The following is a 51,793-nucleotide window of genomic DNA, read 5'->3' on the forward strand; positions in this document are numbered from 1 at the left end:
TACCACTGAGCCACGCCCCCAGCCCCTCACTGGGGGATTCTAGGCAGGGGCTCTACCACTGAGCCACGCCCCCAGCCCCTCACTGGGGGATTCTAGGCAGGGGCTCTACCACTGAGCCACGCCCCCAGCCCCTCACTGGAGGATCCTAGGCAGGGGCTCTACCACTGAGCCACGCCCCCAGCCCCTCACTGGAGGATTCCAAGCAAGGACTCTCCAGATAAGCTACAACTCTTACCTTCTCCCCCAACACACATCTAGTCCAAACTGACCTCAAAATCACCTCATTCCTCAGCCCCCTCTCCTAGTACAAGATCACAGACACGAGCTATTACACACAACTCATTTGTCTGTTTTTAAATTTGCTCTATTTAATTTTGCATCCTGGGAATGGAGCCCAGGGTCCCATACAGGCTAGCAAGCTCTCTACTGCCGAGCTTTTCTCATCTTCTAATGTCCCTCTTTCTCTCCCTCCTTTCCCAGCTTGTCTCTAGTTGTCTGTCTGCTTCTCTCCATTGTTCCGGGTCCTGGCTTTCCTGGCTCTTATCTCCTGCCCCCTGGCCCAGAGCAGAACCAGACAATGCCCCAAGTTTGGAAGTCACAGAAAAGGAGAGCTGGAAAAACTGTGTCTCCTCCCATGGGGCTGCCCAGTCAAGCAAGGCTGGAGGGGATCAGGCAGGAGCCTGGGGCGCTGGCAGATGGTACAGAAGAAATGAGGCAGAGAGAGATGGGGACAAGAGATGCCCCATGGGGCCTGAGGCCAGAGATGGGAGGGAAAGATGGCCCTTAAGATTCAAGCTACAGAGACAGGAGGCTTGAAGGATAGAGACCTAGTGACAGATAGTAATAGGTGCGCAGAGATGGTGTCAGAAAAGCAGGCTCACAGACAGAGAGATTCTGGGAGTCAAAGAAGGGGAGGTAGCCGGCCACACAGCAGCACTCATGGGATTCACGGAAGGAATCTACAGCCAGGAAAAGATGGAAGTCAGATAGAAGAGGCCTGGAGAGACAAACACAAGTAATATAGGGAGCTGTGGAATGTGGTTCAGTGAATAGCGGGACCTTCCTCTGCCACCCGGTAAATTGCATGTGGTATGCATGCCTGTAATCCCAGCACCAGGAGGGTGGAAACAAGAGGGTCAGAAGTTCAAGGTCATCTTTGGCTATACAGAGAGTTTGAAGACAGCCTGGCCTACACTAGACCCAGCCTCAAGAAAGAAAAAAAAAAATGAAAGTTTGAGTGAGTTTCAAAGAGACAGGAAGCCCAGAGAAATGGGGACCAGGCAAGACAGAAACACAGAGATGGCACCCACAGAGAGTGAAGGAGAAGCGATAGGATACCTGACTTAATGACAATACCCAGAGAGGGAGACAAAGGAGAGGTAGAGTCCAGAATGAAAATATTGTATCAAACTGCCGCAAAGAAAATCTGAGGGAGATCAGGCAGATGCGGCTGGCTCTCCTCAGCCTCTTCCGGTCCTGGGGGGGTGCCGGTCTCCATAGCGACCGACCCAGATCCCCAAGGCAAATATTGTCCAGGCCAGAAGCAACCGTAGGGGTGTGTTGACATAATGTCGCACTGGGTGGGGTAGGGGCTCTAGAGGCCAGGATGGAGGGCAGAAGAGCGACTCAGCTGAGGCTCTGCAGACAGCACCAGCCTTCCCTCCACCTCCAAATCCCCTGCAAACTTCTCTTCACCCCACGCCAGTGGCCCAGTCCAACTACGGGGGTTCCCTACTGCCCCCTGGTGGTTGTAGATTGGGCTGGGTGGTCTTTGCTAAGCAAGAAAGGTGAAAGGCTGGGTTGAGGGTGTAACGCAGACCCAGCATCAGGGAAGTTCAGGCAGGAAGATTTGTAGTGGAGATATATAATCCCCATATTCTAGATGAAGTTGAGGCCCAGAGAGGGAAAGCAATTTGCCCCAGGAAACATAACTCATATTCAAAGCGCCATTTATGGCCAGTTCCAAAATGTGATTTCTAGACTGTGGGAAAGAGCTTGCTAACTTGGAGAGGAAGAAAATAAATAAGTAAAGAAGGAAGGAAGGAAGGAAGGGAGGGAGGGAGGGAGGGAGGGAGGGAGAGAGGGAGGGAGGGAACTCTGTCTACTCTACCCCCTCCCTCCTCCCGCTCAGCGACCCCTCCCATGCCCGTCTTCAAGGTCCCTGACATCTTCCTGCGAAAGCACTCAGAAGAGAAGGAACTCCATCAGCTGTACCCAGAGCCAGTACACAGAACACTTCACACCCGAAGGCTCATCCACACCGCTCTCCTCTTCTGGGAAGTCGGCGTCCATCTCAAGCCATTTGCCCTAAGAAAAGCCAAAGTCACATAGCTTGCGGCTTATGTGGGGTGGGCTCTATTTGAGTCTGGTCCCTGCTCTGGGGTTAGGAGCCGTTTCGGGTCAAGGACTGAGTATGACATCTTTGTATGTCATCTCCCCCTCTCTGCCATAACCCACCTGCCTCAATTCTGTGCCTCATTCAGTCTCTATACCCTGGATTTGCTTGCATCCTCCACAACATGGAGCCCATGATTGGAACCCTCCTGGGCTCCCACAGTGCTCTGGGGCATCCTTCCAAGAGGACGATATTCCTTAGCACAGGACAGCCACATTCCATTCTGTTTTGCTGTTATTGTTTTTAAAGCTTTTTATTAAATGTATATTTAGCTGGTTAGTTAGTTATTTAGTTATTGGCTTTTCGAGACAAAGTTTCTCTGTGTATGGCTGTCCTGGAACTCACTCTGTAGACCAGGCTGGCCTCGAGGTCCGAGATCTGCCTGCCTCTGTCTCCAAAGTGCTGGGATAAAAGGCGTGGGCCGCCACTGCCTGGCTTATTTTTTTTTTTTTTTTTTTTTTTTTTGGTTTTTCGAGACAGGGTTTCTCTGTATAGCCCGGGCTGTCCTGGAACTCACTCTGTAGACCAGGCTGGCCTCGAACTCAGAAATCCGCCTGCCTCTGCCTCCCGAGTGCTGGGATTAAAGGCGTGCGCCACCACCGCCCGGCTGCCTGGCTTATTTTTAAGAGTAATCATGTGTGTGCAATGTGAGTGCATGTCCCCCAAAATCCAAAGGTTTGGGATCTTTATGGAGTTAGGAACCTAGTATGGGTCCCGGGAGCTAAACTCAGGTCCTCTGGAAGAGCAGCAAGTGCTCTTGAACCACTGAACCATTTCTGTAGGTCCTGGTGTGTCTTTTCTCTCCCTCCCCGGCTCCATCCATACTAGTCTTCTGGTTGCTGAAGACTAAGCGAAACCCTACCTCAGGACCTTTGGTTTTTATTTTTTATTATTTTATTTTTCCTGCCCAGAAATCACTCAGCTCTGGGCATAAACACTTCTTCTTTTTTTAATTTTTTAATTAATTAAAAAATTTTAGTGTAGGAGAGCTCTGTCTGCATGTACACTTACATGCCAGAAGAGGGCATCAGATCCCTTTGTAAAGGGTCGTGTCCATTATGTGGTTGCTGGGAATTGAACTCAGGACCTCTGGAAGAGCAGGCAGTGTTCTTAACCACTGGGAACCACCTCTCCAGCCCTAGATGCTTCCTTTTTTGTCCTTTGTAGCTCACAACAGTCTTGGAGAGAATGTCTTGGTGCCATGGGCTCTAAGCGAGCCTCGCCCTCGGATCCTAGTTACCTTCCTAGCACTTACCAGGAAAGTGTCTTACTGGCTCCATGCTGCTTCTTCAAGGTGTAAACTGGTGACCATCATGATCAGTGAGCGTCTGGTATGTAGAAGCCACATGCCAGGCACAAGCGAGCTGTTACTTGGTGTGTAGTGGTTTACAACCTCCATGGAAATCGATGCAAGTGAGACTAACTTCAACCCCATGGAGACTCCAAAACCTAGGATGGGAGCTTGGCGTATAGTGAGAAGGCTGGGCTGATTCCATGACCAACTTCAAATTGGCAAGTAAGGAGAAGGAGACGAGGCCTAAATTTCTGTTTCTAAGAACTTGGCGATTCCAGGCAAGTCCAGGCCTCAGAAGCTGCTTCACCACCTGGCCTGAAGCAAGGACAATGGGTCGGCAGCAGTTTCCAGAGACTTCCTCAATAACAGTTCCCAGACCTTCCCAGAGAGTTTCCAGTCCCCACACCCTGGAAACGGAATGTCTGTAGAGATGGACCCAAAAGATTAACTTAGAGGTCACCTACCCCAGAATTCCCTAATGTACTGCAAATCAGGTCTGCGAGCACACGTGGTTGTCTCTCTCCTCTAATAATGGAAGACCCCAGTATGCTGGACCTCTGTAGAATAAAATTCTCTTTGCCTTTACATACTATTTTAATCCAGGGTATCATTCTTCCACGTACCATAGACCCTCAAAATAGTACTAAGAACCCTATGTGTGTATGTTTGTGTATGTGGATTGTGTGTAGGCATCTGTATGCATGTGTGTGTGTTGTGCATATATGTGTGAGCATGCACGTGTGTGCATGCGTATGTATCTGCACATGTGTGTGTGTACACATATGTGTTGGTACATGTTTGTGTGCATGTATGTGTATGCGTATCCATATATGCATGGTGTGTATATGTGTGTGTACGATATATGTGTGTACGTGTGTGTGTGTGTTCCTGGGAATCAAACCCAGAGCATCAAACATGCAAAGCAGACCCTCTTCCTCCTTTCTTCTTCCTCCTCCTCCTCCTCTTCCTTCTTTAACAAGGTTTCTCTGTGTAGCCCTGGCTGTCATGGAACTTGCTCTGTAGACCAGACTGGCCTTGAACTCAGAGATCCACCTGCCTCTGTCTCATCTCTTTATGTAGCCCAGTTCATCAGACTTAACTCTCAGGAAGCATGTTCTGTGAGGAATGGAACCTGGCATCACTGTGAATCGCCCTTCCCAGATGCGGAAACTGTGGCTCGGACTCACACAATCAAAACGTAGTGGACACAGCACCCAAACATGAATGAATCTGGTTCCAAAAGCTTCCTGTGTGTCCAGAGGTAAATCTTCTGCTGCCAGCCTCGCTCCTCCCACCCATAAAACATGATCTGGGCTCTGCTAGTAAAGGAGCCTGCTGCCAAGCCTGATGACCTGAGTTCAATCCCTGGAGCCCACATGGTGGAAGGAATGGGCTGCCTCCTACAATTTGTCCTCCGACAACCACACCATGCTAAGAACGCATGTGCTTGTATATGCATGCACACACAGATAAATATACAAATCAAGAACAAAGGGGGATGGCTGGAGAGATGGCTCAGCGGTTAAGAGCACTGACTGCTCTTCTAGAGGCCTTGAATTCGAGTCCCAACACTAACAACCATCTGTAATGGGATCCAACACACTCTTCTGGTGTGTCTGAAGACAGCTATGATGTACTCATATAAAATAAATAAATCTTTTTGTTTGTTTGTTTTTTTTGAGACAGGGTTTCTCTGTGTAGCCCTGGCTGTCCTGGAACTCACTCTGAAGACCAGGCTAGCCTCGAACTCTCAAACTCAGAAATCCGCTTGCCTCTGCCTCCCAAGTGCTGGGATTAAAGGCGTGCGCCACCACTGCCCGACAAAATAAATAAATCTTAAAACAAAAACAAACCAAGAACAAAGATATTTTCTGAAATTGGGCCTTGTGGTATATGCCTATAATCCCAGTACCAGAGAGTTTGGAGACAGGAATATCAGAAACTCATCAGAGGCTGTTCTCTCAGCTATATAATGAGTTGGAGGCCAGCCTCAGCTAACATGAGACCTGCATCAAAACAAAACGTAGCCTGGAAGTGAACCTAAATGTTTTCCTGTAATCCCAGCACTTGGAAGGCTGAGGCAGAAGGATTACAGGTGAGGCTGCTTGGGCTACTTAGTGAGGTTTTTGCTAGACTGGACAACAGAGAGAAATACATCAAAAACCATAGCCAGAGGTCTGGCCGTGGCCACACTCCCAGCAGTCCTGAGGCAGAGGCGGGAGGCTCTATTGAGTTGGAGACTACTCTGGACTATATATCAAGTTCCAGGACAGCCAAGGTTATATAGTGAGGCCCCATCTTTAAAAATGAACAAACAAACAAACAAACAAACAGAAAAACCTAGGTAGAAGTGGAGGTACTGGCCTGTAACCCAGAATCTGGGAATTGGAGACAAGAGAATGAAGATAAGAAATTCAAAACTGGCCTAGGCTATATAAAACCCTGACTGAAAAAACAACAAAAACCAGGTATGAGGGAACGGGCGTGGGGAGGGGTGTGGGGTGGGCTGGACTATAGAGTAATGTCTTCCCTAAAAAAATACAGGACAACAAAACAAAGCAAAATGAACCCCGTGGTCTGGGTCATGACTTGGGAAAGGCGATCCCATCTTTAAATCCATTGTCAGTTTCTGTACCCCCTCCTTCCCTCCTAGTTCCCCAGTTTCGGAGCCTGCTCTGACTGACACCACCAGCTGGTCCCGGGTTTCACAACTGGGTCTCTGTCAAAATACGGACTGGATAACGCCTTCCTGGGAGACTAGGACTGTAGGGGCGGATCTAAGGGCTTCTGTGGATGAAGTGGATTGGAAGGTTTGGGCGGGGCTAATGGTCTTGAGGGAGGGCTCTAAATTCTGAGGGCGGGGCTAACCCTACTAGAGAGTCTGGTCCAGGGTTCCAGTCTTTGGATGTTCAGGGGGTGTGGCTATTTGCTCCAGGGGCGGGAATAGAACTTTTGTTGTTTCTAGATTTAGTGGGTGGAGCTAAGAGCCCTGGGGGCGTGTCTATCTCTAATAAACAAGGAGCGAGGACCCTGCTAGGATACAGACTCAGGTTATAGAATAACCTGGCATATTTAAGGTTTCAATGTCAAGTTCTGGTCGTGCGAGGGGACTTATGGGAAATCAGATAAAAGATTTAGAGGAGGCTTTCTGGAATAGGAGTGTCTTCTTTCAACCCATCCTCCTTCCAGAGCTGAGGGGCGACGCTTCAGGATGAAAAGCAGGAAGGACCCTGCCCCTTCAAACCCGTCCGCATCCCTATTGGCGGAGGAGCCTGCGCGACAGACTCTCATTGGTTCCTAACGGAAAAGGAGGGGGTGTAGAGAGAATACACTCAGGTTTGTGGGAGGGACCAGACAGTACCTAGGGGGACCCCGACGCAGCCAATCCTGACCTGAAGACTGTTGCGGGGGTTGGGGGGACTGACAGCAGTCTCTCGACACCCTTTCTGAGCATCCTAGGGGATGACCCCTGTGCCAGGCTCAGAGCCGGCCGCCTGATGCTGGGTGGGCCGAGCTGGGGATGCTGGAACGAAGGGCGTTGCTATGGCAACGGGAGGCAGGGCCTGGGGGGGGGACCGGGCCCGAGCTGGGGCTGCGGGGGCCGGCGGTGGCTGTGGTGGGGCAATGGCGGAGCGCGGCCCGGCCTTCTGTGGCCTCTACGACACGTCCTCTCTGCTGCAATACTGCAACGGTGAGAGCCCCCTTCTCAGTTCAGACCCTGGCCCCGCCCAGGGTGGACCTACCTCCTCCTGCCCCAACCCTTTTCTTCCAAGTCCTCATCTCCTCCCTCGTGAGAGATTCCTCCTTTCTCCCTATCAACAAGATTCTGACCCTAGAACAAGGTCCTTTATCCTCAAAGTCATGGTCTTGTTCCCCTTTACTCCAACAGACACCTGCTCCGAAGGTGGCTAGACAGAGGGAAGGGGAAAGATGGTGAAGGAACCTGTGACGGGGGAGGGCAGGCCTGGGGTTGGGGTAGGGAGTCAGCTGGAAGTGGAACTCTTTCTGCCCCCTCAGCCCCCTCCCTGTGACCCTTCTCTGTGTTTGGGCATAGCAGGGGGGAAATGCTGAATTGAGGGCTAGGCTTGGGACCAGTAAAACAGCAGAAGACTTTCTGTCCACAGACTTCCCCATCTTCAGCCCTGCCTCTCCCACTCAGGAAGAATCCTCTTTTTCCCTAGACAAATGCGTATGGCACTGGAAGGGCCATTTTGGTGTTAGGGGAGCTGGGCTGGAGGAGTGGAGAGGTAAGAGATGCAGAAAGTGGGCTCTGGCCTCTAGGCCAGGGAAACGGCCCGAGGAAGCCAAGAGCTTGAGTCATGGGGTGGGAGCATCAGACCAAGCAAGGCCACCGATGAAAGCTGCCCTCCAGGGTCAGTGGGCCCCCGTGTCAGTCAGGGGGCCGCCAGAGGATCATCTCGGAGTTTGGAGGTCACTCCCTTGGGCACACACACACACACACACACTTTGCTAGGGACCCCTAGAGTTGGCAAAGGAGCTAGAATGTTCTTTTAATCCCCCTCTACCTTTTAAAGGTTAAGGATGACAGGGTCTCTCTGGCTAGGGCAGGTATAGGTTCTGGTCCTAAATGAAAAGCTATGTCCTGGGTGACCACTACAGCCGTCAGAGTGGAGGGTGGGGGTGGAAACTACCATATTTAATGGTTCATCTTTTATTTATTTATTTATTTATTTATTTATTTATTTATTTATTTATTAAGCTTATATCACGATGTGGGAGGCATGTTAAGTGCGGGGCCTAGTTCTTGTATTTTCAACTGTAACATTATTTACAGGAGGCAGAAAAGGGCTCGAGATAAGGTGGACTGCTGGCTCCCCTATCCCCTATTGCCTGTGTAGCCCTTGGCTTATCTCTAAACTCCCTCCCACGGTCTTCTTCACAGGACCCTAGGACTTCCTGATAGGGGTCTCAAGTCTCTGCAACCTTCTCCCCCGGATCTCGAGAGCATCCCCCCTTCCCCCTCCCCCTCCCTCTGCAGGTCCAGACACCGAACCTGCGGGGCACTGGGTGGGTGGGGGTAGAGGACAGGGTGGCAGGACTAGGCAGGCGATTGGACCATGGAGGGAGAGGGAGGGGGAGGAACAGGAGGCTGCAGTGCGGGAGTTCAGCGGGCAGGCGGGGCTGGCTTAGTGACGGACACAGGACTCGGGATGGCAAGTGAGATCTCCGAGCCCGCTTGCTGTTCCTGCTACCATCTTTACTTGAAACGGGCTGGAAGCCAGGGTCTCCTAGATTGTCTCAGCAATGAGTCTGGGTAGGAGTGGTATGGAAGGGAGGCGGAGGAGGGCCACTTAGAATCCCCCACCTCCCGTGGGAGGAAGGACGGGAAGGGGAATGATGAGGGAGTCATTTAAAACCGAATCAATCGATTGAAAAGAAGGAAAAAAGCTAAATCTGGGGTGGGGTACAAAGACAATATAAAGTGGGACCAGAGGTCAGAAACTCCCTGCTGGGAAAAAAAAGATCGGGTGTCATCTCTGTCCTGCAGTCCCCATGTCGACCGCCAGGGGTCATAGAAGCTCCGTTCTTACGGCTTCTTGGAGGGGCGAACCCGTTGAAGAGGAGAGCGAGGGGAAGGGACGAACAGGACTGGACCTTTTCAGCTTGAAAAGTCTTGGATACAGCGAGAGAATCTTGGTGCCCGTGACAGACTATCGACGTTCATCAGAGGACGTTGGGGGCGCGTTCTAGAACGTTGTCACTGGGAGTAGCTTGATGTCGTCTTTAAAATGCTGATATGACTTAAAAGATATTTAGCATCTTAGTCACAGAATCTCAAAACCAAAGTGAGGCCCTGGGATTGGTGGAATCTGCATGAGAAAAAGGGACTTCCCCCAAGGTCGCATGGCCAGGACACTGTAGCAGAGAGAGGAGGTGGGGATTTCCTTCCTCTTTGCTGGAACCCTCTTCGGCCCATCTCCACGCATCCTCATCGGTCACAGGTTGCAGGGAAGGCAGGGAGCGTGGCTGGTCCCCAGACAGACCTCAAAAAGCCGGAGGGACGCTCCTGATCTTTGGAGCGCCCCCCACCCGCCCCGCCCCTGCTCCTCTGCCCTTCCCCGTCCCCCCTTCCCCGGGTGGTCCCCTGCAGCCTGCATCTCCTCGCCTTTCTAGATGATAATCTGTCCGGCACCAGCGGCATGGAGGTGGACGACCGCGTGTCGGCGCTGGAGCAGCGGCTGCAGCTGCAAGAAGATGAGCTGGCGGTCCTAAAGGCGGCGCTGGCGGACGCGCTGCGTCGCCTGCGGGCATGCGAAGAACAAGGCGCGGCGCTGCGCGCGAGGACCACCCCTAAGGGCCGGGCGCCCCCGCGTCTGGGCACCACCGCCTCGGGTATTCTGGTCGGGGTGGAGGGTGTGATGAGGAGGCACAGAGGCACGACTTCATGCTTATATCTTCCGTGCTCTAACCCCATTGCTCCAGTGTGTCAGCTCCTGAAAGGCCTTCCCACCAGGACGCCCCTCAATGGCTCCGGACCCCCGCGACGCATGGGCGGCTATGCCACCTCCCCATCTTCCCCCAAGAAAGAGGCGAGCTCCGGGCGCAGGTAAGGCAAGAAAAGCAGGACCCCAGCCTCCTCTCAGACCTTGCTGGAGAACACCGCTATACCGTTGCGGTATATAGCCTTCATTACTCTGGTCTTTCTGCAGCAGCCGTCGCTACTTGTCACCTGAGCGCCTGGCCTCTGTGCGTCGCGAGGACCCCCGTAGCCGTACCACATCTTCCAGCAGTAATTGTAGCGCCAAAAAAGAAGGGTGAGTTCGCGGGTGGGGCCCAACCCCAGACAGGCAAGGGGATGTATGGGGAATTAAAGCCCCTGGCCACGAGGTTATAACCTAGAATGGTTCACAAGGTATGGGCGCAGTACTTCTGGGGTAGCCTGGTCAAAATGGAAAGCCTGGAGCGGTGGCGCCAATACTGGGAATGGAACTGAATTCTAAGAAAGTCTGGATGGTCTGTGGGTCAGCAGAGGGAGCTAGGGAGGACCCAGGCTCATGGGTGACTATTAAGGTAAAAGGAAGTTCCCTTTGATTCTCTGGGTGGGGTCAGAACGCAACACTCAGAGTTTCTGTAGAGAGTGTAAGAATCAGAGGTAGGAATGTGGTCGGAATTTGGGGGTATAACTGGAGTTAACTTGGTAGAACCAGAACCTAGGGCGGGGACCTGTCAGTTTCAGGAACCCTACTCCAAAAGAAGTTGCTTGGTAGAGTGAGTGTGGCTTAAGATTAGGCGTGGCTTAAGTGGGTGTGGCAGACCTTACAGGATAGCTTGGAAAACACTGGGACCCTGTCTTGTGAAACTGAATAGAGTCACATTGCTTAATAAGACCCAAGAAAAGAGGTGGATGACCCACTGGTTATTAAAAGGGAAGCCGGGACTGGCCATGGCTCAAGCCTGTAACAGCAGCGGCTGAGGCAAGAAGATTGCCATGAGTTTGAAGTCAGACTAGGTGACATGATTACACTTTGAGTTTCAATCCAGCCTAGATTACAGTGAAACCATGTCTCAGATTTATAAATGCATGCACACACACACACACACATACATACATACATATACATGCATGCATACATACATACACATATATACATATACATACGTACATACATTCATACAGTGCATGGGGGTTCACAACTCTGATCCCACGACTTGGTAAGTGGAGGGAAGAGAATCTTAGGTTGAAGGTCATCCTCGATTGTTTACAGTTTGAGGCCAGTCTGTGCTACTTGAGTCCTTGTCTTAAAAGCAGAGACACAAACACAGACAAGAAGACAAAGCCAACCCAAGACTAAGTTAGAAAGAGGGCATGGGTGTGCCCAGTGGTGGACGTGGTCAAGAGGCTGGAGTCAATGTGTAAGGGTGGGACCACACTGAGGTAGAAGGGGCCAGGACTTAACAGTAGGCTATGGTAAGTCTAAAGACAAACCCTAGGTCTCCTGAAAGAACAGCAATCACGTTCTTGGTCAGATGCTTGCCTGCGTTAACCGCTATCAACCTCGCAATCACGCTAGGAAATGTAGCTATTCTATTCCGTTTTTGAAATGAGGAAACCGAGGTAGAAGTTGGCAAAAGGGCAGATCTGATCTCAGGCAAGCGCCTCTGAGTCTGTGCTGTCAACCATCACCCCCGCCCTCACCCTCTACAAAGAGTCTTGTGTCTGGATTCTGTGGTCCGGGCAATGGGACCCGGTGACACCTGACGCCTGCAGGGGTCAGCCGCGGGGGGCGGGGCAGGGGCGGTGGCGCGGGCGCCTCCCAGGGCCGGAAGCGGCGGGGCCGGTGCGGGCTCCACCCCGGACCCGAAGCTCCGCCAGCAGCCGCCATGAGTAGTTTTGGAACTGGGTGAGACCCTCTCGCAGCACCATTCCTCCCTCCTCCTGCCCTTCTCTCTCTGGAAGAGAAGGTGGAGACACGCCCCTTCCTCTGAACTTTTCACGTTTTCCTGGCTGCTTCAAGTTTGGGGGTGTTGCGGGGTAGGGAGGGAAGGAGCGCCGGGGAGCATTTTGTTGCCTAGGAGGGAGGGTCCCTAGTGACTCCGGTCTTCCAGGATCGCGTGCCTGCCGCATCGTGCTGTGTGACCCTTTGGCGATCTCTGCCTCTCTGGGCCTGTGTCTTAGGCTCTTCAAGATCTAACGAGCAAAGCACAGGGCCTGCAGAGAGGTAGCGCTCTGCTCCTTTCTCGCCTGATTATCCGTCCCAGACCTGCAGAGCCGGGGGTTGGGGGGACGGAGGGCTAGCGGGAGGACTCCCTGTCCTATCTCATGTGCCTGCTAAAACGCGTATTTTCTTCTTCTCCCCTCCCCCTCTTTTTTCCCCCTTGCATCTTTTCCTGACAGGAAAACCAAAGAAGTTATCTTCAGCATGGGTAAGTGTGGCGGGTGGGCGTGGTTTCACTGATTGTAGCCTGCTGAAGACTTGAGGTCCCGGCTTCTGGGCCTTTGGCCCTCTGCCTTCAGTTCATCCACCTGTTAAGAAAGGAAAATGGAGGGGGACGGAGGGGGGGAAGCAAAGAAGAGAGAAGGAAAGGGGAGGGAAGAAAGGATGGAGGGAGGGAGGTTTGGTCTAACCCAGTAACCCAGCATTTGGAAGGCTGAAGCATTTTAGAAGTTGAAGGAAGGCTAGCCTGGGCTACATAAAGAGATTCTGTCTGTATATAATTAGCTGGCTGTTATGGCTCACACTTGTAATCCCAGCACTTGGAAGTCTGAGACAGAAGAGTCACCTTGAGTTCCAAGCCAGTCTCAAATTCCAGGCTAGCTGTCTCAATAATAATAATAAAATAATAATACCGTTAGTAATAATAACAACGAGAGGAGTGCAAGCAAGCCTAGGGGCCGATGGGAACCTGACCTCCGAGGGTGTCTTGGCAGAGGAAGGATCCGTGAAGATGTTTCTGAGGGGACGCCCTGTGCCCATGCTGATCCCGGATGAGCTGGCGCCCACCTATAGCCTGGACACTCGTTCTGAGCTGCCCTCCAGCCGGCTAAAGCTAGACTGGGTGTATCCTTTGACTCTGCTCCCTCTCTGCCCTCTTGGAAGAGGGTTAGTCCTGGTGCGGCAGAGGGGGGCGTTGGGGTAAGGGGGGGCCAATAACTGAGGTTTCTCAGGCCACAGTGGGAGAAGTGGGGGTGGGTGCAGGGAGTCCAGAGGGAAGCAGGGTAGCTGGTATGACCTGCTGTGAGTTACTAGGAAGGGGAATGTTTGAGGCAGACTGTTTACCTCAAGGATGATCTGGAGAACTTGGTCTTCCTGCCTGCACCTTGCAAGGGCTGGGATTGCAGGACAGGATTTTGTGCACTACCATATTTGGCCCTCCTGGATATAAATCAGATAGTGTAAGCTCTATGATCTGTTTATCTGTAGAAGGTCTTCACAGGGCTAAGCTCAGGAATGAAGAATTGGAGAATGGGGCACACTGGGTAACACACACATATACATCATATACATACATACATACATACATACATACACACTACATGGATATGCATACACACATATAAATACATACATGTATATACACAGACATACATAGTGTTTTTTCATGACAGGGTCTCTGTGTAGCCCTGGCTGTCCTGGAGCTCACTCTGTAGACCAGGCTGGCCTCAAACTCAAAGATCCGCCTGCCTCTGCCTCCCGAGTGCTGGGATTAAAGGCGTGCATGATCACCACCCAGCTCACAATATTTCTATTAGAAACTTTCAGTGGTGGTGTATTACATTGGGGAATGACAGAGTTTTTTAAAAAAGAGGTACTGGATCCAGAAATGGAAGATTAAGGGGACACTATTCCAAACTAAGAAAGAATGACTGGCCCCAGTGAGTTGGAGCTACTTGGGAAACTGGAACCTGTCACAGGGGATGAACTGCAGCCTCCACTTTTAAGCCCAGCTCTGCCTCTGGCTGTGACCAAGGAAAATTCACCTTCCTCCTCCCTGTGCCTCAGTTGGTTGTCACCTCTGAAAAATGGATTTCCTGCTGGGTAAAGGTGCTGGAAGATGCTTTGTTAGCGACAGCATTTGCTATGTAAACATGGGGTGTTTGAATCCTCAGCACACATAAATGCTGGGTGGGCATGGTGGCAGCCTGTGATCAGGAGGCAGAGACAGGATTCCAGGGGCAAGCTGGCTGGCCAGACTAGCTGGGATGGGACTCCAGGTTCAGTGAGAGAGCCTGCCTGAGTAAGGTGGAGAGCGACTGAGGAAAGAAGACACCCGCAGTCAATTTCAGACATGATGTTCATACACATACACACACATTCATGAATACCTAAATACATACATGCAAGCATGTAGGCACATATGCACAGGACTTGTATGTGCTGGGTAACTGCTCTACCACTGAGCCACGCCCCCAACCCTCACTGGGGGATTCTAGGCAGGGCTCTACCACTGAGCCACGCCCCCAGCCCCTCACTGGGGGATTCTAGGCAGAGGCTCTACCACTGAGCCACGCCCCCAGCCCCTCACTGGGGGATTCTAGGCAGAGGCTCTACCACTGAGCCACGCCCCCAGCCCCTCTCTGGGGGATTCTAGGCAGGAGCTCTACCATTGAGCCATGCCCCCAGCCCCTCATTCATGGAGTCTAGGTAAGATAGTCTATTTCTAGGTAAGTCTGTCTCCTGCCTTGGCCTTCCAAGTGCTGGAATTATGGATGTGCACCCCACAACCAGCTCTTTTGTCTTTTATAAAGACCTCGTCACCAGGTTTAGGGCCTGTGCATATCATGTAGTGTGACGTCATCCTGAGATCCTAATGACATCTGTAAACATCCATAGTCCATCTAGCAAAGCCTGATGACTCTGGCCTGTCATTGCAGCACTGAGGATGTCTAGGTATCAGGATTGCTATCAGTTGGAGGCCAGCCTGGGCTACATTGTACAGGGTCTAAAACCAGAGTTGTAGAGAGAGATCAGTTATCAAAGTGCTTTCTGTGCAAGAAGACCTTATTCCCGTCTGCTGCATGTGTGCATGTGAACACACACACACACACACACACACACACTCACAGGAGTCAAGCTTCTTGTGGCTGCACTCCCAGCGCCGGGTGGGGCAGAGAAAGGAAGATTCCCTGAGGCTTGGTAGCCAGCCAGTCTAGCTGAATCTGTGAACTCCGGGTTCAGTGAAAGACATTGTGTCAAAATGTAGGTGGAAAAAAATACACTGTGAAGCAGTGGGGTACACCCAGTGGTTACCTCTGGACAAGTGAAGCACTTGTCCAGGCACGCACATACACAAACGCACAGATACGCCTTGGTTCAACCACCCCTGCAGGGACAGGGACAGAGACAGGAAGATAGTCCAGTGGCCTTAGGACTCCCATCCAGCCAAGAGGAACTTGAACAGGCTCCTTGACCAGCCCTGGGCGTCTCCAGCTACGGCTATCGAGGCCGGGACTGCAGGGCCAACCTTTACCTCCTGCCCACCGGGGAGGTGGTGTACTTTGTGGCCTCTGTGGCTGTACTGTACAGTGTGGAGGAGCAGAGACAACGACACTACCTGGGGCACAATGATGACATCAAATGGTGAGTCTCAGTCGTGCGGGGGATGGGAGAGCTCAGGCTTGGGCGGTGATCCAGATTGTGCCTCCCGGGCCTCTTTCTGCATGACTGCCACCATGGAGTGTGGGGCCGTTGCCAAACCTCTGCTCTACCTCTGAGCCCACCAGATCCCAGGCGGAAACTAGTGGGAAAATGAGCATTGATTATTTGAGCATGGTGTATCTGGTTTTTTTCTTTTGTGTGCATTGATGTTTTGTCTGCATGTGTGTCTGTGTTACAGTGTCAGATCCCCTGAAACTGGAGTTACAGAGCCACCATGTGGGTGCTGGAAATTGAACCCAGGTCCTCTGGAAAAATCCGGCAGTGTTCTTAACCTACTGAGCCATCTCTCCAGCCCCTGTAGTGTTTATCTTTTTTTTTGTTTTCTGTGTGTTTGTGCACGTGCACACACATGTGTACCATTTGTCTGTATGTGCACTTCATGTGTGCAGTGTCCCCACAGGCCAGAAAAAGGTGTCACGTTCCCTTTAAGTGGAGTTGCAGCAGGCTATGAGCCACACAGTGTGGGTGCTGGGAATTGAACCCGGGTCCTCTAGAAGAGCAGCCAGTGCTCTTAACCACTGAGCCATCTCTCTAGCACCCTAATTTTTGTTATTCCTATAGTGACAGGATCTCTTTACATCAAACCTGCTCTGGAACTTAACTACTCTTGGCCTTGAACTCATGCCTCTTCTGCCTCAGCCTCCGGAGTGCAGGAATTAGAGACATGTACTACTGTACCTGACAGTTATCAGTATTGCATATGGTGCTGCCTTCCCCCAGAGTACCAGGTATTTCCAGATTAGGAGTTCATCTGTTTCCATGGCCACTGTTTTTAGAACATCCCCTAGCCAGGTGGGTATTTTGAGCTAGACATCCAGGCTTTCCTCTAACCGCCTGTCATTGCTATCAAAGAACTTCTCATGGGCATGTGTTTGGGATGGCAGAGTACTTGCCTGACAAGCACAAAGCGTTGGGTTCGATCCCCAGTAGCCCATAAACAAGGGGTGATGGCTCATGCTTGTCACACTGGCATTCAGGAGGTAGAAGGGACGGTCAGAAGTTCAAAGCCGTTCTCAGCTGCAAAGCCAGTGGGAGGCCTGGGCTACATGAGACATTGTTTCAATAAGCAAATGAAAGAATTTTTTTTGTTGTTGTTTTTGGAAACAAGGTTTCTCTGTGTAGCCCTGGCTGTCCTGGAACTCACTCTGTAGACCAGGCTAGCCTTGAACTCATTGATCCACCTGCTTCTGCCCCCTGAGTGCTGGGATAAAAGGCATGTGCCACCAGGCCCAGCTTCGAAATATGTTTTTTCTTGTGTTGTTTTTGTTGTTGTTGTCTTGTTTTTCAAGACATGTTTTTTTCTGTGTAGCCCTGGCTGTTCTGGAACCTGCTCTATAGACTAGACTGGCCTCAAACTCAGAGATCCACCTGCCTCTGCCTCCTGAGTGCTGAGATTAAGGGCGTGCTACCACATTCTGCTTCATGAATAAATGTTTTTAAAATGTGTGTTTATTGAGTGAACAGCTGTGCATTTTGCCTCTAACCTGCTAAGGAAGAGTCCCTAGTCCCTGTGTGTTCTTCCCTCCCCACAGCTGATTCTGTTCCTCTGTCCCTCTCTCCTCAGTCTGGCTGTCCATCCGGATATGGTCACTATTGCCACAGGACAGGTGGCAGGCACCACAAAGGAAGGCAAGGTATAGATGGCCAGTGGGCAGGGCACAGAGGGACTAATGGAGGCTGGGACCCCCTCTCCCTAAAGTAACTGCGCCTCTCTTTTCTTCAGCCTCTGCCACCTCATGTGCGTGTGTGGGACTCAGTTTCCCTTTCCACTTTACACGTCCTGGGCCTGGGGGTGTTTGACAGAGCTGTGTGCTGTGTGGCCTTCTCCAAATCCGTAAGTCTTTGGCCCAATGCCTCCAGAAAGCATCTTCCTATGGGGTGGCAGAGGTGTGCCTTTTTATGATGTCACAAGCCATACACCCCTTCAAATCTCAGGCCTCAGGGCCTCAGGGGCCTGTGACCCAGAGCCCAGCACAGGGCACAGAGCACAGGGCACAGGGCACAGGGCACAGGACACCTGGAGTTGCAACTCACAGATGGGACCGCCATACCCTTCTTTCTCCAATGAATTATTTTTGTCTGAGCATTCTGGACGGTTCCTTATCTCTCAAGGCATTTCAACCCCAGCACTGAGTGCGTTGTGCATGCCTGCCATCCAATCCCTGATCAAAACAGAAGTTAAAATAATCTTTCTGGAATTTGTGGAGCAATTTGGTGTTGACAAAAACGCCCTCCCTTTCCACTCCCATGATGGATTTTTATGATAATTTTATTTGAAAGTATTGGTCTGCAGTGGATTGAGGGGTAAAAATAAACTCCCCAAAGGTAGTTTAAGAAACACTAGCTTGTCTGGGGCCACGTGCTTGCATTCCACACAGTAGGGAGGCCAAGGCAGGAGAATCAGGTGTTTTAAGCTATCCTTGGCTGTGTGAGCCTTTCTTTCAAAAGCACTCAGTTGGGTGTCTTAGCATATACCTTTAATACTGCCATTGTTTTTTAAATTTTTAATTTTTGTTTTGTCTTGTCTTTCAAGGAAGGGTTTTCCTGTGTAACTCTAGAAATCATATACACCAGGCTGGCCTCAGAGATCTGCCTGCGTCTGCCTCCCGAGTGCTAGGACTAAAGACATGCACTACCACTGCCTGGCTAGCAGAAGGATGGCTGGGGGCGGGGAGGGGGGTAACCTGATCTATGCATCCAGTTTTAGGATAGCCCTAGCTATATAGTGAAAAACTCTGCCTCAAAATAACAACAAACAACATCAGGCCAACTTTCTGTCAATCTATTATCTAATTTGTTTATTTTTGAGACAGGTTCTCACTGTGTCCCTGGTTGTCATGAAATTTATTATGTAGACCAAGCTGGCCTCGAACTCACAGAGATTCATCTGCCTCTGCCTCCTGAGTGCTGGGATTAAGGCGTGTGCCGCCATGCCCGGTCCTCTCTTTATTTTTATGTGTTATCACTGGGTGATAATTATTACTTTTCCTGCTGTAGTATCCAGGAATAGCATCCGATGTCATGAAAGCAGGAGTTACAGGCTGAGCCACCTAAAACATGGGTGCTGGGAACCATGACCATGGAACTGTCCCTCTTTTTCTTCTTTAAATTAAGTTTTTAAAGTTAGCATACAGAATAATGAGCTTGGTTCTGCTATTGTTATTTATTTATTTATTTAATATTTATTATGTATACAGCATACAGCTTTCTGCCCGTGTGTATGCCTGCAGGCCAGAAGAGGGCACCAAATCCAATTGCAGATGGTTGTCAGCCACCATGTGGTTGCTGGGAATTGAACTCACAACCTCTGGAAGAGCAGTCAGTGCTCTTAACCACTTCGCCATCTCTCCAGCCCATTGGTCCTGCTATTTTCATTATTATCTCTGTCACTGTCCTTTGCTCATGTTCATCCTCCAGTACCCACTGCTGTCCTTCTCCCAAACGGCTTTATAGTGTCTTCAGACATTTATTTACTGTGGGTGTGTTTGCGCGTGTATGTGCACACGAGTGCACCAGCGCTCCCGTGGAGGTCAAGAACAACTGCTTGCTGTTGCCTCTCTCCTGCCGTGTGGGTGGTCCTAGGCGCAGGACTCAGGTCTCCAAGATTGGCAGCAAGCGTTACCCACTGAGCCGTCTTGCCAGCCCTACCTCCCCGAGTCCCACAGCCAATGTTGATAATGGCTGGATTTCATGTACATAAAAAGCCATTCCAGAGATGGGGGCGTGGTCCAGTGTTAGAGTGCTTGCCAAGCCTGCACACTGCCCTGAATTCCATCTCCAGCACCAAATGGGGAGGAAAAAAATGGAAAAGAAAACACTTACTCAGAAGGCAGAGGCAGGGGGTTCACTGCAGGTTGAGGCCAGCTTGTACTATATAGCAAATTACAGGTAAGTCAGGGATCCGCAGAGGACCCTATTTCAGCATCCCTCATTCCGTATGATAGTGCAGAGTGTGGTGTCCACAAGAATTCTCAACTGTGAGCTAGGTCTTGGTGGCACACACCCTTAATCCCAGCACTCAAGAGACAGAGGAGATGGATCTCTGAGTTTGAGGCCAGCCTAGTCTATCCAGTAAGTTCCAGGACAGCCAGGACTACACAGAGAAATGTTGTCTCCAAAGAATAAAAAGAAAACAAAGAATTCCCACCTGTGTGGGTTAGCGAGATGGCTCAGCAGTTAAGAGCACTGCCCTTTCAGGGGATTCCAGTTTGATTCCCGGCACCCAGGGGGTGGTTCACAAATGTCCATGACTCCAGTTCCAGGGGATCCAATGCTGTCTTTTCAAGTCCATGGACACTGCATACCTATAATGTACAGACACATTTGTGGGCAAAACACCCATACACATAAAAATAATAAAATTAGGAAAGGGAAAAAAAATTCCCCAAGTGTGCAGGCTGCCAGTTTTCTTAGGGATGAGTCATTGTAAAACACTTTCAGAGGCGGAGCATGGTAGTATACACCAGGTTTCCTGGATACTGATGAGCCTGAAGACAAACTAAGTTCAAGGCCAGCCTGGGCAGTTAACTAATTAAGAAATTTTAACATTTGTTTATTCACTTTGTGTTTGTGCATACGCGTGTGCACCGTATGTGTGGTCTGAAGACAAGTCACAGAAGTCAATTTTCTCTTTCTACCGTACGAATCCTGGGGTCTGGCCTGCAGGCCAGAAGAGGGCACCAAATCCCATTACAGATGGTTGTGAGCCATCAGGTTTGGCAGCAAACACACTTACTGGGCTATCTCACTGGCTCATATCATGGGCAATCAAATTAGGCCCCTTCTCAACCAATGACAAGGTGGAGACTGGTTTGGGCCCAAACTTACAGAGATCTGCCTGCCTCTGCCTCCCAAGCACTAGAATCAAAGGCGTGTGTACCATCATATTTTCTATTAAAGATTTATTTATTACGTATCATGTTCTGACTGCATGTATGTATGCAGATCAGAAGAGGGCACCGCATTTCATCACAGATGGCTATGAGCCACCGTGTGGTTGCTGGGAATTGAACTCACGACCTCTGCAAGAGCATCCAGTGCTCTTAACCTCTGAGCCATCTCTCCAGCCCCTTCTTTCTTCTTTTTTTTTTTTTTTGTTTTTTTCGAGACAGGGTTTCTCTGTGTAGCCCTGGCTATCCTGGAACTCACTGTGTAGACCAGGCTAGCCTCAAACTCTCGAACTCAGAAATCCGCCTGCCTCTGCCTCCCAAGTGCTGGGATTAAAGGCGTGCACCACCACCGCCCGGCCCTTCTTTCATTTCTTGATGTTATGATATAATAACCTGAAAAAAGTAACTTAAAAGACAATGGAAAGCCAAGGAGCTTGACGCAGCTAGTGCATCACTTCCACAGTCGGGAGCGAAGAGCAATGAATTAAATAAAGTATGGGCTTATGCTAGTTCTCAGTTCACTTTTCCTACTTTTACACAGTTTGGATTCCCTGCCTAGGGGATGGTGCCACCCACAGTCCTCTTCCTAGGGGATGGTGCCGCCCACAGTCTCACACTTCCCAGATGATTCAGGTTCTGGTCAAATTGGCAATCAATATTGACCGATGCAAATGTGCTTCATATATATCATGCTTGAGTTTGAATAGGCATGTGTGGTGACTAGGTCAGAGTGGGATGTGAGGAAACGTATCCTAACCCATCACTCTGTGTTCCACAGAATGGGGGCAACCTGCTATGTGCAGTGGATGAGTCCAACGATCATGTGCTCTCTGTGTGGGACTGGGCCAAGGAGAGCAAAGTGGTGGATAGCAAGGTGAGTGGGCTTGCTGCCCTACAGGTGACCTCCTGGGACATGCTGCACTGTATGGTTAGGAATCTGCAGCCAGAATTGAGCTTAAATGGGGGCTTTGGCATCATCTGCTGGGTGACTGTGCAAAATGGCTTCCATTCTGTGACCCTCTTCATGAGAGGTGAAGAGGTTGGGTATAATATGAACGGACCAGGCTCAGCACAAAGTTAGGTGTAGTCTGATCTATATAGTGGGTTCCAGGACAGCCAGGGCTGCTTAGTAAGCGTCATCAGGGGGTGGATGGGGAGGGAGGGATGATCATGAGATAAGTTGTTTGCCCAAGATCACATGCTCAGGCTACGAGCAAGAAACTTGATTCTAGATCAGGGGCCCCTCTTAAGGAAAGGATAAGAAGATAGGAAATGACGTCCTGGAATTAGATGTTTCTGAACTTGATCGTAGACATAGGTGTTGAATAGCTGTGTGGCCTTAGGCAAGTGTTTTTCTTCTCTGAACCTCATCTGTGATAGAAAGCACTAATGGACCTTATCTCCCAGTGGACAGTGGGGATTAAATGAGTTTAATAAAGTGCTCAGCACAGCGAATATCACAGACTAGGAACTCCCAAAGGGGCCCGCTGGTATCCTACCTGCTCCTGCAAGCAGGCTGTTTAGGGCGGTCCCTTGTGGGATGGGCATGGTATGATAGTCCTGGTGGCTTTGAGATCCTCATTCAGAATCTGTCCTGACCCCCTTCAAAGTGCTCTAATGAGGCCGTGCTGGTGGCTACCTTCCACCCCACTGATCCCAGCCTGCTGATAACCTGTGGCAAATCCCACATCTACTTCTGGAGCCTGGAGGGAGGCAGCCTGAGCAAGCGGCAGGGCCTGTTCGAGGTGAGTGCCAGGGATATGTGGACAAACTGATCTTGAGGGCCAAAGAAGGACACACCTGGTAGACAGTCCAGAGGGCTCCAGGGCTTTGGAGGTATGGGAATACCAAGCTCTGTTACATGCCGGGCTTGTTTCCTTATCTGTATGAGGGAAGATCCTGCTGAACTCGGACCTGTGAGGGTCGGGGGGGGGGGGGGTGTGAGAGAACAGGGGAGCTCCAGGCAGGTCGGGAATGCTCAGTGAACAGCATTGCCCGAATGATATGGGGATTCACAGAGGCAGGCCGCAGGGAGAGGCAGGCTAAGGAGATGGCTCTGGATAAGCAGCTTACCCTGCATGCATGGACGACTGACGTTCCAGTCGCCAACCAAGGGAGCATGGTGGTTTATCTGTAATCCTCCGCAAACTCCAGGTCCAATGACAGATCCTGCCTCAGTAAAAGTATGTGAAGAGCAATCAAGGAAGACATCTGATATCAACCGCACATGTGCGTGCACGCACATATACACGCACACACATGAGCACAGTAGCACATACCTCCATGCCCATGAACACAGTAAGACTCCTGTGTCAGAGAGAGACAGAGACACAGACCATGAAATGCCGCCATGATTGTCCTCTGGCCTCTATGTAAATGCACACGCATGCGCAACCAGACATGCGCATTCCCACGGAACCAGAACTGGAGATAAAGGCCCAGGAGGGCAGGGACAGTTTAGAGAGGGTTCCCTCCTCTTCTTGACTCAAAGGGCAGCACTGAGGGCTTGAGGCACAGAGGAAGATGTAGCTTAGACTCTGGAAACGGGGTGCCCGAGGCAGGGAGAAGAGAGGAAGCAGAGAAAACTAAAGACAGGACTGGCAGAGAATTGGGGGGCACAAAGAGGAGGGCCGAGAGGTTTGTCTCTGGTGGGCAAGGGTTACAACATGGTCAGAACTCCCAGGTGGCCTGAGGTTCAGGTAGGAGGAGAGGGGAAAAGCAGATAATCTCTATGCGGTCTCCCTCCCCAAACCACAGGGGTTTCCCTGGACCAAAAGCCCTGGGTGCCTATGATCCGCACAAGGCCACCTGCTTCAGTGACATTCTCTGACATCTTCCTTCCTTCCTCTTCCTGTACTATAGAAACACGAGAAACCAAAGTATGTGCTGTGTGTGACCTTCTTGGAAGGTGGCGACGTGGTCACTGGAGACTCTGGGGGGAACCTCTATGTCTGGGGCAAAGGTTAGTTCAGTACATTAGTTTGGACTCTGACCTCCATCTTTTCAAAATGTACCTTCCCGTACCTATCTGTCTGTCCATCCACTCATTCACAAATCCACCCACCTATTTATCCATCCTCTTACCCACTCTTCCGTCTCCCTTCCCGTAACCATGCTCGTGTGGAATCAGTGTCACTGCAGGATAAATTTCTCCTTTTTTTTCTTGTGTGTGTGTGTGTGCGCCTGTGCGCGTGTGCGCGTGTGCGCGTGTGTGCATGGGTGTGAAGGCTGGAAGTGATTGTCAAGTGGCTCACAGTTACTGCTCCACCATATTCTTTGAGGCAGGTCTCTCAATCAAACCCAGAGCTCACTGATATGACTCTCACTAGCCAGTTTGCTCTAAGGAGCCTCTGTCCCCGTCCTCCCAGGCAGGGCATTCATGTGGGTTCTGAGGATCTGAATTCTGGTTATCACACTTGCTCTGCCCGCACTGTAACCATGGAGATTCCAGCACCACGCTACGGGTACATTTTTTTTCTTGTTTCTTTCTTTTCTTTATTTTAAAAATTATTTATTTGGAGGCTGGAGAAATGGCTAGGTGGTTAAGACAACATTCTGCTCTTCCAGAGGACCTGAGTTTGCTACCCAGCAACTGTGTCAGGTGACCCGCAACTCCTGCTCCAGGGGGTCTAACTCCTCTGGCTTCTGCAGCCACCTGCACTCATGTTCACATACCTAAACATACACGTGAACACATATACATGCACTCGTAGTTTTAAAAAATAGGAAAATCACCAAGCAGTGGTGGCGCACGGTTTTAATCCCAGCATTTGGGAGGCAGAGGCAGGTGGGTTTCTGAGTTCGAGGCCAGCCTGGTCTACAAAGTGAGTTCCAGGACAGCCAGGACTACACAGAGAAACCCTGTCTCGAAAAATGAAAAATAAATAAATAAATAAACAAATCTAAAAATATTTATTTAATTTTATGTGTATGAGTGTTGTGCCTGCATGTATGTGTGTGCACCATGTGCATGCAGTGCTCACACAAGCCACAAGAGGGCACCAGATCCTGTGGGTCTGGAGATACACATGGTTGTGAGCTACTTTGTTGGTGTTAGGATCTGAACCCAGGTCCCCTGCAAGAGCAACAAATGCTCTTAACACTGAACCATCTCTCCAGCCCCTTAAGATAAATTCTTATTTTCCAGTCCTAGCATCCTTGACAAGCCTCAGCTAGGGCATCTCTGACTCCGTAGTCATTCTTGGTCCCCCAGCCTTTGTCCTCCGCTAGTTTCACGTTAGCAAGCAAGGCCTGAGTGTGAATGAGTGAAATGACTCGGCTGTAGCCAGTGCGTTGTGTAAATAACTGGTGGATTTCTGTATGTATGCCTGAATGGAAGAGTGGGTAAGAGGATGGATGTAGGCGGGTGGGTTTGTGAATGAGTGGATAGACGGATAGGTTCATTTCTGCAGGAAAGGATGGGAGATGAATGGATGGCTGTATGAGTAGAGGGATGGATGGATGGATGGATGGATGGATGGAGATGGAGAGAAGGAAGAGTAAAAAGATGGACTGATGGACCAATAGATGGGTAGGTGGGTGGGTGAGGTTGATTTAAGGATCAATAAGTAGGTGAATGGGGAGGTGGAAGGAAGGATTGTTGGATCATTAGAGAAGTGTAGATGATACATGAGAGGCAGGTGGATAGAAGGAAGCGGGAGAGAATCGATGGGTGGACTAGTAGATAGCTGAACGAGTCGATCGATGAGATGGCTACGTGGATTGGTAGGCAGATAAATAGATGGTCGGAGAAATGGATGGGTGAGTGGAAGACGCCGTGGAGGCGCCTGTGAATGGCTTGCTCAAAGGACTAGTGGGCGGGTGTGAGTTTAGATGTCTCAGTGGACAAAGTGCAGAGTCCGTGGATGGTGGGCAGTTGGGTGGGTAGTGGATGCGAGACCAGGAGAAACATAGGAAGATGAATGAGCAGGTGGATGTGGGCCCCGTGGCTTTAGGTCCTCACAAGGTTCAGTAAAGGGACAGCCTCCCCACACCGACTCCCATCCCTGATCTCCCCGCAGGTGGAAACCGCATCACCCAGGAAGTTCAAGGAGCCCATGATGGTGGCGTGTTTGCGCTCTGCGCCCTGCGGGACGGGACGCTGGTGTCTGGAGGGGGCCGTGATCGTCGGGTGGTCCTCTGGGGTTCGGACTACAGCAAGGTGCAGGAGGTGGAGGTGAGGACTGGGAATGGGGGATGGCCTTAGAGAATTGTGGCCAGGCTGCTACCCTATCGGGGTTCCTGACTCTGGACTTTCCCCGACCACGTGTCATCCCACTCCACCTCGCATGTATCCTACACACACGTCTACCCACTCAGGTCCCAGAGGACTTTGGCCCTGTACGCACCGTGGCAGAGGGCCGGGGAGACACATTGTACGTGGGAACCACCCGTAACTCCATCTTGCTTGGCTCGGTGCACACAGGTTTCTCGCTGCTTGTCCAGGTGAGTACCTCCCCAATTCTCGTCCCACCCCTAAGTATACCTCTTTCATCTTCTCTGCCACCAACATCCCTGTCATCGCTGTTACCACGCTTCCATTTCTTTGTCTTCTTGTTTACATCCCTGCCCCATCCCTTTCTTCCTGGCCTGGGAAACCCCACATCCCTTCCCTTCAGCTATCTCTCTTCTCTTCGGACCTCCCACGCTGCCCTGGCGAAGAACTCTCCGAAGGGTTGCTTGCCTACTCAAGTGGGTCCTCAGCACCCCTGCTCGCAAATAGACTGCCCCCTGCTGATCTGATTGGGGGATAGCATCCTCCTATTTGGTTGATAAGTGCCATTGCAAACTGTCAGTTTCCCACAAGTCCTACACCCTAACTGCAGGGATCTTAGAAGGCCTTAAAGGGTTGGCCTGACGTCATTACTTTCCTCCTCTCTTGCCCATCCTCTTCCTCATTGTCGTTTTTCTTTCTTTCTTTTTCTTGTTTTAATCTTTGAGATTTGGATCTTATATAACCCAGACTGCTCCTAAAACTCACAATGGAGCCAGGGCTGGCCATGAACTCCTGAATGTCTGCCTCCCAAGCGCTTGGATTATAGGAGGACATTGCCACACTGGCCTCTGATTCCTCCTTGACGCTCAAATGCCCAGTCCTCCCTCACTCCTGTGCTATACTCAGTTTGAAACCAACCTAGCAGGAGGCAGTGTAGCATAGTAATTTGGAACTTGGGAGTCTGGGACTTGGCTAGCTATTTGGAAATCTCAACCCTGTGGCTCGTTAGCTGTGTGATACTGGGCAAATGAGTCACCTCTCTGTGTCCGTGAGACAGAGAGACTGACTGCATGAAGTTTTGTGAGGATCTGAATCACTTCGCCAGAGCATACATATCATTGACACTGGTGTCTGAGGCAGAGGAGTAGCTCGCAGTGTCTTGGTCCTCTTTGCTCAATGGTCTCCTTTCTTTATCTGATCCTTGCTTTTCTCCCTCTGCAAGTCTAGCTAAAATCTATGCTGTTGCATATAGATGCCGCTCTGGCCTTGGTTTCTGTAAGAAGGCAGAGAAACGACAGAGCTAGGGTGGTCGCTCAGTCGGTAAAGCATTTGCCTAGCCAACATGAACACCGGAGCTTAAACTGCAGAACCCACGTTGAAAGCTGCGTGTGTGATGTAACCCCGGCATGGAGGAGGCAGAGGTACAAAAAGAGCCCTTCTCAAATGAATTCCTGAGGATGACCACACCCCAAAAGATAGAGGAAAGCAAGCCAGCAGAATCACTTTATTATTGTTATTGTTATTATTATTATTATTATTAACAGTAATACGTGGGTGTTTTGCCTGTGCACCACACATGTGCAGTGCCCATATTGGCCAGAAGAGGGCGTCAGATCCCTTGGCGCTGGAGCTACAGGTGGTTGTGAGCCACCCTATGAGAACACAGCCAGGGGTCTCTGAAAGAGTACCCTGTGTTTGTTTAGTACCCTGTTTTTGTTTTTGTTTTTGTTTTTTTTGAGACAGGGTTTCTCTGTGTAGCCCTGACTGTCCTGGAACTCGCTCTATCTGTCATCCAGGCTGATCTCGATCTCAGAGATTTGACTGCCTCTGCCTCCCTGATGCTGGGATTAAAGATGTGCGCCACCACTAGCCATGCAACCAAAGTTCTTAACGCCCCCCCCACACACACACACACGAGCCTTCCTGCCAGCCCCAGGATTTCTCTTCAATCATGTATTGGTTTTTGTTTGTTTCATTGAGATGGGGTCTCATGTGTCTCTGTGGCTAGGCTAGTACTTGCTGTATAGCAAGCGTAGCTTTTAACATCTGGCAGGTCTCCTGCTGGACTAATAGCTATGTGCCACCATGCCTGGATTGGCTAGCAGGACTTTCCTTCTCTGAAGCAAGAAAGAACCTTAACCTCTATGAATATTTATTTATCTATTTTTGAGATGGGTTCTTTCTAGAGAGTCTAAGCTGACTTCAAATTCACAATCCTGTCCCACTCTTTCCTAGTGTTCAGGTGTGAGCCACCATGCCCGGCTGTATTATTATATTAGTAATATATGTTAATATAGCATAAATATAACTGAATATCAATCATAGTATAAATTACTGCCTGTGACTATAGTTATTGATTAACAACACACTGCTTTTTTGGGGGCTAATGAGTACTAGTGACTTTTATTCTCCGAGGACCTTCTTTAACCTGGCCAGGGTTTGTTTGTTTGTTTGTTTGTTTGGTGTTTCAAAACAAGGTTTCTCTATGCAGTCCTGGCCAGCTGGCATCAAATTCAGAGAATTCCTCCCTGCCTCTGTGTTGGGATTAAAGGTTTGTACCACCACTGACCAGTTCTCTCATTTCTTGTTATAGTGCTGAGAATTGAATACAGGGCCACAGACATACTAGACAAGTGCTTTTCTATTGAGCCAAGCTCCCAGCCCCTCACTGGGGGATTCTAGGCAGGGGCTCTACCACTGAGCCACGCCCCCAGCCCCTCACTGGGGGATTCTAGGCAGGGGCTCTACCACTGAGCCACGCCTCCAGCCCCTCACTGGGGGATTCTATGCAGGACTCTACCACTGAGCCACGCCCCCAGCCCCTCACTGGGGGATTCTAGGCGGGGCTCTACCACTGAGCTATATATTTCCAGCCCTTTAGTCCTTTATCTTTTGACCCTTGAGACAAGGTATTGTGTAGCCCAGACTAGCCCTGAGCTAGCTGTCTACCTGAGGATAACCTTGAAATCCTGATCCTCCTGCCTCCACATCCTGAGAGCTGGGTTTGTGCCCCTGTACCTACCTTGTGTTTAGCACTTTCCATTCATGTCTGAGGGAGCACAATGACACTTTGAGGAACATATGACAATTGGTCCCATTTTATAGAACATGAAACTGAGGCTCCAGGACATGGTGGTACACCTATAATCTCAGCAGTCAGGACACTGAGACAGGACTATTTCTATGAGTTCTAGTCTAAGCTTGACAAGAAAAGGAAGGGAAGCCCTGTCCCAAAATAAACAAGGCCAGGTACATGGCTCAGGCTCTGAGCTTGATTTCCCAGAACCCATGTGCGGGGCACCGCCTCGCCAAAAAGGAGAACGCCACGCTTCAGGATTCTTCTGGCAGCATTTTTATTATTACTCTTTTAGTGTTACAGCTCTCTTAGATGGTAGTGAGGCGAGGGACCCCAAGCCCCAAAAGCTTATGGCTTATATAGCGCTTTAGGAGATGTGCCGCACACTCATTGGCTCTTATGATGTCGCCAAATTAGCATACTGGTTTTCGCGCCTTGCGCAGGTGCACATTCAAGCAAGGCTCGCAAGAAGAACCAGGAAGCAGGAAACCGGCGCCATCTTGCGATGGCGGACGCGGCTCCTAACACCCATGTATAAAAACTGGGTTAGCACTGTAGCATGCCTGGATCCCAGAACCAGAGAGCATAAGACAGGCTGATCCTTGGTGCTTGTAGCCTGCCTGTCCACTCAAGTCCTAGGTAATAGGGAGAGACCCTGTCTCAAAAAATAATAGAGCAGGGACCAGTGAGATGGCTCAGGGGGTAAAGACACTTGCCACCAAGCTTAATGACTGGGCTCAGTTCCTGGAACCTACATGGTGGGAGGAGAGACCTAACTCAAGATGCTGTGACTGCATGCTGGCATCAACAGTGCAGCCACACAGCAGGCAGACATCAGCAGTGCAGCCACAGGGCAGGCAGGCATCCATCAGCAGTGCAGCCACACAGCTAGACACCCGCAGAATAAGTGAGTGTAGATAAAAAAGGGAACAAGAGGAACACAAAGCAATACTTAACTCTGACTTCTGGCTTCTGTGCTCAGGTGTGTGTGCAAATACACACAAGAACACACAAGAACACATATACATACACTCACACACACTCACACACACATACGCCGGGCGGTGGTGGTGCACGCCTTTAATCCCAGCACTTGGGAGGCAGAGGCAGGTGGATTTCTGAGTTTGAGGCCAGCCTGGTCTACAGAGTGAGTTCCAGGATAGCCAGGGCTACACAGAGAAACCCTGTCTCGAAAAACAAAAACAAAACAAAACAAAAACAAACAAACAAACAAAAAAACCCACACACACATACAAACACACACATTCACACACATATACACATACACGAACACACACACATGTACACACAGTTGGACAAACACACAGGAACCCATACACAAACAAAAACCTTAACAACCTGAGGTTCCAAAGTGAGGTCACCTGACTAGGTGGCTGGCTCCCACTATCTGTGAGAGAGCTGAAGGTCCTCCATGTGACCTCGGACCTCAGTTCTGTGACTCAAGAAAAGGCCAGTAGGCTCTTCCCAGATCCTGTGGGCTGGAACCTGGGAAGTGTGTACCTGGGGTGGATGGACCTGTGTGGCTACTGAGGTCAGACTGAGAACCACCCTCCCCTCCCTTCCATTCTGCAAAGGGGAGAGCAGAGGGTTTGGGGAAGGGACAGGACTTGTTTCAAGCCCTCCAGTGTCAGCCTGTCACGTCCCGGGAGCCGGTGCCTGTGCAGAAGGGGCTGGCCTGGGTGGCTACAGAGTGGGTCCTTCCCATCATCTTCCTTCTGTCCTTCCTGCAGGGACATGTGGAAGAGCTTTGGGGCCTGGCCACCCATCCTAGCAGGGCGCAGTTTGTGACCTGTGGGCAGGATAAGCTGGTGCATCTGTGGAGTTCAGAGACCCACCAGCCAGTGTGGAGCAGGAGCATCGAGGTATGGGCTGGGATGCAGACCCAGGCTTCTGAGGAGCAGCCTTCACACGGCAGGCCTCAGCACAGCAGGTGGAAGCCACACATGCTCTGTATCGGGAATGGAGGGATGGCTCAGTGGTTAAGAGCCATCTTAACTGACTGCTCTTCCAGAGGTCCTGAGTTCAATTCCCAGCAACCACTTGGTGGCTCACAACCATCTGATGCCTTCTTCTGGTGTATCTGACACAAATAGAATAAATAATAAAATCTTTTTTTAACGGGGGTTGGGGGGAGGTGTGTGGAAGCAGAGACAGGTAGAGCTCTGTGGGTTGGTTTGGTTTGTACAGTAAATTCCCATATGGAATTGGGAAGAATAAGTTTCTCTTAGGTTAGCATACCCAAGAAATGGAGATGGCTTCTGGCGGTTTCTGGAAGGCATCGGAGAGGACCTCAGGCCATCCTAGGAACTGGTTCTGAGCTGGGAGTATCTAGTTGGACTTGGGACTTCAGCTCTTTTCCTTTCTTTCCCAGGACCCCGCCCGTTCGGCTGGCTTCCACCCCAGTGGCTCTGTCCTAGCGGTGGGCACAGTGACCGGCAGGTACTTCTGAATGGATCGCGTCCTTACCAGTTCCCTTCCTAATATTTCACTGCCCTTAGAGCTCCCAGCATTTTAGATCTGCCGCTTCAATCCTAAAGGCCAGTCTGAAGCCCCACCCCTTACATTCAAAGCACCTCTCTCCCCTCCTCCCCCTTGTGGGTCTCCCTTGTGGGTCTCTGCCAACCTATTTGAAGTGCCATAGCCTTCTAAGCGGGATGAGGTGAGAGATGAAGGGGGCAGGGGGTGGGTGCATGGGTGTTGTTCATGTCAGCCTATCACAGCCTTAGCCTCACTCCTCACGGTGTGGCTCCACCCACGGTAGTCTGGCCCCGCCCTCTCAATCCTGCATTTGGGAGACACTTTTCTCTCTCCTTCAGGCCCCTCATCCACAGCAGTTCATCCTTCCCCCATTATCCCTTCTCCTTTAAGGTGGCTGCTACTGGACACAGACACCCATGACCTGGTGGCTATCCACACAGATGGCAATGAGCAGATCTCTGTGGTCAGCTTTTCACCAGGTAGACTTGGGATCCTGGGGAGGCAGGGCCTTGGGGACTGAGGTTCAGCGGTACAACAGGCTGGGGGGTGAGGGGCTACAACGCCCTCATGGGGGAGCTAGTCACGGAGGGAGGCGGGGACTGTGGAGGAGGGGCGGAGTCTGGGTGCTTCCTCATAGCCCCTCCCCCTCCCCAGACGGGGCGTACCTGGCTGTGGGCTCCCACGACAACTTGGTGTACGTGTACACGGTGGACCAGGGTGGCCGCAAGGTCAGCCGCCTGGGCAAGTGCTCGGTGAGTGGGCAGTGGTCCCCAGCCCGCGCCACCACCCCGCCCAGTGGGGTGCAAAATTAACTTTTTCTACCACAAGGGAGCCAGCCACAGCTTCAGAATGCAGCTGATTTTTTTTTTCTTGCCCTGACTATGTCAAGGCGTCTCAGTCGGCCCCCGTCCTCATCCCTTACTGTGTTCTAAGCCGCCCCTTCGTGTAGCCTCAACCTTCACCTTCCAAGCCCCGCCCCCATTCGTAGCCCCGGCCCTGCATTCTAACCTCTCCCTCCTACCCCAAGAGCGCCTCTGTGTAGCCCCGCCCCTCGCATTCAAAACTCGCCCCCTGTGTGGAGTTCTGCCCACGTGTTCTAAATTGCCTTTGTCTAAGCTCTTTCGTCAGCCCCGCCCATCACAGTCTGCCCCCCCCCCATGGTAGTCTGGCCCCGCCCCCACCCTCCGAAGGCCTGTGTATCCTTCCCTCTAGCCCAGTGTGTTCTCACTCTGTGTATTTTGCCTCCTGATCTTGATTTAATCCATCCCCTTTTCCTGGCTCAGCCCTCTCCTGTGCTCTAAGTGACCCTTGCGTCCCCTGCAGGGCCATTCCAGTTTTATCACCCACCTGGATTGGGCCCAGGACAGCAGCTGCTTTGTCACCAACTCTGGAGACTACGAGATTCTGTACTGTGAGTTCTCTGACACTAGCCAGTTTCTTTTCTTCTGCCGCTTCTTTGCATGTGATTTGCATACAGCTCTCTGTTCCTTGGGCTAGTCCAAATTGATGTGGTTTGAAACTGCAGTCTCCAGCTTGTGATTGCTTTCCTGGTGCATCCTATTATTTTCCTTTGCCTTTGATGAATGGACAGCAGGGTTTTGATGCAAATGTACCTAGCTCAGGTTTTAGCCTGTCGACACCCAAAATCTAGCCTTCAGCTGGTCCAGGGGGACAGAAATAAGTTGAGGAATCTTCCAGCCCTCTGTCTTGAACCTCAGTGCCGGGAAATAGATTGGCTAATGGTAGTCCCTCAGGTCCTGAGCGTCTCTCCTGATTGTCTGCCCCAGGGGACCCCGCCACCTGTAAGCAGATCACCAGTGCCGACGCTGTGAGAAATGTGGAATGGGCTACCGCCACTTGTGTGTTGGGTTTTGGAGTTTTTGGTAAGTTCTGGAATGAGGAAGTTTCCACTGAGGACGAGAACTCTGAGAAATAACCCTGGCTTGTGACTTTCATAGTCGTATATGGATGGCTTCCTGTCCGGGGAATTCACTCTATAACTGTTTGGATGATACTAGCAAAAGAAGAAGGGCAGAGAGAAAAGACCTCTCAAGTCCCTCAGAGCTTAAAATGAAACCGACTTCTTGGCGGCACCTGGCTCGGAGAGCTGCGTGCTGAAGCCCCTCCAAGTTACCTGTTTCTTCCGGTCCCCAAACCGTTGTCAGTAGCTGCATGAGCACCACTGGCCTGGGTAGTGCTGGAATATAGCGGTGATCCCGAGAGTCTCAGGTCTGCTCTTCTGAGCTCGAGGTCAAATGAGAACAGTAGCCTCACTCCAGTGTGGCCTCATCGTACTAGCTGGGAAAGGTGACATAGCACTGGAGAAGGCATGTTGGGCCAACTCTGAAGAAGTTAGGGAGGGCCTCCTAGAGGGAGAGCCATTTGAGCAGGGAGCTGGAGGGTCAAGCCACCCGCTCACCCCTTCACGGGGCATTCTAGGCAGGGACTTTATCAATGAGCCACGCCCCCAGCCCCTCACTGGGGGATTCTAGGCAGGGACTTTATCAATGAGCCACGCCCCCAGCCCCTCACTGGGGGATTCTAGGCAGGGGCTCTACCACTGAGTCACGCCCCCAGCCCCTCACTGGGGGATTCTAGGCAGGGGCTCTATCACTGAGCTATGTTTCCAGCTTCTTTCTTTCTTTCTTTCTTTCTTTCTTTCTTTTTTTTTTTTTTTTTTTTGGTTTTTGGTTTTTGGTTTTTTTTGAGACAGGGTTTCTCTGTGTAGCCCTGGCTGTCCTGGAACTCACTCTGTAGACCAGGCTGGCCTCAAACTCAGAAATCCGCCTGCCTCTGCCTCCCAAGTGCTGGGATTAAAGGCGTGCGCCACCACCGCCCGGCTTTTTCTTTCTTTTTTTAAAAACTTTTGGAGTCACACCTCCATAAGTTACCCAGGGAGGTCTTGAACTGTTTTCTTTTCCTTCTACCATGCCAGCTTCCAAGGACGTTTTTTGTCACTTCTCTTGTCACGTCTACAGGGGTCTGGCCCGAGGGAGCAGACGGCACGGACATCAATGCTGTGGCCCGATCTCACGATAAGAAGTTGCTGGTTTCTGCTGACGACTTCGGCAAAGTGCACCTGTTCAGCTACCCCTGCTGTCAGCCGAGAGTGAGTCTTTCCGGAGGGCCTAAGGGTGCGGGATTGGAGCCCGTACTCACTCCTTTCTGGGAATATCTGTTTTATTTTTGGAAGAGGGTCTCAAATAGCCCAGGCTTGCTTCAAAGTCCCTATATAGCCAAAGATGACTTGAATTTCCACCAATCCCCCTGCCTCTGCCTCCCCAGAGCTAAGATGTTGTTCATCTTATTTCCTGCTCTCGGGATCTTAGTTTCCCCACAACTATAGGATGTCTTCATGGCACTCATAGGGGTCTTTCATAGGGTTCTGAGATGAAGCCCATAGCTCTGGGGTTACTGCATACTCCCTTTTTACAAGCGTTAAATGAGTACCTACGGTGTGCCCAGGCAAATAAGATTCGTGGGGCCACTGTCCTCACTAAGCTGGGTATGAGACTACAGTGCTCAGGGTTTGCGTTCCCAGCACCCGTGATTCCCCTGTGGGCCCAGGACAAAGACTAATTTTCACAGAGCCAAACGGCTATTGAGAGCAGTTGTCTGAGGCCGGGAAAGTCCTCTCCTTACCACACCCAGCGTTTTTTCTAAAGATGTAGAGCTAGGACTTAATGAAGATATTTTTTTTTTTAGGTTTTTCGAGACAGGGTTTCTCTGTATAGCCCTGGCTGTCCTGGAACTCACTCTATAGACCAGGCTGGCCTCGAACTCAGAAATCCACCTGCCTCTGCCTCCCAAGTGCTGGGATTAAAGGCGTGCACCACCACCGCCCAGCTAATGAAGATATTTTAATGTAACTTAAGAATGAGGGTTAAGAAAGAGGCACTCAGAAGAAAGACAGACATACCTAGGAGCCTAAGTGTGGCCTTCTGGGCTTCAGTAAGCCGTACCTGAGTGTGGGCACAGGCTCCCCATGGGAGAATCCACAGCCCACTTTTAATGGGAACCTCCCAGTTCAGTGAAGTCAGGTCTTAACAGGTTTTATCTATCCTTTGTCTTCAGTGCTGAGAATGGAACCAAGGGCATCATGCACACTAGGCAAAGACTCTACCCCTGAACCACGCCCCCAGCCCCTCACTGGGGGATTCTAGGCAGGGCTCTACCACTGAGCCACGCCCCCAGCCCCTCACTGGGGGATTCTAGGCGGGGACTCTACCACTGAGCCACGCCCCCAGCCCCTCACTGGGGGATTCTAGGCGGGGACTCTACCACTGAGCCACGCCCCCAGCCCCTCACTGGGGGATTCTGAGCAGGGGCTCTACCACTGAGCCACACCTTCAGTGGGTAAATGTACTCAGTGCCAAACCTAATGGCCTAAATTCAATCCTCAAGATCTTCACAGTGGAGGGAGAGAACCAACTCTTATGAGTTGTCTTCTGACCGCCACATGTGCTCCCTGGTACCTGTGCATACACGTTCACGCAAGCCTACCCAAGAAGGGAGGGGTGTCTGGAGAGATGGGCCAGCAGTTAAGAGAATACGCTGTTCTTCTAGAGGCCCTGAGTTCAAGTCCCAGCACCCACATCAGAGGGCTGACTTATATTCAGCTCCAGGAGATCCGGCCCCACCTTCTGGCTGCCATGGGTCACTGTACAAACCTATACTCTGATACACATATATGCGTGTAATTAAACATTAAAATCCAGCCAAACAGTAGTGGTACATACCACTCAGCAATCAGGTAGCAGAGGTAGGCAGGTCTTTGTGAGTTCAGAGCCAGCCTGGTCTACAAAGGAACCTCCATGACAGCCAATGCTACATAGGGAGACCCTGATCCCAAAACTAAAAAGTAAAAACATAAATAAATAAATAAATAAATAAATAAATAAATAAATAAAATGAAAATGAAGCAAGCTGGGCAGTGGTGGTGCACGCCTTTAATCCCAGCACTTGGGAGGCAGAGGCAGGCGGATTTCTGAGTTCGAGGCCAGCCTGGTCTACAGAGTGAGTTCCAGGACAGCCAGGGCTACACAGAGAAACCCTGTCTCGAAAAACCAAACCAAACCAAAACAAAACAAAAAGAAAGAAAAGAAAACGAAGCAAGGACTTTATCAGCTTTAGGACAACCTGGACTGTACAGTAAAAACCTGTAACACACATACACGCGCGCACACACACGCACACTCACACATGCACGCGCGCACACTCACACATGCGCACGCGCACATACATTTATGTATGGCTCTAAAGAGGAAAATGCCAGTGGCCTCCAGGTAGCGTTTTTTCATCTGACCTCCTTTTCCCTCTTCTTCCCTTCTAACAGGCCCTGAGCCACAAATACGGTGGACACAGCAGTCATGTGACTAATGTGGCCTTCCTGTGGGATGACAGCATGGCCCTAACCACTGGGGGCAAAGACACGAGCGTGCTGCAGTGGCGGGTAGCCTGAAGCAGGGGTGTGGGGCCAGGGTAGAGTCCTGTGGCAGGGTTGAGATCTATTTTTGGGAGATGTCTATTGCGGAGTACAGTAATATATACCCAGAGTATGTCTATAGCAGAGGGGGTTATGGGGCGGGCGGGTGAGCAGACAGACAGAGGTCTCTATTTATGGGGTGGGACGAGTGGGACACCATGCCTTGCGGGAGCCGTTGGTGTTTGGTTTGGGGTATTTTTTTTTAAGTTTATTCTTTTATATCATTCAGAAATACAGACTTATGCACTGAGCTGTCCGGAGTGTGGTCTATGTATTTGGTGCGCGCGCGTGTGCGCGCGCGCGTGTGTGTGCGCGCGTTGTAGAGGCCAGAGATCAAAATCAAATTATGTAGGAGTGTGTAGGTCTGAGACTGTATATGTGTTCAGCTGCCCTTGAAGCCAGCAGAGGGCGCTAGATCTCTTGGATTCAGAGCTGCAAACTGTCCTGAGCTGCCCAGGATGAGTACTGGGAACCGAACTGAGTTCTCTGCCAAAGCAGCAAGTACCCCGAAACCCAGAGCCATCCTCCCAGCCCCATCTACTTTGGTTTTTAAGATAGATTCTCTTACTGAACCTGAAACCATGTGTCTAAACTGGCTGGCCAGTAAGCCCCGGGGGTCCTCCTCTCCCTCCCCAGAATTGTGGTGAAAGACCTGGGCTGCTATGCTCAGATCTTACAAGGGTGCTTGAGGCTGACCTCAGTTTCCCATGTTTGCCTGGTAGGTACTTTACAGAAGCAATCTCCTCTGCCTCTAGAAAGGATCGTTTTTTAAAATATTTAATTAATTAATTAATTTATTTATTTATTTATTTATTTAATGTGTCAGTAGCTCTCTTCAGACACACCAGAAGAGGGGCATCGGATCCCATAACAGATGATTGTTCAGTGCTCTGAACTGCTGAACCATCTCTCCATCTGGGATATTTTTTTTTTTTTAGGCAGGGTCTGGCCTCAAACTCCCTGTGTAGCTGAGGATGATCTTGGTATAACCTTCCCAAGCAGGGGCCTCTCAGGCATACACCGCTGTGTCTGGGATATGTGTTGATGTGGATGAAAACCCAAGGATTCTGTGCTCATGCCAAATTCTCCAGCAGTCTTAGCAACAGATTCCGCACAATAGAAAACTTTGTTTTGTTGTTTGATTGGTTTTGGTTTTTGAGACAGGGTCTCCCTGTGTAGCCTTGGCTGTCCTAGAACTTGATCTGTAGACCAGGCTGGCCTTGAACTCCAAGATTCACCTGCCTCTGCCTCCTGAGTGCTAGAATTAAAGGCGTGCACAGCCATGTCTGGCAAGTAAATATAGTTAAAAAATAAGTTGGGAGAGGCTCTGAGAGGTGACTCAGTAGCCTTGCCTTGCAGGGCAAACCTCTTGGCTTGAGGATGACCTAGAAACCATGTAAAGGTGGAAGGAGTGAATGAGTCCACAATGTTGTCCTCTGACCTCCCTGCAGCGCGCACACCCACCCAGTCACTCACTGAAGAAAGAAAGCCACAGAACTTTCTTTTTTTTTTTTTTGTTTTTTGTTTTGTTTTTTTCGAGACAGGGTTTCTCTGTGTAGCTCTGGCTGTCCTGGAACTCACTCTGTAGACCAGGCTAGCCTTGAACTCTCAAACTCAGAAATCCACCTGCCTCTGCCTCCCAAGTGCTGGGATTAAAGGCGTGCGCCACCACCGCCGGGCCCCACAGAACTTTCAACCTTCTAGTCTGAAGGCATTGTCCTGTAAATGCCCAGCCAGGACGGAAATGTTCCTTCCACTACTCAAACGAGTAAACAAATTTTGTAAGCGGCATTCCTATGTGTTGAGTGTGCAGGCATGTGTATGTGCGTGTATCTGAGTGTTCACATATGTGTGTATATATGTGTGCATGAATGTGTGTGTGAGCATGTGTGTATGCCTGTGCGTATATGTGTGTGCAAGTGTGTATGTGCATGTGTGCATATGTGTGTGTGTTCATGTGTGTATACCTGTGTATGTGTATGCATGTGCACATGTGTGTGCAAGCATGTGTGCGAGTGCATATGCATGTGTATGCCTGTGTGTATGTGCATGTTATGTGTGTGTGTAGTGAGTGTACATGTGTGTGCATGGTTTTGGGTACAGTGAAAACTAAGACAACCTAAGCACTACCTCATGGAAAGGCAGACGTGCCTCAGAAGATGCTGGGAGAGCAAGGTGACATCATGGAGGACTCCCTGGAAGGGGCAACAGAAAGACCTTAATGCAGAAGGGTGAAGAAGGAACGGTTCCAGGTGGAATCTCTGACAAGTGCTGTCTCCTTGTAATAAAATCAAATAAAGACCCTGTGGTATGCAATGATATCCAAGCTGCAAGTGGCCTCACTGAGGTACAGAGAAGGGGACTCCATTTATGCACATATGAACCGTCATTCCTTCTGGGTAAAGGCCTTTCTGGTGTAGCCTGTTGGGGAGGAGCACCCATACCCCTGTAGGGGATCCCTCACATGTGCTCTCTAGGGAAGATTCCCACCCCCCTAAAAAAAAACCTCATTGGTTCCCCATGCAAACCAATTTTAGTGGAATGTGCATGTTTGTCTCCGGACCTTGGGAGGAAGTGTAGATTTTTGCCTATGTCTTCTCCCAGGAAGGAATTTTAGCAACACCATACAAGCATGAGGTCCTGAGTTCAGATCCCCAGCACCCGTGTAAAGAGCCAGACGTAGTGTGCAAATCCCAGTGTAGCTGGGGGTGAGCCTGAGCTTCCTGATTCCACTATCTGAGTTCTGGGATCACAAGTGTCTGTCACCATTCCAAGATCGCTTAAGGTGTTTGTTTGTTCGTTTGTTTGTTTTGAGACAAAGTTTCCCTTCACAGTCCTGTCTGCCCTGGAACTCACTATGTAGACCAGGCTGCCCCTGAAGTCAGAGAAATCCACCTGCCTCTACCTCCTGAGTGCTTGGGTTAAATGGTGTGTGCTATTACTCTTTTCTAGGCTTTTAAAGGCCTGTTTTCTGACATTCTTGGGTCAAGCCTTCTTCCTACCCCACTACCCACGCCCAGCGGACGCCAACAATCCAAGGTGACCGACCCAGACTTCCTTGGTGACTCTTAATGCTTCGTCGCCCCCTTGTGGTCATCTTTGGATCTGCATGGGAAATTATCCCTTGAGAAGCCCGTTGGAAAATTGCTGGTGATTCTCCGTGTGTCCCTGTCCCCTCAGTGTCCCCTGAGCTGGATCGTGAGAAACTGCTTTGTGCACGGCCTCCACCCAACGACAGTTCCTTGCCCCTTCCACTCCGAGAGAAAGAGTTTTCGTTCCGCAGTCTGCGTTCGCACCCTAAAGCCTTGGGTGGTGATGGGACATAGCTGTAGCTTCTCTCCAGTGTCTCGCTGTCCTTCTGAAAACCGTCCCCGCTTTGTAGATGTTCCCAGTGACCCTCAGAGAGGAGTTGTGTTTTTGCCTGCCACGACTTGAAATGAATTGAGGCAAACTTAGGGTTCACTAGAGGAGAACTAGAGGGTAATCCTACCCCCACCAAAACCACTGGACACTCTGACTTGCTTCCTTAGAAGCAGGCTGTGGTGGCTCACACATGTAACTCAAACAATCTGGAATGGAGGCCGGAGGATCAGGAGTTCAAGGCCAACCTCAGCTGCTTGTGAAGTTCAAGGCCCTCCCGGGCTGGGTAAAACCATGTCTCATATCTTGGGATTTATATATAAGGTTGCCATGACACTTGCTTTGGCCCTGTCCTTTTAACTCTCCGACGTTGTGAGTTGTCTCTGCTTTGTGGTTAACTGTCTCATTTCCTATGCCCATCAAGTTCCCTGAAAGAAGAGAATGTTATGGTTCAGAGAGGTGCAGTGACCTACCCAAGGCCACACAGCGGTACCACAACAGTTTCCTTAAGCTGTTAAGCTGTTGGATGTGTGTGAAGTTGTAGAATGGGTGAAAACTAATTTGTTGTGTTAAAAGAAAGAACAAGGTACTGACAAGATAGCTGTCAGTAAAGTGCTTGCCATCCCAACATGAGGACATGGGTGAGGGCTGGAGAGATGGCTCAGTGGTTAAGATCACCGACTGCCCTTCCAATGGAGCCAGTACCCACCAGACAGCTCACAGGCATCTGTAGCTCCAGTTCCAGGGGATCCGACGCCCTCTTCTGGCTTCTACAGGTACTGCAGATACAGAGTTCATCGACATGTGAACAAAACATGCAGGTTTGTAAAAAGCGTGGCATGTTGTAGCTGTTGAGACGAGTTGATGGGTAAGGGATTCGCTGTCAAGCCTGACAGCCTGAGTTTGGTCCCTTAAATCCATGTGAAGGTGGAAGAAGAGAACCAGCTCCATGATGTTGTCTTTTGGCTTCCACATGTGTACCGAGACGCTCACCCCAACTCCCCACAAGCCCTTACACAGAATAACGATAGACAAACAAGGACTTTAACTAGACAAGTTGGTGCACACCTTTAATTCCAGCACTCAGGAGGCAGAGGCAGGCAGGTTTCTGAATTCAAAGCCCGCCTGCTCTACAAAGTGAGTTCCAGGACAGCCAGGGCTGCATAGAGAAACCATGTCTTGAAAAACCAAAACCAAAACAAAAAAAAAAATTCCAAGATGATGATTCCTGAGGAACAACCTAAAATGGCTCCTATGTGCACAAAGACACACACACACACACACACACACACACACACACAAAAATTAGTTGGGTATGGTGATCCAAGTACTAAGGAGACAGAATAAGGTGGATTTCTCTGAGTCCCTAGCCAGCCAGGGTTACATAGTGAAATCTTGTCTGAAACAACAAACACAATACTGAGTTGTATACCCAGCAACAGAGCCCGTGGCTAGAATCCCCCAGTGAGGGGGCTGGGGGCGTGGCTCAGCGGTAGAGCCCCTGCCTAGAATCCCCCACTGAGGGGCTGGGGGCGTGACTCAGTGGTAGAGCCCCTGTCTAGAATCCCCCAGTGAGGGGTTGGGGGCGTGGCTCAGTGGTAGAACCCCTGCCTAGAATCCCCCAGTGAGGGGCTGGGGGCGTGGCTCAGTGGTAGAGCCCCTGCCTAGAATCCCCCTGTGAGGGGCTGGAGGCGTGGCACTTGCCTAGTATGTGTAAGGCCATTGATTTTATCTTCTCAGCCCAGAGAAAACTACGTAAATTAGAATTGTAAACACCATCCCTGCTGTTGTTTTTGGAAGGCTGTATTTCAGGCGGATCAGAAGTCCCTGCATCTATAATGACCTCTCAGGACTAATTTGTGCAGGAAGTGACCAACCGTGATAAAAAGAGGGCGATGCAGCTCTTTGGAACCTTTGCACACTTCCTGAAAACAATGGAAATTTCACTTCCAGGCAACAGACACACAACAGCAATCAACCTCAACACAAGAACGGCCCTCCTGCTCCCAGGGAGGCTGATAACTAGGAAAAGATGGCGAAGTGCAGTCCTAAGTGAGGTGTTAAAGTGATCCAGGGTACATAAGCCTTCAGAGGGCAGAGTAGGGGGCCCTGCACAGCCCAGTGGAAATGTTTTAAAGATAGAACCTCGCTAGCCCACTTTGCCCTCGAACTCTCAGCGATCCTCCTGTCTCAGCCTCTCAAGATTACAGGCGTGAACATGTAGCCCAGAATGATGCACTTTTACAGATTTGACATTACGTTCTCTGTGGAGTGACAAGCGACATGTTGAGAAAAGTCGTTGTGTGACCACTTTGACTGTGGAAGAAGCAGAGGCAAGACCTAAGATCTGACCCCCCAAGGCTCTGATACCTGAGGTGGATACTTAAGAGGCCGTCATTTAACATGTTCGTTTTTACGTTTATTTATCTGGGGTGTGTGGCGCGGGACAGTGTGGAGGTCAGAGGACAACTTGCAGAGTCCCATTCTCTCCTTCCACCGTGTGGGTCGTGGGAATTGAGTTCAGCATTAGTAGCAATCGCCTGTCTGCTGAGACAGTCCACTGGCCCCTTAACAGTCCCCTTTGTTATTGGTCCCTTAGAGGGACGGGGAGAAGGTTATTAACGGAGGCCTGCGGGGAGGGGGCTCTTCAAAGAAGGAAGCGACAGAAAGAAGGGTCCCAAGTCAAGCTTCCCTTCCCAGAGGAAGGCTTAAATTCGAAGTGTGGGATTGGAGAGAGGGTAAGGAAGGAGTTAATGAACTGTGTTCCTGAAGCAGCAGGTGAGATTTCCAAGCTTGGGTTCCCGGGGGTGGGGAGGTGGGGGAAGACAGGGTGGGTGCAAGGGCGCGGCAGAGAAGGGGTTAATGGGGGCGGGTCTGGCTGGGGCGGGGCCTGGGTTCCGACTCCAGCCCCGGACCAGGGGTTGTCGCTGCTCTCCTGCCCCGCGGGGGCGCCCGCCGGGTCCCCGCGCCGCGCAGAGTCGGGACCAAGTCACAGACGCCGGTCGCTCAGCCCAGCCGCGGAGCAGGTGGGTGCTGTCCTTCCGTTCCCATCTTACCCCTTCTCAGGTCCAAGACTCTGGGTGGCCGCTTGGCTGCCTCAGTCTCCCCGCAGTGTCCCCTCTCCGTCACTAGGCTTCGGAGAGCGGAGAGCCCATCTCTTCTGCTTCTCCCTCCTGTCCCTGGGGTCCCTAAGATCCCCTACCTCTGGGTCTCTCTCTCTCTCTCTCTCTCTCTCTCTCTCTCTCTCTCTCACACACACACACACACACACACACACACACCCCACAAGATCTCACCCCATACCATAAACTATCTTTGAACACACTCTCCTGCCTACATTGCCTCAAATTCACTGCAATCCTCCTGCCTCCGTTTCCTAGAGTCTACTGGGATTACAAGTATGTGTCACTACACCGGACTTTCCACCCTATGGCGTTTTATAGACAGCCAGCCCCTGACTGTACAACTCAGGTTTACCTTAAACTGGCCATCCTCCGACCTCAGCCCCCTAAATGTTGTAGGTGTTCTTCAGCAACAAACCCAGTGGGCTCTATTTCTTTATCTCTTGGGGTCCCCACCTGCTCTCCCCATCTGCCTCTGGATCCTTTCTACCTCATCGCTGGCCTCCATTCCACTGTTTATGTGAGATCCCCCTCCTTCTCTTTATATGTCCCCAACTCGGTATCCATCTCAGTGTGTCTCCCCCCACCCCTAGCCCTTCTCTGGTTCTCTGGCTCTTTGGCCCTTGCCCACTTCCACATTGCTGCCACCTTAGCACCCGCCCCATCACTCTCCCTAAGTCCTGAGATATCCTGGAACCTTTTCCTCCAGGTTGTGGGGCTGCTTAGTATTGGGGTAGGGGACAGTGAGATTGCAATCCACGGCAAATGGACACTGAGTGACACCATGACCCCAGTGCCCACTTTGTAGTTACCCCATGGCTTCTGAGGTCACACCTACCCCACCCTCCTGTCTCAGGAATTCCTGGCTAGAGGAGGGGGTGGACTTCCCGCACTTCCTCCCTTCCAGGATTTTGGCTGGGTCTCTGTTAACTCCTTCCTGCTTTGTCTTACTACCCTTCCCTGGAACTGAACTCCCAGACTGCATTTCTCAACCAAGCTAAGCTGAGGCTCCAGAATTCCCAAAGCTTTGGTGTGTGTGTGTGTGTGTCCAAAGCTGGATGGATGTGCACTGGGACACTAGCATAAAAGGCAGAGGAACACCTCAGTTCTCCTTCTAAGACCCCCCAACCAGCTGTACCCCTTGAAATCTACCAAAAGGGCTTCCCAGCGCCTCTTGTCTCTGAGGTTGAACTTGATCAACCCCAGATTTGGGATCCTCCTAGGAATGGCTGCTGAGATGGATGGGCAAGGGTCCCCAAATTCAGACCACCCAGGAGCCCTGGAGCCAGGCACACTGGCACCTGACTGCTATCCTAGCACTAGGAAGGTAAGAGACAGAGGAATTAAGAGTTGCAGGCCAGCCCAGGCTACATATCACCCTGTCTCAAAAGACTTTTGTAGTGGCACATGTCTGTAACCAAGGCTGAGGTAGGAGAATCTTAGTCTAAGGCCAGCTTGGGCCAAATGATGAAACCCTGCCTGCCTGTCTTTGGATGACAGGACCTGGGATGGTGAAGCCCTTTGAGACAAGCACGGGGAACCAAAGGTCCTTTTGATGTTCTGATCCTTCAATCCATGCATATGTGTGGTTTATGGTACTCACCGCCGTGTGCTACAAAGCACCTGTGAAAACCACAGAAGCCGTGCCCTTTCCATTTTACAAGCAGGGAAACTGAGGCCTTAGAGCAGAATTTAAGTTACTGCCAGCCTCGGGGCTTAGGACTGTTGTCCAGTGGCAGCCCATATCCGGAGACCTGGGTTCCCTTGACCGTATCTGGAGACCTGAATTCTTGCACTACGGCTAAGTTGGATTAATTCGGGCAGTGAGGTCCCGCTAAGTGAGTAAGGCGCCATGCCAGACTTGGGTGTGAATGGCTGGGGGCCAGAAGGGAGGATTTGCGGAGCTGAACAGGAAAGATATTTCTGAGGACTTGCTGGTGGAGAGGGAAAGGGGCCAGAGGTGGCCTGGGCTGGGGGGGTTGTGGGGGAGGAGTTTCAGACAGACAGAGACAAGCCAAGCAAATTAACTCCACCCCCGTCTCCTGACCCTCCCCTCAAAGCCCACTGTTCTCCCTGGACAGGGCCTATAATTTGGTTTGTGTCTAGACAAATAATAACTCAGCTGGTGTGAACAGGGAGGGACGAGCCCAGACCGCTGAGCAAGGGGTCAGAAGCAGCCTGGGTTCCTAGGGTCCGTCCCTTCCTGAGGTGGGGAGAATATAGTTTTGGGGGCCCTGGTGATCATCTATCCTGACCCCCCCAACTCTGTGAACCTTTGGCATCTGAGAATGTTTTAAATCAGAGCAGGAATGTGGAGGGGAAAGGGGAAGTAGGGTTCACCTATTTACAAAGCGTTCTCATTTCTGCAAAGAGCAAAAAAGGGAAACGTGTATTCATTTGCTGGGAAAAAGATAAAAATCACCCAGGGTTTAATAATAGATTATGAAAGTCATAGCGTGTGTTTTATTTTATTTTATTTTTTATTCCTTTTTTTTTTTTAAATCATAGCGGGTTCTAACAATAGAACTTCAGAATCTTGGGCCGGGAGACGCCTGGAATATTGGAAACTGACAAGGGTGTGCGTGCTGGCAAAGGCAAGGATAATAATAACAGAAAGCAGAGAATCAAGGCTCCAGAGTGTTAGAACATTGGACCACAAACGGGGCTGGCCATAGAATCTCGGGACTTGAGAACGGCCGGATTCTAGAATGTCAGCAGGGTAGCTCTAAGAATTCCACAGCCCTGCTGGGTGGTGTGGGTGTAGAGGCCAGGGTTGGGGGTGGGAGTGGGGCACAGAGATGCTCCTTAATGGAAATGGGGAAACTGAGGCCCAGCTAGGTGGCCTGACTGTACCCCCTCCCTCACCGTTTCCGCTTGCTGCCAAGGCACCAGGTGGGCAGCGAGCGACACTGATCACATTTCAGCCCTAATGAGCAGACCGGAGCTGGCTGGTCTCCTGGGGCCTCCAGAATGGGGGAGACTGGGAGCCCATGGTAAAGCAAAACAGGGGGAGCTAGCCTGGTGGCTTCGGAAACGTGGGTGGTGAGTGGGCCAGGGGTTGATGAGGAGTGAGCCCCGTCACTGCTTCCTCTTGGCTTTTCAACATCCATGTCTTTGAATTGTGCTTTATTGAGGGGTGGGGGTTCTCTGGGACTAGGCATTTTTTCTGGCTTTAGTAGCTGGGGTGGGCCGGGGCTTGGGGTACAGGTTATCCTTTCCTATCCCCTCATAGGGTGCAGGCTATCCTTTCCTATCCCCCCATGGGGCGCAGGCTATCCTTTCCTGCTGTGCCACACTTAAACTTATCTTTTCCTGCAGAACCTGAGTTTGGAATGGGGTGTAAAATTTGCATGCACCTTCCCAAAGACTCACTGGGGGTTAAGATAACATTGAGTCCGCCTGGGGCTGGGCAAGGGCTAGAGGAACATTCCAGCCATGATGGGTCACCGTGTGTGTGTGTGTGTGTGTGTGTGTAATGCATGTGCCCACATGTACATGTTAACCAAAGGAGAACATTGATGTCTTCTCTAACACCCCTCTCCCTTCTCTGTGAGATCTGAACCTGCAACCTGCCTGGGACCCCACCCGATACTACTGAGTGCTGGGTCACTGGCACACAGGTCAGCCCTCTGCTTTTCGTGGCTGCTTAGGCTGACTTGCCTTCATGAAGAGCAGCCATACCCACTAACATACCCACTAACATCTTATCTTTGTGTTCCTTTTTTTTTTTTTAAGATTTATTTACATGAGTACACCAGTAGCTGTGGTTGTGAACCATTATGTGGTTGCTGGGAATTGAACTCAGGACCTCTGGAAGAGCAATCAGTGCTTTTAACCGCTGAGACATCTCTCCAGCCCTGTGTGTATGTTCTTAAAAAGCCCCTATTAACCTGGTATGGTGACACACATCTTTAATCCCAGCACTCGGGAGGCAGAAGCAGGTGGATCTCAGAGTTCGAGTCCAGCCTGATCTACAGAGTGAGTCCCAGGTCAGCCAGGGATACACAGAAAAACTCTGTCTTGAAAATAAGTAAGTAAGTAAATAAATAAATAAAATTTCCTGACTTTTAACAATCTCTCAAAGGGGTCTGAAGCCCCTAGAAAGACATTAGGACAGGAATGAGAGGAAAGAAACAAAGAAGGAGATAGTCTTCGGCTCGGATAGTGAATAACAGTCTTTCCTCTCTGGGCCTCAACTTCCCCATGGACTGGGAAGAAATAGCTCCCTGTCCCCACACACTATGTAAACCTGTATCACGGAATTCTAAGAATCAGACTCTCTATAATGGCTGGGGATGGGGTGGGGGTGTTGTGGTGGTGGCCAAATGTGAGGTAGGGAAGAAGAAAAGTCAGTCAGTCTGTCTGTCTGTCTGTCTGTCTGTGACTCTCTGCCCCACGCCTAGCATCCTCATGACTCAGGTAGGCCCAGGACAGGGTGGATGCCAGGCTCTGTTCCCTGGGAGGAAATTGGCAATGGGAAGTTCATTTCCGTTGGCTGCCAGGAATGTCTTCGCTGCCTGTGTACCCGTTCCAGTCTCAGCAGGGATCTGGGGCCATGGAAGGGGGTTTCAGGGGACATCCAGCTCTCCCTCGAGGGCTTTTATGTGGGTGCTGAGGATCCGAAGGCAGGTGCTTGCCTTGCGCGGCCGTCACTTTACACGCTGAGTCATATCCCCAGCTCATTACATCTTTACTTTCTTTCTCTTTAAATCTTGAGACAGGGTCTCCTTTATCCCTGGCTGACCTGTTGGGATTATAGACCTAGCCAACGTGACCGGTTTATGAAGTGCTGGGGACGCAGCCCAGGGCTCTGTGCTTGTTACTCGGATACTTCATGAACTGAGCTGCGTCCCTAGACCTCTGCTTAGCCTTCTGTTCCTTTTTTGTGGTAATGGAGACGGAGCTCAGGACCCCATGTCTGCTAGAGAAGCGCTCTTCGGCTGAGCCACACCCAGCACGCACTGACAGACTCTAGGTAAGCGGTCTGTCATCAGTAAGCTGCATCCCTAGGCCGAAATACTGAGCATTTTACTGAAGATGCTATATTTTACCAAAGATTTCCATGTGTGATGTGATTAGGATAGAGGCCATACTCCTTCTTTGTAGAAGTTAAGGCTTCTGGAGGAAAACATTTCCCTTGCTCCAGTAAGAGGAAAGAAGAAATAGGAGGGGGAGGGAGGGGAGGGAGAATGGGAGAGGGAGCGAGCACAGAGAGGAGGCCGGCAAAGAGGAGACAGAAGCCAGGGGGAAGACTAGGTCTAGGTGGGAGGTTTTGATTGATGGTAGGCTGAGTTGATCCCATTGGTCTACCCAGGAACAAATCCCTCCCACTCCATCTCCAAGGGATCTCGAAGTTTCCAGCTCTGGGGTGGGATGGTAGGTGTCTAAAGACTCCCCACAGGGTGCTGGCCTTCGGGATCGGGACAAGGCCTGACCTTTCCAAGTCAATCAGGAAGCAGATGGGCCCTGCCCTTTAATCTCCTCCCAGCTTGTAGTCTTTCTCCCCCCAGGCTCCCGGGCTTGTTGATGCTCAGGTAGTCTGGGAGGAGGAGAGGGAGAGCCATGGTGGGAGAAGCACTGGCCAGAATGTTCTGTCCTCTCCCACCCTCTAGGCTTCTGGAATGACTTCTATACCCAGGCACTTGTTGAGCACCTACTGTTTGCAAAGGACTGTCCTTTCCACAGGTGATAGGACAGTCCACCTGACACTCAAGGTCCCTGTCCCTGAAGAACTTCCAGATAGAAGCCAACAGGATGATGCACAGTGCTGTGAGGAGATGGTTGTAGGAGTTGCGGGGAGGGGGACTCGGTTTCGAAGACTTGGAGAGGAATGAAGAAGGACATGGAAAAGGAGCTGAAGACGCCATAGGCCAGGCAGGGAGAGAGTGTGGCAGTATCAGTACTGGAGGAGCTCACTGGATTGGAGATGACTGAGGGAGGGGTGGGTAAGGCAGCACAGGCTAGCTGGGAAGAGCCTTGGTACCTGTCACCAGGGGCTTCCATTTTCTGTCAAGTCTATTCATTTTCTTGCAATAATGCAGAGAACCTAGGGCCTTGCACATACTAACCAAGAGCTCTACCACTGAGCACCGCCCCCAGCCCCTCACTGGGGGATTCTAGGCAGGGCTCTACCACTGAGCCACGCCCCCAGCCCCTCACTGGGGGATTCTAGGCAGGGGCTCTACCACTGAGCCACGCCCCCAGCCCCTCACTGGGTGATACTAGGCAGGGGCTCTACCACTGAGTCCCGCCCCCAGCCCCTCACTGGAGGATCCTAGGCGGGGCTCTACCACTGAGCCCCGCCCCCAGCCCCTCACTGGAGGATCCTAGGCAGGGGCTCTACCACTGAGCCCCGCCCCCAGCCCCTCACTGGGGGATCCTAGGCAGGGGCTCTACCACTGAGCCCCGCCCCCAGCCCCTCACTGGGGGATCCTAGGCGGGGCTCTACCACTGAGCCCCGCCCCCAGCCCTTCACTGGAGGATCCTAGGCAGGGGCTCTACCACTGAGCCACGCCCCCAGCCCCTCACTGGAGGATCCTAGGCAGGGGCTCTACCACTGAGCCACGCCCCCAGCCCCTCCCTGGGGGATTCTAGGCAGGGGCTCTACCACTGAGCCCCGCCCCCAGCCCCTCACTGGGGGATTCTAGGCGGGGCTCTACCACTGAGCCCCGCCCCCAGCCCCTCACTGGAGGATTCTAGGCGGGGCTCTACCACGGAGCCACGCCCCCAGCCCCTCACTGGGGGATTCTAGGCGGGGCTCTACCACGGAGCCACGCCCCCAGCCTCTGGGGAGCCCTTGGAAGTCCATGAAGTAAAGAACAGGAGCGAATCCCCTTAGAAGGTCGTCCTGATTGCCCCGTGTGTAGTTAATTGAAGGAGGCAGAGTGACAGGACAGATGCTGTCACAACCCCTGAGGTGATAGCAGCACAGAGCAAGTGAGGGATTAGACACAGGCTCTATCTGGAGATAAAGCAAGAAGGACTTTCCTTGGGAGGAAGAGACTTGGGTTTCTGAGGCTTACTGTGTGACTCCAGGCTCATCCCTTCCCCTCTCTGGACTATAATTTTTCTCATTTGTCTAGTAGACTTTAACTAGTCTGTCTCCCTCTCGCTCTCTCTTCTCTCCCTTAAATTACGTTTATTATTTATTCATTTATTTATTGCCCTGGTATGTGTGTGGAGGACAGCTCCTGGGACTGAGTTCTCTCCTTTTGCCATGTGGGTATTGGGAATAAAATCAGGGTGTGACACTTGGCAGCAAGAAGTTTTTCAGAGCCGGGCAGTGGTGGCGCACGCCTTTAATCCCAGCACTTGGGAGGCAGAAGCAGGCAGATTTCTGAGTTCGAGGCCAGCCTGGTCTACAGAGTGAGTTCCAGGACAGCCAGGGCTACACAGAGAAACCCTGTCTCGAAAAAACAAAAAAAAAAACAAAAAAAAAAAGAAGTTTTCAGAGAAGCCGTCTCACTGGTCCTCAAATGGTTTTTAAGTGTGTTTTGGGGATTTTTCAGAGGTGGCTTCCCCAGCCTCTGTGTCTTTCCTCCAGACTGCGAGGCACTTTCTCTGTTCATTGTCTTAGACTGGATTTCCAAGTATGATCTTGTTTGTATGTATGGTTTTCTTCCTTCCTTTCTCTCTCTCTCTCTCTCTCTCTCTCTCTCTCTCTCTCTCTCCCTCCTCCTCCTCCTCCTCCTCCTCCTCCTCCTCCTCCTTCTTCTTCTTCTTCAAAATAAGCCTCTTTGTAGTCCTGGTTGTCCTGGAACTCCCTCTATGACCAGGCTAGCCTCAAGCTCAGATATCAGCATGCCTCTCCCTTCTGAGTTTAAAATGCTTTGAAGCTGGGCCTGGTGCTGCCTGCCTGCTGTCTCACCACTCGGGAAACAAGGATGCTCAAGAGTTTCAGACTGGCCTGGGCTACACAGTAAGACTCAGCCACAAAGGGATGTGGCTCAGTTGGTTCAGCACCTTCCTTGAATGCATGAGGCCCAGGGTAACAATCCAAGCTCTGTGTGAACTGGGCATGGCGGAGCACTCCTGTGATCCCAACACTCAGGAGAAGGCTGGAGCATCATTGAGGTCATCCTCCATTACATGCCAGGTTCAAGGCTAGCCTGGACTACATGAGACAGAGAGGAAGAGTGAGAGTGAGAGTGAGAGTGAGAGTGAGAGTGAGAGTGAGAGTGAGAGGGAGGAGAGGGAGAGGGAGAGGGAGAGGGAGAGGGAGAGGGAGGAGAGGGAGGAGAGGGAGAGGGAGAGGGAGGAGAGGGAGAGGGAGGAGAGGGAGAGGGAGAGGGAGGAGAGGGAGAGGGAGAGGGAGGAGAGGGAGGAGAGGGAGAGGGAGA

General features: G+C 51.0%; 2 protein-coding genes across 8 annotated transcripts in view; both read left to right on the top strand.

Annotated features, from left to right (window-relative positions):
* Window positions 1–7,019: 7,019 nt before the first annotated feature.
* On the top strand, window positions 7,020–37,222 carry Eml2 (EMAP like 2). 6 transcript variants are annotated; one of them, XM_028778629.1, is made up of 22 exons: window positions 7,042–7,380; window positions 9,825–10,043; window positions 10,134–10,257; window positions 10,361–10,465; window positions 12,547–12,575; window positions 13,081–13,210; window positions 15,581–15,730; window positions 17,373–17,442; window positions 17,532–17,642; window positions 21,476–21,571; window positions 22,308–22,442; window positions 23,560–23,659; window positions 25,719–25,873; window positions 26,017–26,142; window positions 30,740–30,871; window positions 31,381–31,448; window positions 31,878–31,966; window positions 32,142–32,239; window positions 32,811–32,898; window positions 33,275–33,370; window positions 34,466–34,596; window positions 36,823–37,222. In XM_028778629.1, the coding sequence occupies exons 1-22, from the start codon at window positions 7,233–7,235 to the stop codon at window positions 36,946–36,948; spliced, it is 2,526 nt and encodes an 841-aa protein (XP_028634462.1). In that variant the 5' UTR covers window positions 7,042–7,232; the 3' UTR covers window positions 36,949–37,222. The 6 variants fall into 6 exon arrangements, 5 of the variants coding, with proteins under 5 accessions (XP_028634462.1, XP_028634463.1, XP_028634464.1 ...); XR_003712824.1 differs by lacking the exon at window positions 32,142–32,239 and having other exon boundaries at window positions 7,020–7,380; XM_028778630.1 differs by lacking the exons at window positions 7,042–7,380; window positions 9,825–10,043; window positions 10,134–10,257; window positions 10,361–10,465 and adding an exon at window positions 12,005–12,052.
* A 6,033-nt stretch (window positions 37,223–43,255) lies between these two features.
* Window positions 43,256–51,793, top strand: part of Gpr4 (G protein-coupled receptor 4) — a 12,243-nt gene continuing 3,705 nt past the window's right edge. For both annotated transcript variants that reach the window (XM_028778692.1, XM_028778691.1), the window contains exon 1: window positions 43,256–43,358. The gene's annotated coding sequence lies outside the window, so the exon portion shown is untranslated. The remainder of the gene's footprint in view (window positions 43,359–51,793) is intronic.

Source organism: Grammomys surdaster, unplaced genomic scaffold, assembly GCF_004785775.1.
Source record: "Grammomys surdaster isolate TR1022 unplaced genomic scaffold, NIH_TR_1.0 339, whole genome shotgun sequence".
NCBI lineage: Eukaryota > Metazoa > Chordata > Mammalia > Rodentia > Muridae > Grammomys > Grammomys surdaster.

Excerpts from the sequence above, each read along its gene's own strand:
- Eml2 (XM_028778629.1), top strand. The coding sequence starts at position 7,233 with ATGGCAACGGGAGGCAGGGCCTGGGGGGGGGACCGGGCCCGAGCTGGG. Across the intron at positions 22,443-23,559 it reads AGCGGCAGGGCCTGTTCGAG|AAACACGAGAAACCAAAGTA; the intron begins GTGAGTGCCAGG and ends CCTGTACTATAG. Across the intron at positions 31,967-32,141 it reads TGTGGTCAGCTTTTCACCAG|ACGGGGCGTACCTGGCTGTG; the intron begins GTAGACTTGGGA and ends CCCCCTCCCCAG.